The sequence below is a fragment of the Cannabis sativa genome, chromosome 1 (assembly GCF_029168945.1).
Source record: "Cannabis sativa cultivar Pink pepper isolate KNU-18-1 chromosome 1, ASM2916894v1, whole genome shotgun sequence".
In the NCBI taxonomy this organism is placed as follows: Eukaryota; Viridiplantae; Streptophyta; class Magnoliopsida; order Rosales; family Cannabaceae; genus Cannabis; species Cannabis sativa.
Window position 1 is genome coordinate 27247489 of NC_083601.1, and position 72089 is coordinate 27319577.

Here is a 72089-nt window from a genome sequence, read left to right on the forward strand (position 1 = left end):
TGAGTAGGCGAATTCTATAATAATATTCATACAAGAAAATACCTCAGTGTATATATTCCCCAATACTAAAGAAAAGGGAGAATAATATCATTGAAGAAATATATAAACTTATTGGGTCAATTCTATGTGTGAATAATTTTGAGCTTAATAAGAGAAAAGGGAAGAGTTACCATTTTCCTTATAGAAATGATGTTTTTAACAATCAACATATATTAAATTACGTAGTTAGATTAGGAGACTGTTTTTTACACATCTCTAGTGACGAGTCAGTCACATACAAATAGGAATAGCAAAAGGGAGTAAGACTTGGGATGAAGGGTCGTAAGCATAAGCATCCCAATTTCTAATATTGAAAACAAACTTTACTTTTGTCCACTCAAAGAGCTCAGAATCCATCTAAATCAACCCAATTGTCGTATAGAGATTACATAACTTTGTCCTTTTCTTTTTGGCTTTTTCTCCTATGGAAAACGATATTCAAACAAGGATTGAAGAACAAGACAAAAAGATTTGCCCAAGTGATTTCGTGTCGCCAATACAAATATTAAATAGGATTTACATACGCTCAAAACCCAAATGGGTTCATGAGTCTGCAAGCATGCATGGAGTGAGAGCCACCTATTTATCTTTAATCAAAGAAAACAAGTAAAAACTTAAGAAAAAACACATAAAAGAGGAAAGACAAGTACAACACAACTCGATTACACTGAAAGTCAATTTGTTCCTATCGCTTAATAGCAAGTTTTTCCAATATATAAACTCTACTTTTAGCTAATAATTCTTGGTTGGATGTACAGTCTATCCACAATTAGCTTAGGTCTCCCACTAAAGTGGATAAGGGAGATTAGTGGGGTTTATAAAGATTCTCACAAGCATCTGTACCGAGGGAAGAAGTGGACGGTGCATATTGGTTGTGGCCTATAAAGCAAAAAAAAAAAAAAACCCAAATCTTTCTTCCCATATTCTCTCCTAAGACAACTTCATTAGACTGCTTTTTACTTGACTTTTTTCCTCATTCATTTGCTTAATAAATAAATTCTACTCTTTGGAGAAGGAGCCCTCCACATGTTAACTCATCATCTTCCTACCTCATTCATTTTATTCTCTGATTTCCATGCTTTTCCACACATGGAATGACTAAGCATACACTTTCTCTATCTCTTAATTGAGTATACTAATGTCCTAATATATGACAAAGTATAGGAATATTATATTCATAGTGGTAGAGAAGCATTTACCCAATAAGGAGAATAATGCTGGTATGGGGGGACCATTATTGTAATTTTTTTTTAAGAAAAAAATAAAATATGATCCTCTTGGGCTGATCTGTTCTATTTGTCCTTTATTCATTCTTTTTTCTTCATTACAATTTTTAAATCAAATAGAGTGCCACTAGTCACCCCTCTAGGGAGTCCATAAATACTGGGAACAATAGAAAAACTCTCATCACTACTCTTTCCAATCTTAGGTTTAATATTCAAAACTCAAAACCTTTATTTTGTGATAACCTATCATCAACCATCTCACAGACATGATGTGCAGGAAAAAGAAGAAGAAGATAATCTCCACATGTGCTCCTTCAAGCACAGAGAACAACACCTTCTTCATCTTCCTCTAGAGGAAGTGATAGACAAAGGCAAGTCATAAAAGGCAAAGGGAAGGCAAAGCCTTTCTTCCAGTTTGTTGTCTTTTTTTCTTTTTCACCTTTTCTTTTTCTTCTTCAAATCAAACTCTTACTCCTGTTCCAGTATGTAGTACTAGCTTCAAGGCTCTAAGCAATGCCACTGCCTAACCATTTTACACTGCTTAGGCTTTTTGTAAGGGTCAGTGGAGTTTCTCTCCCTACCTCTTTTCAAACTCCAACAGCAGCAGAGGAATCTCACTCTGATTGGATTCTAAATAACACCCACTCCCCAAGTTAAAGCAATTATAAGTATGTCCTTCCTAACTAACTATGCAGACAACTTGTGCTAGTCAGTGCGACACCTAAAGCTCGGTCAATGGCAGATCTCAAAGCGACTAAGGGAAAAGGGAAGTTGGACTATACAAAACTAAATTTACTGTTCTTTTTTTCTTAGAGAAGGCTTGGGAGTGGGATTGTTTTATTGGCTTGCTGATTAAGTGCCAAATACAAAACTACTATTAGAAATCAATAAGCTGTATTGAATCTCTAGATACTCAGTGGATATCTCTGAGCTCTGCCAGAGTAGATTGTAGCCACCGCTGAGTCTATGTGTGCGTGTTTTAAAATTTTATTGATCAAATGCTAGTTTAGTAGATATTAAAATTTTTCTTTCATTTGAAAACAAGATTTATAAAGAAAATCTAGAAACAAACTCAAATCTTCAAAGCGAAATAAACAATTATACTACAGTTAAAACACATCAGACCAAACAAATCTACACTCCTATCACTTATAATATACTTTTCATTCTAATTGAGAAAGGAAAATATATATATATGTTCTATAGATCATGTATCTCATGAAACATGAATTCTATAACGAATTATTCAAATGTTAGTGTGATCAAGATACTAAGTTAAATTTAACTCAAAAAAAAAAAAGAATATCATACATATATAAATTGGAAAGAGAAAACACAACATATTCACATACAATGCAATAAAAAAAGTGCACACCAATACCATCTAAGATGTCTTTGCTCAAAGAAAGAAATCTACTATCATTATAAGCAATGCTGTCCAGTTAGCTAATCAAAATGTTTTACGATACACTAGTCATCTGATACTAAGTACGCAATACAATTTATTTGAGCAAACCATTGCTAATAGGACCGCCACATACAAAAGCTCTTGTCGAGTAAATATCTATTAACAAGGGTCCACAAAATATGTATGTATTCGTTTGAAGCTGGTGAAGTTGTAATAATGGTGAGTGACTAATATACTTCTAGAACTAACAAATGAGCCCATGGACTAAAATCACAAAAGCAAGTACAGAAAGAGGGCTTTAGTCCTCACCATTCGCAATTAAGTCCTAAGAATGAACTCTGGCATACCGAATTTATCACAACATTACGCAAAGAATGAATTTAAGAGAACAAAATTTCATAATGATGGATCATGTGGAGGCAATTTTTTCTTTTGTAGTGCATGTGTATATATTTTTCACACTGCCTGAAAATAGAAGATAGTCTATCTTCCAAACAAATGCTCTGAAAACTGTACACTTATAGGATCCATTGACAGCAGAGCCAACAATGATTGGGTGCATGTAATGTAAAGAGAAGATAGTCTATCTTATTTTTCATTGTGTACAATACAAAAAGAATACAGTCTATCTTCCAAACAATGGCTCTGAAGCTTGTACTCTAGGATCCAATGACAGCAGAGCAACTAGCAAATGTATTTGCAAATTGAGAAAAATCTGAATTATTCAAGACATCGTATCAAATGTATAAGAAAATATATATAACTAAACCTATTGCCTTCCCTTTTTTACTTCTCTCTCCCTCCTTTTTTTTTTCCTTCAAAATATGCCGAAACTGTTGTTTGTCAATATTTATGTCAGATAAGCATATAGAAAAATGCTGACTACAAAATCATGTGCCTTGTACCCCTGGGGGTTATAATTGTCTATCATAAACAGCAATTATCATATGATTACTTATTTTATTCACCTGGTATCGTCATCATCAATAGCATTAGCATTTCAGCAGCAAGATCATCTTTGCCACCATCAAAATTGAATAACCTTCTCTCTAATCAAGATCTAGACTCTTCTTCATGCTTTCATAAACCATATATGTAATGCTTGCAGCTGGCACAACTTTGAGAAGATTGGGAAAGAGTCCTTTATAAAAACCTCTTAAACCTTCATGCTGAAAAGTTCTCCTAAATACATCAGCCATACCCTTATAAGCATCGGTAGTATTAGCTTGTTGTGCTTGCATTCTGGAAAAAAAAAAGAATTAATCATTCTCAATTGAAGTCATAATGTATCAACAACTTATACTGGAATCAAAGATCAAAACCCACCAAAAGGATTTTATTTCCTTAAGGAAAGTTTCAACAACAAATTAATTAATACCTGGTTCTAATAACCTGCAATGGATAAACACAAGTTGCTCCAAGGGCACCAGATATTGTCCCACAACCAAGTTGGATAAGAGGACCAGGTTCTGCAAAACAGTAGTTACAATAAGAAATTATAATGCACTGAGCAAAGATATATATATTTAATGAGTAAATCTAGAAAAAAATAATGGAAAAGCAAATCACTGTACCACTGTCATGATGAAGAATGTACGTCTTTGACATATCTTTCAAAGTCTCATAGGCAGCAAGATCAATGCCAGCATAGGGGATAATCCCAAGAAGGGATGGTAGAAGACCCTTATAAAAGGCCCTTGATCCCTCTTTAAGCCAGATATCTTTTGTAAGAGTTCCCACTTTAGGAACCTTTCCACTTTCACAAGAATATGTTTGTAACCTCGTTTTCACAAGATCCAGCGGGTAGATCACAGTTTGAGCCACTGCACCTGCCATACCACCAGCAAGAAGTCTTCCACTAGTACCAATATCCCCCTTGTCTTCACCCTTAATATCACCAATTACATTCTTCAACATTTCATAAGCATAAAACTTTATGGCACTCTCAGGTGCTACCTTCACAACATTTATCCCATTACCCCTAAAAAAACCAAGGATACCACCTTCCTTCCAAATCTTCTTTAAAGCTGGCCCAATATGGGCATGTGTTGTCTGAACTTGCAAAATCACCTTCAGGCGATCCAATGGAGCTGTTGCAGTTCTGGAGGCAGCTCCAGCAATCCCCCCTGCAATAAAATATTTGCTTCTATGAACATGCTTAGCTATGCCGTGAGGAATAACAGCATGTTCCCCAATGTCTACAAGGCATACCCTTTCCCAGTGATGATAAATGTTTTCAATAGTTGCTTCGTGTGGATAGAGTAGAAGAAAATCTCTCCATTCCTCAAATGTGATAATTCCATTATTATCCTTATCAACATGCTCCACAAAACGTGCAAGCTCCTCATCATCAATTTCAATCCCTTCAAAACAGAAACTGCCAAGACTTATAAGATGAAAAAAACCCAAAAGTGGGCAATATACTAATAAAAATTACAGCTTGATGTTTGGCAAAATAAACATACATCTAGCAAACATTGTTGAAATTCTTTATAAACTTTAGATGTGTAGAATGCCAAGGAAAAATGTAAAACATTAGATATTAATAGTTTGTAAGAGACAGGCAGGAATAGAAGAAAATACTGTTACTCAAAACTAACACACTTAATGGATGATCGACAGCAATGTATGATCTTACTAGCATCACATTCACATGAGAACCAATCGCCGATTTCACACTTCTTAGTCAAAAAAAAAAAAGAAAGAAAGAGTCATAAAACCTCATACTGAGCCCACTAAACTAAGAACATAAAACTTCCTACATTTACTCTATATAAAACAAACTCTACTACAATTCAACAACTGCATCAGTGTCAAGTCAAAAGGTTTACATTTCTACACACTCAGAACCAAGCCTGGGCGCAAAGAAAAATCACCGAGTTATGTTAGAGTAATTATATAATATACAGAATCCCATAAAAGAAGAAAAAGAAACAAAATCCCAAAGTAATCCTAAAACCTTTAGTCAACAACTCAACTGTTACGTATAATTCTTCCGCAGGAATCAAAAGCACTAAAACCAAAAATTGTAACCTTCTAGGTAAATAAATAGAAAACAAGAAGTCATTGCCCACCTTCGTTGACCATTGAAATAATCCTCCAATTCTACGACTACTTACGACACTAAAATTAGTTCATCCTCCGAAATAGTGATGGTTATTATAGAGAAAAATAAAAAGTTAAATACAGTTAAATAAAAGCATAGGGCCACCCAAATTGTCCCTGTCAAAATGCGAAAGAAAAATCGTAGTCATAAATAATGAAATTGTCACTACCCAATTAATCACAAACTCTCACAATCAAAACCCAGTTTTAGAAACTTTATAATAATCAATAACAAAAAGGGCAAACAAAGCAATCTCATAACAACAAAAAAAGGATAAAGAATTGAAATAAAAAGGAGTTGCGTGGTCCAATGTAATGCGAAAGTACCAGCCTTGACAAGCGCGTCCCAGAGCTCTTCAGGCAAAATGCAGCCGTTGTGTTCGACATCAATGGCCTGAAAAATTCGATAAAGCTCGAGCTCCTTGGCATCCATATACCGACGGAACTCGTGGTAATCGACCCGTCCATCCCTATTGGCATCGCAAACCTTCAAAAGATCCTTGGCGTACTTGTACTCCGGTGGAATTTGGAGAGCGGAGAGGCCAGTCTCGATCTGGGCATAGTCCAAAAACCCGGCATTAGCAACGTCGAAGAAATTGAACAGGCTACGAATTCTGAGGTCCCTTTCTTCTTTGGCTTCTCTCAAGGCTAGAAGGACGTGATCCATTGATACGGGACCGGGTTTCTTCACGGGGTTGCAGCAGCCCTCTGTGGCGGGCTTAGGGCCCATCTGAGAAGAAGCCCAATTGCTCGACGGCCGGCGCAGCCCCGTCGGAAACAGTTAAAAGAGAATCAGATCCAAGAATAAGAATATCGCGGGAGCTGGGAATTGAGAGCCAATCTTTGTGACCCCCCAGTTAGCGGGAGCAAAAGGGGTTATGGGTATGGAGGAAGTGTTGTGTGGGTAGGATTGTTGTGAAAGTGGAGAAGAAAGGCCTGGAAGAAGAGCATAATCTCAACCCCAAGAAAGAAGAGGTTGGATATTCGCTATTGGCAAGTGCGTGCGCCCGTTTGTGGGATTCTCTATATATGTATGTATGTATATATGTATTTCTATTTGCTTTATTATAAAAAAAAAAAAAATGTTTCTTTTCTCTCTTTCTTTCTTTTTATCAAAATAAATAAATATTTAAAATTGGCCCCTCATTTTTCTACAAGTGTTACACTTTGACCCTTCCCTAATTTTCTTTATTATTATTATTTTGATAGAACGGCCCTCCCCCTAATTTACATTTCAACATTATACCTCAAATTTAGAATTATTAACCTTAAAAAGGAAACATTGGAATTATTGCAGATTAAACTATCCCACTAAAATAATAATGTTAGTAATTTTATTCTTTTTCAAAGGTAAATATATAACCTAATATTTTTTTTCCCTAGACAATGGAATTGAGTTATGTTCTCTCTCCCACAACCTCCATAGTCTCATGCAAGTATTCTCAACTTCAAGTAATTAAATATAGTATTGTTATAAGAATATTGTGGTATAATTTTCCTAAATGAAAAGATCTCCAAAATAAATCTCGTGAAAAGCTAGAAGTCATTTGAAAAAGAATTTTGGAAGTCTAGCATGTCCACTCTAAAAGTAGTCTTTAAGGAAGCTAGTCATTCTCTAAAAAGGAGTTTCAGAATGCTAGTTGTTCCCTCCAAGAAGGGATTCCAGATAGTCTGCTCCAACTAGCTTTGTATTTATTTGGAACATCCTCCCAGGAACACATTTCATTTATTTGGGACATTCCTCTAGGAAGTGTGCTTCTCATCCAGAGAGCTCTCGCAAGAGCTGACGTAGAGATCTTATTACAAAGAGTTTGTTAAGTCTGTTAAGCCGTAACTGACTTAACAACTTAGTTATTGCAACCACTGACTTTGAGATTCATTTCCTAGATCTATAAATACTGTCATCCTCATCATTAGAAGAATAACACATAAGATGATTTTAAGAGCAGAGGTCGAGGGTGAGATTGAGAGGAAGAGAGAGAGAGAGATACAATGAAAAGAGAGATATTAGGTTTTGAGATTTGTATGAAGAAGTTTCTTGAGTAAAAGTATGAGAGATAAATATTTTGAGAGAATCGATCTCGATTATAATGTATCATTGTTCTTGCTTAATCAATAAAGGCATTACAATAGTGTTCTAAAACTGAATTATAGTCATAAATCACATCAATCTATAGAATTTGAATTAGTATATATCAGGGTGTTAATTTTACTATTTTCTTGCTTTAATTGTTTCTAGTTTTAATTACTCTGTTCTACTTTGATTTATCTCCAATTTTAGTTGTGTTTTTGTTAATTTTGTTATTGTTAATTGTTTATTAATTTATTTTAAGTTTAAATTAATTCTACATATTAATTGTAATTTATTTATGGTGTCCATCACCATTTTATAATATAATGTAATCTAATTTGGCAACTTAATAATTTCAATATTATTTTGGCAGGGAAATACTTTATTTCATAAAGCAAAACGATAGTCTAATAAAATAGATAAAATCTCAATAGGAACATCACTCTTTTTCAACATAATTTAGAAAAGAACAAAAAAAAATTGAGCAAAACTATAAGTCACATTGTTATATCTAGAAGCAATCTTTTACAATCATTAACTACCAAACAAAAAACATAAGTTAAAGAAGATGATTGCAATTTGCGAATGCCAAATAGCTTGAAATGCTACTAAACAATCTGGCTCAAAAACCACATTCAACCAGTTCAAAACCTCCATGATGTCGATCACGTCTATAAGATCAGGATCCAACATCCCATCCTGACAGCAAAACGAGCCATAAGTACATGGCCATGATGATCTCTTGTTGAAACTTTAGTGAAATTTTACAAAATTTTTGTAAGTGAAGTGTGTGAATGTATTGAGTCTCGCATGAAATAGAAATATTTTATTAGAAGTGTATATAATGTGCAAATTTAGCACATAGATTGGAGCCCTAAAGGGTATCTAGTTTTATGTGTGTGGGACGTGAGGACTCACACTGAACCACCATACATGTGTGCGCTGTCGTCGCTCGTTCATGCCAAGTTGAGCTAGTGGGTGTGGTGTCACTTTATTTTTTTTTTAAAAAAAATTATTTATTAAATTATTATTTTTTATTTGATTAATTAAAAACCGTTTTTAAACGTGTTTAATTAATTAGTAAACGGAAACGTTTACTCGTCTTGATTTTTAGCATTGTTTTCACGATCTCATGTTCTAACGTTTTTATGATCGGAAACGTCTTTCTTTTCGTTACTACCTTCTGTGCATTCCTTATATAATGCATCAGAACCAACGGGAGAAATATATTTTTTTTTTCACGGAAAAAATAATATACAATTATATTACAAATGTATTCCGAATAGTAGTACGATTATATTGGGTGTGGTATTTCAGCGGTTCTCTATCGTACAATAAAGCTCTGATACTGTGTTTCGATTGGGATATTTTATCCTGGGACTGACGAGTCTGATAGTCTACTTGCACAGTTCCGAACAACAAAATTTTTTTAAAAAATAACTTAATTTGCAACTCAACTCAAAATTTAATTCAATAAATAAATAATATTCAATTAATTTATGATATTATTTTTAACAATAAATCTAAACTAACTTAAAATTTATTTACGAATATTTTAATTACTCTTTAATATTTTTTAAGATACAGTTGTTTCTTGTAAGGATTTTGTATTTAAATTAAAGGCTAATTAAGATTTTTGCCTCTGAACTTTGACATATATCAAACCATACCCCTTAAATTTTTAAGGTCGTTAAAAATACCCCCTGAACTATTGAGATTGTATTGTTGGATTTAAGGACTTTTTTCCAATTTTAGTAAAAAAAGTCAAACATGGGTGAAAGTTCAGAGGGCATAATTTAGTACATGCCAAAGTTTAAGGGACGTGATTTGGTAGATATCAATGTTTGGGAGCATAATTTAATACATAAACATTCTTTGAAATAGTAAAACTAAACGAAATTTGACAAAAGTCCTCAAATCTAACAATTTTAATCATTCAGGGGGCATTTTTAACGATCTTAAAAGTTTATGAGGCATAATTTGATATATGTCAAAGTTCAGGGGTAAAAATTCTAATTAGCCTAAATTAAATATTGAAATAATTTAATTGGAAAATAAAATTTTAGAGAAAAAAAAAAACACTAAGTAGGTTGAGTTCAGCACTAGTTTTGTGAGTTATGAGTTGACAAATTTTGATATTAAATGGATACAAAATTTATGAACAATATATGATGTTAGGCAAGCCAAATAATAATGATATGGGTTACGGCTCATGTGATAGTTATATGTGATGAATATTGTTCCACATTTTTCTCATTTAAAAAGAAAGTTTATTATAGTTTATTAAATGATAATGACTTCATAAAATTATTATATTTTGAGATCTACCATTTGTACCCGTGAGAGGACTTTGTTTCTAAGGTTATGTTTGGTAGAAAGAAAGGAGAGTATGGATAATTTATAAGAGATGGAGATTGATAGTAACTCTCTCTCTTTGATATTAGAAGTAAGGTCACGTTTGGTTGAGAGAAATGAAAATATTAGAATATGAATGAAAATGAGAATGAAAATATATATATACAATTATTTTTTAATATAAAAAATAGTAATTTAAAATTTAATACATATGATTAGGGTTGGACATCTGATCTAATTTAACTTTTTTCTCTTATTTCGATCCAATCTAATTAGTAATTAGATTTTGAAAATTATCATCTGATCCAATCTAATAAGATCTCAAAATCCAATCTAATCCAATTACTAATTGGATTAGATCGATTTTTTAACTGGATATCCAATTACACACCTAATTTTTAATATTAACTTAAAAACACGAAAAAAAATACCTAGATACTATATATAAACCTTCATTTAAGTTTAATATTACATGAATATATCATCCTTACAAGTTTAAGTTTAGTACAATCAAAAGTTTAAAATAACTAAAACAATAACACTATCAACTAATAAAATAGAATAAAACAATCAAGTATTACAAATTAAAAAAAAAAAAATAAGTAAAAATATAATCAACATATTTTTTTTTAGTATATATAAATAAATTTAAATAATTTTTTTAATATGTATTAAATGTAATTGGATTGGATCAGTTTTTAATTAAATTTTGAGATTAACATTCAATAACCGATCCTATCTAATTAAAATCTAACTTTTAAAATCCAATCCAATCCATTTGTAATTGAATTGGATTAAATTGGTTCGGTTCATTTGATATGGATTGGATCCTCTCCACCCCTACTTATGATACAAATATATTTCAAAAATTAGTAGTTCAAATATATATTTCATTATTATTTATATAAAAAATATAATTTAAAATAAAATTGGATAAATACCATTTTGGATCATGTGTTTTGTAAAAGTTATCAATTTGACCATCTGTTTTGTTAAATGACAAAATGAACCATGTATTTTCTAAAATTGTACAAATAGGACCCTCAGCTCAATTTTCAACAATTTTATTTTTTAATATAACTAATTTTAAGACAATTTCTAACACGAACATATACAGAAAATATAATCAGTTTTGTCATACACATCTCCAGATCATCTTATTAAGTTTTATTTTGACAAAATATCAGTTCAGATCCTATTTATACAATTTTAGAAAATACATGGTTCATTTTGTCATTTAACAAAATAGATGGTCAAATTAGTAACTTTTACAAAACACAGGATCTAAAATAGTATTTACCCAATAAAATTTAATATTTTTTTATACATACAATTTTTTTTTCTTCTTTTCAATACGTTATTTTTTATTTTATTTATTTTAATTTGTTGTTAAAGACAATTATGTGAAAATAAATATATTTTTTTGATAAATATTAAATAATTTAATATTAAAAAATAATTAATTTATTATGCGAAATATTGAATTGAATCTAAAATATGAAATCAACACTCAATACGAATCGGATATGTTATAAGAAATATAATATACATTGAATTGAATGAACAGTCTAATTGTATACTTTTCAACTGCCCAACATTTTGTAAAGTGTGGTGGAAGATTTAGAGATTTTTAAAATTTGAATGTTTAATTTTTGAAATTATACATAGAAAATATAAATTGACATTTTATTCACAAAAATACTTTCATTAGGTAAAGACAACATTTATACCTTTTATGTGATTTTAATTACCAAAATACCACTTACACTATTATCACTTACACAATCAGACGATAGTTGTAGGGTGGTTGCTATGTAATTGCGCTGTGGTTGCATCAGACGAAGATTTCAATTAGACGATGGTTGCTGGGTGGTTGGCCGAATGTTGCATCAGACGAAGGTTTCAATCAGACGATGGTTGCAGTGTGGTTGGCCGAAGGTTGCATTAGACGAAGGTTTCTATCAGACAAAAGTTTATGGGTGATTGGCCGAAGGTTGCATCAGACAAAGGTTTCAATCAGACGAAATAACTGTTAGCAAAATGTTTATGCAACTGTAATGCAACTGTTGTGAAACATTAAAAATCAGAACAATGTTTCCACATAGGTAACTCTATCTACATATCTCTTTATGATTTAATATGAACAAATTCACCATTAGAAATTTGAAAAACAATAAAAAAAAAATACACCAGGATAAACATTTTACTATAGTATTGATGTAATATTTTTTATTATACTTGAGTTGGATTGTTTGGGAACTCCAGCTCAACTTTTTGAGATCTACCTTTTATAGATCATAAAATTGAAGTCAAGACATTAGTTTTATGCAAATTAAACTGAATTTCCAATTAAATTTTAATTTCGTAGTAGTTTTTCTACACCTTTTTATGAATTTGAAACAGCCCCTGTTTTGATTGATTATGGTCATCTTCTCAAGTGAAGTCGTCGGAATTAATGGTGGTTCTCTTTCTGGTTGAATTTTCATTTCGGTAGCGTTGTGTTACTGCGTAGTTGCGTGATGGTTGCGCGATAGTTGCCCAGGAAGCATGGATCCTGGGTTGAAGGTGTGTATACGTGGTATTTGTATAATTTTTTTTATTTAGGCTGTATATTTATTTATTTGGCCATCTAAAAATATTTTATTGTAATATTGTTATTTTTTTTTGTTTCAAACTTAAAAAAATTCATAATTTTTTGTGATATGTGATTCTAGTCATTATCACTCAGAAATAGAATACAGATATTTCGAGTCATCGCGTGCTCTACATGTGTAACTACGTGTATAAAATGGGATCATAATTGAAAGTAATAAATTACCTACCTAATCATTAAAGTAGCTCTTGGTATGTGATCACGTGAAGAATTAAATCACCACAAATTTTTGAAATGTTAGTATAATATTTTTTTTAAGTATATAATAAGTTAATTTTTTTTTTGAAATGTTGTAATGAGTTCCTTAAAATGTTACAAACTTTAAATAATGTATTAATTACTACCTTGGTAAACAAGATTCCATCATCTTCTTCCCTGCCAAAAAAAAAAAAATTGTTAAAAAATATTATTGGTACTTAATATTTTTTTCGGTATCATACCGCTATTAATGTAATTAAGTATCAGATCATCACATATAACTTAAGAAAATAGTTTTTAAAGAATATCTTTAATAAATCGTAAAATGCTACTTATAAAAAGTACTGGACACTACTAGTGCCGAATTACAATGCTCCCCAAAAGATAAAGATAATATGTTCCATGTTGAAAGTTGCAATAAAACTTGAATGAGTTATCGTCTAGACAAAAAGAAGTTTGTTATTTATCATTTTTCTTTTTTATTAAATATGAAGATATTTTGGTGGCGTTTTTAAGCCTTCTGATAATATTTGACAAGTGAAATATGAGGTTTTGAGTTTTTACTTTTTAGAAGATTTGAGAATATTATTAACAAGACACTTTTTGCTAAACTAGTTTGGAGTGGGCTTAACCACTTGAGGTTAGTTTAAGTGACCACAGTGAGTATAGGAGAGTGCAATATAATTATATATAAACGCTTTAAGAATAAAAAAATAGGTTTAGAGAGGATTGTAGGCACAACAGAGCAAACTTGTGCATACTTATGCATAGGATATCCACTTAATAAAACCCTCAATTTTTTTAAAAAAAATACTATTTTTTTTATTTTATTGCATGTTATTTATAGAAATCTATAATTTTGTCGAAAAAATATCATTGTATATACAAAAATTAAAAAATAATAAATTTTGTATTAGATCACACTTATTTCAGACCCAATCTTGTTTAAAGAGCATTGTACTCATGTATAAATGACGATGATTCTTGAAGCAGGAAGCCTCATAAAGGGAGTTGATATGTAGAAGTTAAGGTTATAATTTGATAAAATGTATGGGGTTACTATTGGGGGTATCAATCCAAGTTTTATATTGGAAGAATAAGCAAAAATTGTCTTAGATATAAGTGTTTTACCTTCTCTACTAGTATTGAAACTTTCAGAAAATTGTCTAAAAATAAGATCGTGAGAGCTTAGCGAACAATATTATACTAATGTGTGAGCTAAGGTGAGGTGGCGACCCGATAAGGTGGAAGTACGGGGCCCAACAAGTAGTATCAGAGCCAAAGATTGAGAACATTGAGATAGTAGGTTGCAATTGCGATGTGTGGGAAAAGCCCTCAATGTGATAACTTCGCAATTGAAGATTTACATTGTGCCTTGTATCGAAAGTCTACCTAATATTGAAATAGTCAGGTGATGTGTCTCGTTGATGATTACGGTGGTACAAGATGGAGATCGGTGTTAGGACCTATGTTGAAAGTCTTCCTGACAAAAGTGATGGTCAGGCGGCAAGTTCTGTTGGTGATAGCAGTGACATAAAGTAGTTTCGCTGGACGGGAGGTCACGAGTATGTGGTCCTTAGTTTGAGGGGAGGATTGTTGGAGTATCAACCCAAGTCCCACATTAGAAGAATAAGTAAAAGTTGTCTTGGATATAAATGTTCCACCTTCTCCATTAGTATAAGACCTTTTAGGAAGGTGCCCAAAAACGAAACCATGAGGGCTTAGGCCCAAAACGAACAATATCATACTAATGTGGGAGTCAAGGTGAGGTAGCGGTCCAACAAGGTGGAAGAACGAGACCCAACAGTTACATCTCAAATCAATTAGGAATGAGATGAGTAGCCTATTGGGACTAACTCTAATACACTCTTCTTACATTTGGGTTTGGAAAGTATGGGTATAACGAAAGGATAATTTCAAAAAACACAGAGTTTTTAAATTTTTCACAGTTTTTAGATTTGATTTACATAAAATAGGATCTTTTCGTGTATTTTTATATTGTATTCTTGTCATTTTGTTGTTGATTTTTCGTTACTTTATATATTATTTTTTATGTTGTTTTGATGTTGTTCTCTTGTTACTTTCATGTAGTTTTCTTACATTTTTATAGAATAATATAAAAATATATATAAAAAATTTTGAACTGACTTTTAAAAGATCACAAGGTCATACGTGACATTTGAAAGAATCCCACAAGGTCAAATCAAACAATTTGTGAGTGTACACGTCGGAAATTTTGTGAATTTTAAAACAGGTCAGAGACCCAAACACTGGAAAGTGGCACACATTGGTTGAAAGGTTTCAAATAGACGTTAAATGGGAGATAGCCAAAGCTTTTTGTTTGATTTTGATATATACTATGTTAAAATTGTAAGATGAATGAGATTGTATCTCAAAATCAGTTAGCTACAAAAAGAGTAGCCAATTGAGACTAACTCTAATAATTATGGAAGCCAAGTGGATATCTAGAAGACTAGAAGCAATTCCGGATCCCTTAATTATTCATTACTTATTTGCGAAATTTAAATAGATATTGAGTCCATAAAAATATAAATATAGCAGATCTGCTAGTTATAATAACTGGGATATTGATTGATATATTTTGTGAGACACTAATGAATAAAATTATGGATTACATTCTAAGATTATCCCAAGGAGATAGGCCACAAATATTTGTATGGAAGAACAAAACCAGGTTATTTATTATGTGGAAAAGAATATATATATTGAAACTAACATAGGTTCAATAATGGTACCAAAGGGATTTGGAAATTCATTTGGCACCTCTCTTAGGAGAACCCTGTTTGCAGAGAGGCTTAATTTAACAACAAACTTGGTTCTTATTGCAGGTGGAGTGTGTGTATTATGTGTAGTGGAGATTATACAAATTTTTTACTCAAGGGAATGATATATCATATGAATATTAAGGGATATAATGCCCCCCAATCACATAATCTGATATACATATATATTATAATGTGGTGTTAGAGTTACTAAAAAATGCCAAATAACAATAGTATATAGATATATAGATTTATAAGTATGATATACACTACACATGGTAGGCGTATATGTATATTTCAAAGCTTTGATTCATAATTTGGGTATGGCCTTATATTATATGGGTTTATCTATTTGTCTATCTAGATCGTAATCCAAAAGTATCAATCCCAATGAAGAAGGCATCACACTCGAAATGTCAAGCCACACCTAACATTCACAGTGCGCCTACTTTGTTGATTAAAGGATTGTCTTTTTAGTTGGAGATTCTTTTCAGTTTTCCAGACAGCAATTATTGGTAGGATTGCGTTGGGTTTAAAATGCATGTAGGAATACTAGTTGAAAGAATCTTTTTAAATTCTTTATTTTTGGTCTCAGGCTCTCAGCTTTGGAGAGTTAGAAAGAGTATTTGAACCAAATGGAAATTATCTTTCTCATACTAAAATTTTATTGTCTAATTTTTCTCAAATATCTCTCTCATACACATTTATTTCAATAGGGAAATTTGATTTTCTATACTTAGAAAATCAAAAATTTTTTTCCCTAAACCAAAAATTTAAAACCTAAAAAAACTATTCTTTTTTTTCAAAACCCCAAAAATACCCCCCTCACAATATTCTCTCTCTCTGCATCATCTCTCTCTCCCTCTATCTCACCCCAACCGCCCACCCTCACCCGAACCACCCTCACCCACCCACGTCAACCCCAACGCCGATCACCACCCTCACCCCCGTCGACCACGACCCCAACCCCTCCGACCCCAACCCCAACCCGAAAGAGCAACCCCAGTCCGACCCCAACCCCAGTCTCTGAAACTTTTTTTTTTTTTCCTGCGATTTGAGAGAGGGAAGAAGACAGAGGTCCGATGGTCGGACCTTGGGGGTCCGATGGGTCCGACCATCGGACCCATCGGACCCCAAGGTCCGACCGTCTTTTAAATTTTTTTTTTTTTTTTTCGCGATTTTGGAGAGAGAGGAAGAAAGAGGTCGATGGTCGGACCTTCGGGTCCGATGGGTCCGACCATCGGACCCATCGGACCCGAAGGTCCGACCGGCTTTTAATTTTTTTTTCCTGCGATTCGAGAGAGAGGGGAAGAGAGAGGTCCGATGGTCGGACCTTGGGGTCCGATGGGTCCGATTGGTCGGACCCCATCGGACCCCATGGTCCGACCATCGGACCTGGGGTGTGGGATTCTTGGGACCGGCTAGATAGAGAGAGAAAGAGAGATAGTTTTAGTTTGGGGGTATTTTTGGGGTTTTGAAAAAAAAAGGTATAGTTTTTTTAGGGTTTAAATTATTGGTTTAGAAATCAAATTTTTTGATTTTCTAAGTATAGAAAATCAAATTTCCCTTTCAATAATGGGTAAGTGTTGTTGAAAGAATGTAGTTTATTTTTAATAGATCTATGTAATTGTTATTTGTATTGATGTTATTTTGCTAATTTTTTTCTTTGAAATGACGAGATTTGATTTTCTCGCCAAACTAGATTTTTTAACAAATTATTGATGTTTTTTCGATTATATATTAATATTTTCTCGATAATTTAAGTAAGAAGGCAAGGAATGACAATTTTCGACACTTTTTTATAGTATATCAATACTATTTCGATGATTATTGTACTAAAGTTAAGTATGACGATTTTCGATAATTTTTTGATGGTATATTGATATAATTTTATTTCAAGATAAAATATAGCAAACAATAGCAAAATTAATCACACAAGACGAAATCATTGATAAACTATCGATAATTAATTAAAATACAAAGCAAAAAAATATATATCAGTCCGTCATCGATAAACCATTAATAATCAATTAAAATACCATGCAAAAAAAAGAAATTAACCTGCCATAGTTTATCGATAGTATATCGATGTTTTATCATTTTCGGTTTTGAGATAATTTTTTAGAGTAATTTTTTTATAGTTGTTTACGTAGAAGTTATTTTAGATATTTTTACAAAATTTTAAGAAGTTCAAAAAAATTCAATACGCCGAAAAATAAGGTTCAAACAATCTATTTCACCCGCGTATAAAATAAAAGTCTCTCGCATGCCGCAAACTTTTTGAACCGTGTTAAATATTTTCGAATCTCTTAAAATTTTATAAGATATTTTAAATAACTACGTAAACGACCATAAAAAAAAATTAAACTAAATTCTCAAACCCCTTTAGGTACATTTTAGAAGTATCCACAATATATTCTCACCTAAACATTTTTCACATTAGACTAACAATATCTCATCTATTTCAAAAATACCACTTCTTAATTAATTTGGTTACTTTTACTTTGACTTTACAGACCTATATTGGTACAAACAAGTATCCCATTCCCATGTCTCTATTATTACGGACGTATAACGCAATTTACACGTTGATTAAGAGATATGCCTAATTACTACTAGTTCATATGATCACATATCAAACCTAATTAAATTAATTATTAAATATTAATATTGAATTTGTTTTATCATTACATGTCTTTATGGTATTTTTCACGTGTCATTAAAATATCATATTTCACTCGATAAGATTTCTTTCTGTTTCAACTGCTTCAGCGTTTAATTATTATAATTTATGAATGATGACAAGTCAAATAAAATAAATAAATAAACAAGTACATAAGATGAGGCCAGTGCTTACGTAATGAAGGAAACAAATTTTTTGTTTTGTATTTTTTGCTCAAAATTGGAAACTGCAATGATTTATTGTTTTGTATATATATTATTATATATTATATCACACATCCACAAATCGATATCACAATAATGTGTGCGTTCATCAAGGCATGGACAATTTGGATGGATGGATCATTGACCCAAAAAAGGATATAGGTTCCACATCCACCCAGTCATAACATTTTCACATTCAGAAATGCCTCACTCAAAGCTAACATTGCCCATGGAGAGCTTTGGACTTGGCAATTGGTCTGCAACTAGAATATAAAATAGCCCCATCACACCAGTATGTGATTGGCTGCTACTATAACTGGACTCATGTGTAAGAGTCTCACCATCAACAATCTTCACAGACCCTGGTTTAGGATAACAAGTGGACATGCCCACAATGTAACCCGTCTCATTCCCTACCTCCTTTCCAGTTCCATAAATTGGAATTGAAGAGCATATAACCCTTCCATCCTGAAAATCAAAGATTACAATAAATACCCCATCAAACTATGGAATGAAGTTTTATTTTATGACAAATAGTTATCTTGTTGTTGAGCAAAGCAAAATCTCACCTCTCCATATAATGTTGAACCAACTCCACCAGTATGCTGATGAGCAACACCGTAAACTACATATCCGCTGGTCGGAGCTCTAATCCCTTTTCTTCTGGTGTCAATGCAACTCTGTTTTGTCCCTCTAATGCCCTTGCATGATTTTGCAACATTATGCTCAACCTGCCACACAAGGTCAGAGAGAGAGTTCAATATAGTTTGAGCACTTAATAGTCAATTCCAAGAGAACAAGATAAATAATAAATTATGGGGTCAAGTGGAAAACAAGGGGAAATGAATTTTATCTTTGAGGATTTTTCAAGGAGTTTAGTAAGCTTCTGATACATAGCATCAGTAAGCCATATGTTTTTCCAAATATTCACCAAAATAAGGGTATCAAAGATTCAATATGCCAACTATAATTTATGTAAGACATTAGTATGTTTCAGTATAACATCTCTCAAAGCTTCACTAAATTAAGTAAAATTAACCCCACCAGTCAACAGCTTCCACAACTTTTGTCCAATCCTATCAGATTCCAATCCACTAGTCTATGTTTATTTCAGTAATCCCAAGTGTATAATTCAATAGTGACAATAAAAGACTAGCAGCCAATTAAATTACAATGTTAGAAAGGGAATAAGAGTCACTTACTAGGCAATTATGTTGAGAGTTCAAACCACTCCAAGTATCAGTGATATCAAAAATATAAATCTTAACAGGCAAGATAGAATCAGTCCAATCAACCCACTTCACAGTATATCTAAGGTAGAGGCTTCTCTTAACACCTTGAAAGCCCTTTCTCACTCTGCAATGTGTTTGATCATAGCAACAATGTAGTCCTCCAATGTAATCTGGTTTCAGTGGTTTGCCATATCTGTCCTTGGTAACATTATACAGATCACACCTACACTCAGTGCATCCCAACCCATCTTCCGCGCCTCGAGTATCGATCGCGTGCACATTGAGCAACCATTTCTCCTCAAACCCATCAGGAATTTCAGCAGGGTTACCAACTTCAATTCCATAAGGATCAGGAATAAATGTTGGTGTTTTCCTTGTTTCTGAGCCAAGCCCAAAATACTGCCCAAGTTGATTTTCTTGGCACACTCCCTGGTTCCTTGCGCCCTTAAAGTTGGATTGATTTCGTTGATTTACCCCATCTTGCTCTACAATTTCTACACCTTTGCGCTGATAATATCTGAAAACCACCCAATGGTGCAGATAAGTTTCATGAAGAGGTATTGGGTTGCCTGCCTCATCAACTACTTCAGCATTAAAGCTCTTAATAGCAATATGACCTCTTGGAAAGTCCATATCGAAGTAGACTTTGTCCGCCACTGATCCCGGTTCCAGCTCAAACTTTGGGGATTGATAAACCATAGATTTCATCTTATGTATTCGTAGAGAATTTGAACATGGTGTGCTCAATGTCAATACTAGTATCCCTATGAGAATTGCTGTTAGGCATAGGGAACTGCCTCCATAAAGGTGTCCCATTTCTGTTCTGCCAATAATGAAACCAAAAAAACTTCTCAGTGGGTAACCGAATCAAAAAACAAACGAAGACCCGTCAAGGAAAATTTAAAATTTATGAGAAAAAATAATAGGAATTTTTTAGACCAAAAAAAAAAAATAATAATCTTAATTTGATGATTTAATCCCAACAAACATGATAAAATGAAAACGCTTTTGTTTTCGTCGCAAATTCAAAATCCAAACAAGATCTTACAATATGAATATCAAACTTTAACTTTGTCAGACCAAACAATTTTGCACTATACTTTGTTGTTTTTTGTTTTTTGTGAGTGGTCTCGTTGAACTGAGCTTTAAAAGTGAAAAGTTTGAAGAACTTAGCTACACACTAGATGACACAAATCCCAGATAAAAAAAGGAAGAGCAGAAATGGAAGCTAATCAACAAACAATAATTTAATAGAAAATGAGTTATGGTTTAAAAGAAAATTACTTTTAGAGAAGAAGAGGAGGAACATACCAAAGGTAAAGTGGTAAACTGGGCCAAATGTTTTGAAGCGGTGGAATGGAATGGAAGTAGTTTTATGTTATATATAAGGTGTGAGAGTGTGAGAGTGTGAGAGAGGCGTAACGTAAGAGATCAGGAGACTTGTGCTGTTTTTGTCTGGTTATATATAAAAGCGAGATCAGATCAGTCATCAGTGTGAATAGAAAAAATTATTGTGTGTTCCAAATCAATATTGCTATGAAATATCGGATTCGGATTTGTCACAACACACAATAATTAAATATTTTTATTTATTCTTTATCTTATAAAACCAAATATTTTATTTAGTTTATTCTTTTTTATTTAGTTTATTTAGTTAGTAAGAAGATAGAAAGCCATTGGACAGGACAGTTCTAGTGGAAATATGTGAATACGTGTACATTCTTAAAAAATCAATTGACTAACATTTGTGGTGGATTAGATTTTTACCTAATATAATGAGTTGTAAACAAAACAATAAAAATAGAAGATTTCAAAAGAAAAAAAGATATAAAAATAGAACTAGATGTGTACACCTTTGTTTTTTCTTTTGAATTATTATTAACTAGATATCTAACCATGTGTATTAATTGCTCACGATGGACCATATAGATTATTGTGGTGCGGTTTAAAGTCTATTGGTGTGAATGTACTAGTATTTATTTATTTTAACAAATTCCCTCCAAAAATTAAAAGCTTAAATTAATAGTATGGCAAGTTATTAAATTTAAATTATCATCATATATATTATTTTTAATAATAAGATGAGAATGAGAATGAGATGACATCAGTGCTTACGTAGTGAAGGAGTGAGATTTTTTTTCTTCACCCAGAAATTGGAAAGGGAAATTTGATTTTTTATGCTTACATTTGGTTAAAATTTTTTTTCTAAACAAATAATAACTAATATTTGTAAAATATGACAATTTTTATGATATCCCTAAAATACCCCTATTTACATCACCCCATTTACACCATCGGACTACCCATCGGGCTACCCATCGGACCATCCATCGGGCCACCCCATCGGGCCACCCCATCGGGCCACCATCGGACCACCCATCGGGCCACCTATCGGACCCATCGGACTACCATCGGACCAAATGTGCTACCAATTTTTTTTTTATGTTTTTGTGCATACAAAAGTAGCATCAGGTGACCATCGGACCACCATCGGACTACCATCGGACCCCATCGGACTACCAATTTTTTTTTATTTATTTTTTTTATGTTTTTGCACTAAAAAAAGTATGAAAAATTTGAGAGGGGTATTTTTGGATTTTAGATAAAGTGGTCATATATTTTCAATGATGATATGTATTAGTTTAGAAATAAAATATTAGGTATATGTAAGTATAGAAAATCAAATTTCCCATTGGAAATTGCAATTTTGTATTATATCATACCATGTATATGACATATTTATTAGAATACTAGGTGAGTATGCCACGTGCATTAAGCATTTGTAATTTTTTGTGTTTTATTTTATTTATATTTTTGTTTGCTTAATTTTTATTTTATAAATAATTTTAATAAAAAATTTTAATATAAATTTTATATTTTAATTGTAATACAAATTATAAATACATATTTTTATATTAAAGATACGAGAGTAAGAACAAATTTTTAAAGTGAGCAATAGCATTATACATTTTTGAACATTATTTTTCTTTTTTAAAAATATTTTTTTATTTTTAAAATTTTGTAGTATGTCTTTAATAACTATAATATACACAATTATAGAAAAAATGATAGTTAAAAAATTCTTCTGAATGTTAAAGCAGTAAATGGTGTATTGGTGTACCCATTTTTAAGGGTTTAACAAGAATTATATGTATTCTGTTTGTCCTCTGTTTCTGCATATACAATACGCAGCCTTGTTATTACTGTTGAGTTAGTTGAGGCAGTTATATTAGTTTAGGTTGTTAGTTGTCCCTTAGTTTGGGTAGTTAGATTAGTTGTGGTTGTCCTATTATTTCGGTGGGACTTCTTTGACCGACCTTTAGCTGTGTATATATACACTTTACTTCTCTGTAATGTATTTATTCAATTCAATCAAATAAACTTTTTTCATGTTACATTGTCTCTTCCGCAATATGGTATCAGAGCAAGGAAGAAATGCTTCCTTTCGATTCTGATTTCTCTCTGCTTCCTCTCGCCGTGTTCGATCTCTTCTTCTCCGGCAAAGATCACTGTCTGCATTGATGAATTCCTTTCTTACGTGAATTCTTCATCGACATTCTTCCCTCTTCTTCTTTTCTGTTCTTCTCTTATTCTCCTATCATGTCGAATAATGACCAAGAAACGAGAACCGACGATGGAACCTCAATCCAGTCCAACAATGGCGAAAATCAAAGTCAATTGGCTGATGTAGGAGGCAACACTCAACTGACCAGATCAAGAAGTCAAATTGAAGACCCCTCAGATCCATATTTTCTGCATCATGGTGATAATCCTGGAAATATATTGGTATCTCAGCTGCTGACTGGTCAAGACAACTATGTTGCTTGGAGTCGTGCGATAGAGTTAGCCATTTCAATCAAGAACAAGCTTGGCTTCTTGAACGGTTCTATCTCTAAACCCCCTATTTCTAATCATGTTATTTACAATGCTTGGATTCGAAATAACAACATTGTGATTTCTTGGATCATTAACTCGGTTTCTAAGGAAATTTCGTCTAGTATTTTGTATGATGAATCAGTCTCCGCTATTTGGAACGATCTCAAAGTGAGATTCCAACAAAGAAATGGTGCTCACATCTATAACCTCAGAAAAAACTTGATGAACTTGAAACAAGAAAGTCAAACCGTGAGCATGTACTTCACTAAACTGAAAACTGTTTGGGAACAATTAACCAATTTCAGGCCTAGCTGCACTTGTAATGGATGCTCATGTGGTGGAGTCAAGAAGTTGCAAGACCATTATAACATGGAGTACATCATGTCGTTTCTCATGGGGCTATCTGATTTTTACGCCCTAGTCAGAGGTAATATCCTTGTCATGGACCCTTTACCTGAAATTAATAGAGTTTTTCACTTGGTTTCTCAGGAAGAAAATCTAAGGGGAGGACAAAATGTGTCTTCGGATCAAAATGGAAATATGGCATTTGCTTTTCAAGGAGAAAAGAATGCGGGAAAACCAGATGGTTCGAAGACACAAGCACCAAAACGTGGCAGGCCCTTTTGCACACACTTCAACATGCATGGTCATACAATAGAAAAGTGCTACAAAATACACGGTTATCCACCAAGATACAACAAAACTGGTAAGTCGAAAGATGCAGCAGCAAATCAATTCCACACTACAAATGAGACCGGTTCCAGTACCAATGAAAATAATGTTGTGTTGCCCCAATTAACTCCAAGTCAATATCAGCAATTGCTGAGTCTTCTTGCTGCCCAGAATTGCAGTCAGCAGCCCACTGATCCAGGACCGTCGACAGGTAAGTCAGGTATGATCTTGACAAATTACTCTCTTTTACCTGAAGCTAATTCGTGGATCATTGACTCTGGTGGAAATAGACATATATGCGCTGATATAAAATCTTTCCAAAGTCTTCATCCTATTCAACCAACCAAACTGTTTTTACCTAATAATGAACATCTGATTGTGAATAAGAGTGGTAATGTTTGTCTTGGCAAACATATGACTCTTCGTGATGTGTTGTATGTCCCTTCTTTTAAATTTAACATTATTTCTGTCAGCAGTTTAACCCAAGATGATAACCATTCTATTAAGTTCTATGCTGATAAATTTTACATACATGTTTCACAAACCAAGAAGATGATTGGCAAAGGTGATTCGGATAATGGTCTCTATGTTTTGGATATCAATAACGTTTCCATCAATGCCTTCACCTCTGCTGAAGTTTGGCACAAACGATTAGGACATTTATCAGATAAACACTTAGATTTACTTCAAGATACTTTGCATTGTAATACAAAGAATTTGCATAATAATGAGCCTTGTTACATCTGTCCTTTAGCTAAACAAAGAAGGCTCCCCTTTCCTAATAATGCAAACTTTACTTCTCATTGTTTTGATCTTATACACTGTGATATTTGGGGCCCTTATCATGTTGCTTCTCACACTAACCACAGATATTTTTTGACTTTACTTGATGACCACTCAAGATTCACTTGGGTTTATCTTCTCAAACACAAATCTGATGTGCTTTCGATAATACCAGAGTTTATTTCTTATTTGCAAACTCAATACAATTGCATTTTTAAGCGATTCAGGTCTGATAATGCCCCTGAACTTACTTTCAAAGACTTGTTTGCTAAACATGGGATATTGCATGATTTTACATGCACTGAAACCCCCGAACAAAACGTTGTGGCTAAGCGAAAGCATCAGCACCTCCTTAATGTTGCTAGATCTTTATTTTTCCAGTCCAAAGTCCCTATCAAATATTGGACTGAGTGCTTATTAACAGCAGTCTTCTTGATTAATCGAACGCCTACACCAAACTTACAAAAGCGAACGCCTTATGAGATATTATTTGGTAAGAAATCCGATTATAATGATCTCAAATGTTTTGGATGTTTGGCCTTTGCTTCTACTATCACTTCACACCGAACCAAATTCGAACCAAGAGCAAGAACATGTGTTTTTCTTGGCTATCCTCGAGGTATCAAAGGGTATAAATTGTATGACCTAAACACTCATTAAATATTTATTTCAAGAAATGTGATTTTTCACGAAAATGTATATCCATTTAAAAAACTTAATACTGCTCCTCATACAATTGATCCTTTCTCACCCCTTGTTCTTCCTACTTCACATGTTACTCGCACACACATCACGGATTATCACACACCAGAAACCAGCACTATTTCTCCTAACTCGTTTTTGCAGGATGAAGTTGATCCTGCTCAGGAACAATCTGCTACAGAACAGCCTGCAACTTCAAACCAGCAGGACTATATTGCAGATCCTGCTCCAATTCAACAACAACTGAATTCACCATCTCAACCTCCTACTTTACCAAGAAGATCTACAAGAGTTTCCAAACCACCTAGCTATCTACAAGATTTTGAATGCTATAATTTGTTACAGGATAGATCCAATACTGCTTATCCAATTTCAAAATTTATTTCATACTCTAAACTTTCAAAAACTTATAAGGCATTTATTCTTGCAGTTACAGTCGAATTTGAACCTCAAAGCTACAAGTAAGCAATCCAATTCAAACGATGGTTACAAGCAATGGATGCTGAACTCTTAGCACTAATTACCAACAATACTTGGACAGTAGTACCACTTCCTCCTGGTAAACGAGCAATCGGGTGCCGATGGGTCTATAAAATAAAATACAACAGTGATGGTAGTGTGGAGCGTCTCAAAGCTCGATTAGTCGCTCAAGGTTACACACAACAAGAAGGATTAGACTTCTTCGACACCTTCTCCCCCGTAGCCAAAATGGTTACCTTCAAGATGCTCTTGGCCATTGTCACCATCAAACAATGGCACACATTACAACTCGACATCAACAACGCGTTTCTAAATGGTGATTTAGAAGAGGAAGTTTATATGCAAATTCCACCCGGACTCACACTTCCATCTTCTGTCACAGGGAACAACCTTGTCTGCAAGCTACACAAATTGATTTATGGTCTTCGCCAATCCTCGCGGCAATGGTATAAAAAGCTCACTGATGCCCTCTTACAAGAAGGTTTCACTCAATCCCAAGCTGACTACACGCTCTTCACAAAGGGATCACATAACACCTTTATTGCTCTCTTAGTCTATGTAGACGATATTATCATAGCCGGACCCAACATTGACATTCTTCATGCTTTACAAGATTCTCTACAAGCCAGATTTAGACTAAAAACTTTGGGTCCCCTCAAATATTTTCTTGGCTTTGAGATTGCCTGAGCCAAGGCTGGTCTATTTTTTTCCCAAAGGAAATACACCTTACAACTCCTTCATGACACCGGTTATACTAGTAGCAAGCCTGCCAAGGCTCCTATGGATCCAAGACAAAGATTGGATGATACCGAAGGAGACATCTTAGACAATCCTTCCAATTACAGACAACTCATTGGTTGCTTACTCTACTTAACTCTTGTTGCGATATTTTGCACACGCAAGTGTACGTATCATTATAAGTAGTAAACTCACCAGGAGTGAGGTCGATCCCACAGGGAGTGTAGTTAAGTACGTTAAAATTAAACTTTTACTTCTATTTGGTTGAATGAAAATTAAGAATAGGTTAAAACTAGAAAAATAATAAAAACAGTGATAGGAGAAATAATTTAAGGAAATAAACAGTTAATAAAAATTAGGGCTTCGATTTCAATTGTATCTATTGATTATGTCCTAATATGATTATTTTCCTAATGTTAATTTCTATGCAATAACAGGTTTACTAAGGTAATTTATAGTCTTCTCAGATATATAAATCTCAATTACATGCAAACTTTCTACTCTCGTGATAAATTTAACATGCAACAGGCATTAAACACAGAAACCCTATAAGCTATCTAAACCATATACGTACTCTCGTCCTATATCGAAATTCAGTTCTATTCTACTATAGCATAATTGACACTCACTTTTCAGATCTCGCATCAAAATCATAAACAGTTAATTGGTGATCAGACAATTAAAAGTAATTAAGCACAAATAAAATAGAATACATAGAAATTAGGGGGAAAATTAATCATATTAAAATCATAAACAATGTTAAACAATCTCCATCTAACCCTAATTAAATGTTTAGCTACTCATGTTTATGAGAGCACAATCACACATATTAACTTTTAGAAAAGAGATGAAAATAGAGAAGAGAAGAATGCTGAAAACCCTCTGAAGAATGCCTCCAATATTGCAGTTGATCTCTCCACTTTGCATCTGTATTCTCTCTGTTTTTCTCTCTAAAATTGCTTGATGAAATCAACTCCCTTCTTCCCTTTATATAGGCATTGAAGGCCTAAAAAGATGGAAAAAACGCACATGTTTAAATTCCAATTCGAATTTAAATTTTTGGGAAACCTCACACGAGATATTTTTTCTGCTGCGTCGACTGATAGTATTTTGGCCATAACTCTCTCAATATTAATCGGAATTAGACGATTCAAGATGTTCTGGAAAGATAAAGAGAGATCTAGAACTTTTATGTTTTGACTTTTTCCAAAATCTAATCAGAAGATAGTCGAATTCAGGCTTGAAGTTTCAGCTTTATTTCCTTGCACAATTTTCTCTATTTTAAATATCATGATATTTTTATCTTTTTTCCCATCTTTTTCTCTTATACTTTTTAATCTTCTTCTATTTTAAATCTGAAAAAATAAAAGATAACAAGCGTAAAAATGCTCCAAACACGATTAAAACTCAATTAAAAATATACTAAAATTAATACTAAAAATAACCTAACAAATTCGCCCAAACTAAGCTTTTACTCGTCCTCGAGTAAAACACTAAATAAACATTAAACAAGTCAATCTCCAAAACATGAGTAATTTTCAAGTAGCTTCAATAACATGATTATGAAAAAATTTCACTTATACATACAATCCAGAATTTCAGTTTAATTACATCCTTGACAGATTTCAATTTATTTTCATTTAGCTCATGAAACCATAGAATGCAATTAACTAACAATGAAATCACTTTATGCATGCCAATTACAATCATCAATCCACTAACCCAAAATTCTATACGCTTGCAATACTTACCACTCTCCACTAATATAGATTAATGTACAACTAAGAATCAGAAGGTCTTTCTAGGCTTGTAATGTTAGGCTTAGGTAAGGGTAGATGAGATGGTCATTTAGGCTTGTCTATACCATTAGCTTCTCCAATCATGTCACCCAAAATATATTTCACACAATCCCAATACCTTTTTTTTTTTTAATTGTATGAGAGATATATTTTTTCAACAAGGTTGCAACAACTTTATATTTATCTTTATTTTTTTTTTTTTATTTGACATTGGTTGTCAGATTTTTCTTTCTTTTCTCTTCTTTTTTTTTTTTCAAGATGTTGCCAATCAATTTTTTTTTATATTCTTTCAATTTTCACATCTTTTCCACACACATACAACAAACTTTCCATCCAAATTCCCCCAAACTAAAGATATACTTATGGTATAATTAGGGTTAAATATCTTGGATATTCATGAGTTTATCTTTTTAGGCTCAATATGTGTAGAACAAAGAATAGGTTAAGGCTCAAAAAAATGGTAACTAGGATAAAATTACAGGGATGGCTTGAAAGGCACAATCGATCCAAAAATTGCCTAAATCACTTTCCTAGTCGTGCATAATTTATTATTTTGCCTCAAATAGCAAGCAAGCAAGTTCTAGAATTTTCCAAATAATTTTCCACAAGTCAAATTTAGCATACATAAATCAATTCAATTACTAGAAAATTACCTAATATGATTCTATGTTCTTCTAAGTATAAAATTAAAATTAGTCAAGAATGTGATATCACCAAGCACACGGATTTTTCGAAAAATAAATGAACTTTTCAAATCATGCTATCTACCTACTTTCAAATTGACTCATATTAAGAAAATTGACTCAAAACAATAAAAACTTAAAACTAAAAATTAAAAATTAAAAGACATAAAACTTAAAAAAAAAAAACTCAAAATAAAAATTAAGTCACTCCTCCCCGAAACTAAAGCGACACATTGTCCCCAATGTGACATTAAGAAAAAGGAAAGGAAACTTACCTGGGTGCCACATCAATAAGCGGTTGACGCCCATAATAAGCGTCATGCAAGACAACTTGAAAATTGTTGTTGTACTTGCCTTCAAGCTTGGCAAGCGATGAGTTTGAATCAAAGTCGGTACCAACAACATAAGACTTTGGATGATGAGCTTGGGGAGAATCCTTTTTTATAATATGGTGTTGATGACATATATGGATCCATTGGTTGTTTATTAGTCAATATCATTGATGAAGTTGAATCAATGATGCCATGTTCTTCCTTATCCTCCAATGTCACGATATCTACTCTTTCATCTAACAAACCTTCTTCTTGTTGCTCACTCTCCACGTGGCTATTCATACCCTCACTTGTGATTTCATATTCAATGAGTTCCTCTTCACAAGGATCTTGATCTTCAATTGTAGGCTCATTATCTTCCTTGTATTCAACTAATGACCCTTCTTCATTGTAGCAATAACTCTCATAACTTTCATTATTGGAGTTATTATATTCTGAATCATGAGCCACTAAATTATCACATAAGGATCTCACCATGTCTGTTAAGCGATTAATCTCTCCTGGAAGTGATTGCATGTAAAGACCGCTTAGTTTAATTTGGAAATTAGCAGTTAATCACGTTTAATTATGAAATTATTTATAGCTATTTAAATAATTATTTATACTGTTATTATTGAATTCAGAGGTGCATTTTTATGTCATTTAGTAGTTATCATAATTTTACATTTTCGGTGCCCGGTATCATGGAACTCGGTGTTTGGCTCAGTAAAATCACAACTTAGTATGTTAGTAGTTTGTGACAGTTTATTAGACATTGGGAATGTCAGGAATGGCCGGAAATTTAGAATTTCCCAAAAATACACCTTTAGTGTTATTTATGTTATTTTAGTGTGGAAGGGCAAAATGATCTTTTTGCCCCAATGATATTTTGTCCTTTAGTGGGCTTTATTTAATTGAATTATATGTTTTATTTAATTATTTGTTGGCTGAAAAGAATATTTAGATTCCCTTATTTTTATTTCATTTTACTTTACAAAGCTTCAAAATTTCAAAGTTAGAAAAAATAGAAAAAAATTTGGAAAACTCTCTCTCTCTCTTTTCCTCTCTCTTTTTCGGCCTCTTGGTGCAGCAAAGGACTTGGATTTTTTCTTGTGATTTCATCTCTCTTTGAGGTTCAATTCAAGCTAGGTTAGCTTCTAAGCTTTTCTTCTTTAAGTTTGATGAATTTTGATGAAAATGGAGTATTGCATGCATGATTAATTGAAGTTGTTGCTGCTGTATTTTGTTGTTATTTTCAGAGTTTTAAGCATGTTAAATTGAGGATATTTGAGCTGTTAGTAATGCATGATAGTTAGGTTGATTGAGTTATGGTTTTTCTATGCTAAAGCTTGAGTTTTCAAAGTGGATTTGTGAGTTCTGTTGCTGTGATGTTGTTGATGTTTGTAGTAGTTTTCAGAGGCTATTTTATGCATGTTTAAGTAGGTTTGGACTGGTTTGATTGCATGTTGGTAGTGTTTAACCAAGTTTGAGTTTTGAACTCAAAGCTTGGAGCTTTAATGGCACTTTTTGATTCCGTGAATTCTGGGTAGTTTTATTGCTTTAGAAATGTTATTTAGGTCCTATAGAACAGGTCTGGAAGGTTTGAGGTTGTTTGGGTGTGAATTGGTTGAGTTATGAATTTTTGAATTTCTGCCTGCGAGGAACCGGAATTCCGGTTGTGCATCCGGAATTTCGGATGGGGTTCTGAAAATTCCCAGAACCGGAATTCCGGTTGGGCGACCGGTCTACCGGTTGGGGAAAATTCAGGAACCCTAGTTTTCCTCGATTTTATGTTATTTGGGGTATTGCCATGCTTTTTATCGATAGGGAAACTTTTAGTTCCTAGTTTAAGTCCCCGGGAAGTGATTTAGCGTATCACTTATAGTGTTGTGATTTTTATGGTTTAGGAGCCTGTAATCCGCCGCGCAGATAGTTCCAGTCGGAGTTGGCCAAGGCACACCTGAATTCGGAATCCAGGTAAGATTAGTATAACAGTATGCATATGTAGATTACATGTTTAACGTGCATGTAGGAAGCCTGTTAGATTACATTAGATATGTATGTTGGCTTCGAACCATCCAACTGTGTCACGTCGGTACAGGCTGGAATATGACCAGCAGTTGGAGTATGACCGGTTCGACCGATTAGGCTGACACTGTATCACGTCGGTACAGGCTGGAGTATGACCAGCAGCCGGAGTATGACCGGTTCGACCGATTAGACTGATACTTAGGTTGGTGGTTCCGTACTATTTGATGTATCACGTCGGTACAGGCTAGAGTATGACCAGTAGCCGGAGTATGACCGGTTCGACCGATTAGGCTGATACTGTAACACGTCGGTACAGGCTGGAGTATGACCAGCAGCCGGAGTATGACCGGTTCGACCGATTAGGCTGTTACTTGTCAATAGTACCGTCCCTATGAACGTTTAGAACTCAGTACCGTGTTGGACACGGCAGTTAGGGGGACTCAGTATCGTGTTGGACACGGCAGTTAGGGTTATGGTCAGGGGTATGGGCGTCTGATCATGACCGGGATTTATGTATGAGTATTATTATGCTTTTCTTACTGAGTCTGTCAACTCACAGTGCTATGTTTATGTGTAGCTAAAGGCAAGGCTAGGGCTGATGGACCGTGAACGAGCCTATGAAGATTGTACATGTCGGGGCAGTTAGGCCTGAAGCGTACGATCATCGGGACAGCGAGGCTATTTTTGTAACTAGTCGCTAGGCGACAAATATTTTGTATAAACAGTAAACTTTTGTAAATGGTATTGTAATCGGGATCCCGAGTCTTTTGTATAAATATTTTACAAGTTTAATTAAAAAGCAAAAATTTTAATTAATCACGTTTTCCATAAACCTCGTTGATTAGCAACGAGCTGCACAGCATGTTTAAAAATCACGTAATACGCCTATGCTAGTTAGGGTGTTACAATTTGGTATCAGAGCCGCCAGGTTGTCTTCCGAAGATCGTCACGACATGTACAATCATCATCAGCAGTTAGCTCGTTCTACGGTTCAGTAAGCTTTTATTGCTTTAGTAGTTTATTTATTTATTTTATGAGTAAGAAAAGCCTGATGGGAAGCATGTTAGTAGCCTGATAGTAGAATAGGCGCATGTTTCGTTTTTAATTTCCAAATTAAGCGGCATTAGTAAGCTCTTCTTGAATACGACCTGATATGCCAACTCTTGGTTTCGCAGGCAGTTCCAACTAGATGGACGCCAGGCGGACTACCAGGAGCCAGGGCAATTCGGTAGGGTCGAATCAAGGTCAGCGAGCTCAGTTTCCCCCGCCAGCTAGGGGCCGAGGTAGAGGTCCCCGAGGCAGGGCTCGTGGTCGGGGTGATGAGAACCCGCCACAGGCTGCCCAGGCTCCCCAAGCCGATCAGGGAGCCCAAAATTGGGAGGTTAGGTTTGCAGAAATGCAAGCCAGAATTGAAGAGCAAGACCTCGAGATGCATAGATTGAGGCAGCAGGGGGCTCCTGCAGTGCCTGTGCCAGTAGTTCCAGTGGCACCTGCCCCTGCTGCTCAGGCCGAAATAGTGGTGGCGGCCAACAGGTTGGAACCTTTGTATGAACGGTTCCGGAAGGAAGCACCTCCGGTCTTTCTGGGAGGTCCAGATGTGATGAAGGCCGAACAGTGGCTAATGGTGATCACAAAAATTCTGAACTTTATGGGTGTCACCGGTAATGACAGAGTGGTGTGTGCCACATTCCAGTTCCAGGAAGACGTTCTTGTATGGTGGGACATGGTGTCTCAGATCCATGACGTCACTACCATGACCTGGGAAATATTCCAGGAACTCTTCAACGCCAAGTATTATAACGAGGCGGTCAGAAGCACCAAGAGAAAAGAGTTCGCCCACCTGACCCAGGGGGAGAATATGAGCGTGACCGAGTATACTACTCAGTTTGACCGGTTGGCGAGGTTAGCCTCGGGAATAGTGCCAACCGACTTCAGCAAGAAAGAGAAGTACCTGGACGGGTTAAATGCGAAGATTAAACATGACTTGATGATCACCACCGACGACAAGACCACCTATGCTGAGATGGTGGAGAAGGCACTGCGAGCTGAGGGCGCAGTTGGGTGTATGTCGGAGTCGGTTAGTACTCCGGCGAGTGGCGGGGCTCCTACCCCTCCTGCATCAGGTTTTAGTAGGGGGAGTAGTGGTTCAGCCATGGACCAGAAGAGGAGAGCACCCACTGCATCCGGAGGCTCGAGTCAGAACAAGAGGTTCTGGGGGAACCAGAATAGAGGTAGTCGTTCTAGTGGTGCAGAGACCCGGTTCTCCTATCCCGAGTGCCCCAGCTGCAAAAGGCACCATCGGGGTGAATGCAAGGGTCAGGGATGCTTTCACTGTGGCATGCCCGGACACTTCAAGAGGGATTGTCCCCAGCTCCGCTCAGAGGCACCGAGGGCTCCGGCGATACCCACTCCAGCTAGGGTGTTCGCCATCACTCAGGCTGATGTAGATGCCAGCCCATCAGTTGTAACAGGTCAGCTTTCTGTTAATAACTCGCTTTACTCAGTACTGTTTGATTCTGGGGCTACACATTCTTATGTGGCAGACAGAGTCTTTAGTAAATTGGATAGATCGTATGATAGATATGAATCAGGGTTTGGAACCCTATTACCTGGCGGAGAGTTAGTTATCTCCAAAAGGTGGATTAGGTGTATGCCGATCAGAATAGATGGTAGAGAGTTAAGTGCTGACTTGATAGAGATGAGCTTAGTAGAGTTCGATATTATTTTAGGAATGGATTTCCTATCTAAATATTCGGCGAGTATCGATTGCAAAAGGAAGATGGTAATCTTCCAACCGGAAAGTGAAGAACCTTTTGTGTTTGTTGGTTCAGTTTGGGGATCTCGGATCCCGGTGATTTCGGCCATGTCAGCTAGAGAATTATGGCATGGCGGTTGTTTAAGGTTTCTGGCCGTGGTGGTGGACACCACTCGGCCAGATACCATTCGGCCAGAGGACATCAAGGTGGTTCGGGAATTTTTAGATGTTTTTCCCGAGGAACTTCCAGGGTTACCACCTCAGCGGGAGATAGACTTCGTGATAGATTTGGCACCAGGGGTGGAACCGGTTTCCAAAGCTCCGTATAGAATGGCTCCAGCTGAACTTAAGGAATTAAAGATTTAGCTTCAGGGGTTGCTTGACATCGGGTTTATTCGGCCTAGTTTGTCACCCTGGGAAGCCCCGGTTTTATTCATCAAGAAGAAAGATGGAACTATGAGGATGTGCATCGATTACAGAGAATTGAACAAGCTGACAGTAAAGAATAAATATCCATTACCTAGGATCGATGATCTGTTCGATCAGCTTCAGGGGAAGACGGTCTTTTCTAAGATTGATCTCCGTTCGGGTTATCATCAGTTGAAAATCCGAGAGGAGGACATTCCGAAGACGGCTTTCCGCACTAGGTATGGACATTATGAATTCCTGGTTATGTCGTTCGGACTAACCAATGCTCTTGCAGCATTCATGGACTTGATGAATAGAGTATTCAAGGATTTTCTCGATATCTGTGTGATTGTGTTTATCGACGACATCCTCGTGTACTCTCAATCAGAAGAGGAGCATGAATTACATCTTTAGATGGTACTGCAACGGCTTCGGGAACACAAGCTTTATGCCAAGTTCAAGAAATGCGAATTTTGGCTATCTCAGGTGTCCTTCTTAGGGCACATTGTGAGCAAAGATGGGATCAAGGTGGATCCTGGGAAGATCGAATCCGTCAGGGATTGGCCGAGACTGAAGACAGTGACAGAGATTAGAAGCTTCTTAGGATTAGCTGGGTACTGCCGTAGGTTCGTGGAAGGGTTTTCAAAAATTTCAATGCCCCTAACCGAACTTACAAAGAAGAATCAGCGGTTTGAATGGTCTGACAGGGACTTACAAAGTGCGAAGCTAGTTTTCAGGAACTGAAGCACAGGTTGATTACCGCTCCAGTGCTAGCTTTGCCTTCAGACAAAGAGAAATTTGTTATTTATTGCGATGCATCCAGACAGGGTCTGGGGTGTGTGTTGATGCAAGCCGATCGGGTTATCGCTTATGCCTCAAGTCAGTTAAAGGATTATTAACAGCGATACCCGACTCATGATCTAGAGTTGGCCGCAGTGGTTTTTGCATTGAAGAATTGGCGGCATTACCTTTACGGAGAAAGGTGTGAAATCTATACCGAACATAAAAGTCTCAAGTATTTCTTTACTCAGAAAGATTTGAACATGAGACAGAGACGTTGGTTGGAATTAGTGAAAGATTACGACTGTGAGATTCTCTATCACCCTGGGAAAGCGAATGTAGTGGCCGATGCCCTGAGCAGAAAGGGTCCCGGGCAGGTAGCTAGCATGGTTCAGATCTCGCCTCAGCTAGCAGAGGATATGGTTAGATCCAGCATTGAGTTTGTGGTAGGTCAGCTTCACAACTTAACGCTGCAATCTGATCTGTTGGAAAATATTAAAGTCGCTCAGATGACGGATCCAGAGTTAGTGAAGATCAGAGATGAGGTTTTGGCTGGTCAAGCCAGGGACTGTTCAGTGTCAGACAACGGGATGCTTCTGTATAAAGCTAGGGTTTGTGTTCCGAATATTGTGGAACTCGGGAATGAGATCTTTTAGGAGGCTCATTCTACCCCGTATTCTCTTCATCCCGGCACCACTAAGATGTACCAAGATCTTAAACCGTACTTCTGGTGGAGCGGTATGAAGAAGAATACGGTAGAATTCGTATCGAGGTGCCTCACTTGTCAGCAGATTAAGGCTGAACATCAGAGACCACCAGGGTTGTTGCAGCCTTTAACCCTACCTGAATGGAAGTGGGAAGATATAACGATGGATTTTGTGGTCGGGTTACCTAGGACCACGGGTTTGTTTGATTCCATCTGGGTAGTGGTGGATCGCTTCACGAAATCTGCTCATTTTCTGCCTGTTAGAACAACATTTACAGTGGATCAGTTGGCAGAATTGTATGTCAGAGAGATTGTAAGACTTCACGGGGTACCGAAGTCTATAGTTTCGGATAGAGATCCGAAGTTCACCTCCAAATTTCGGCAGAGTTTGCAACGAGCAATCGGTACAAAGCTGAAATTCAGTACAACATTCCATCCTCAGACAGATGGTCAGTCCGAAAGGACAATTCAGATATTAGAGGACATGTTACGAGCCTGTGTTATGGATTTTGAAGGCTCTTGGAATAAATATCTACCGTTGATAGAATTTTCTTACAACAACAGTTATCAGAGTACGATAGGGATGGCTCCCTATGAACTGTTATAAGGTAGGAAGTGTAGATCTCCCATCCACTGGGATGAGACAGGGGAGAGAAAATACTTAGGTCCAGAATCAGTGCAGCGGACCAATGAGGCAATAGAGAAGATAAAACCTAGAATGCTTGCCTCACAAAGTAGACAGAAAAGTTATGCAGATCCGAAATGCAAAGATGTTGAGTTCCAAGTAGGGGACCATGTGTTTTTACGGGTATCTCCGATGAAGGGGATCAAACGTTTCGGGAAAAGAGGCAAGTTATGCCCTAGATTTACAGGACCTTTTGAGATTCTCGAGAAGATAGGTCAAGTGGCATACTGGTTAGCGTTGCCTCCAGCTTTATCAGCAGTTCCCAACGTATTCCATGTCTCGATGTTGAGAAAATACGTTTCAGATCCTTCTCATATACTCAGTTATGAGAGCCTAGAACTGCAGCCAGATATGACTTACGAAGAACAGCCAGTGCTGATCCTGGATAGAAAGGATAAAGTCCTTCGGAATAAGACCATAGCATTGGTCAAAGTTCTCTGGAGAAACGGCAAGGTGGAGGAAGCCACCTGGGAACTAGAGTCAGATATGAGAGCTCAATATCCAGAGTTATTCAGGTTAGATTTCGGGGACGAAATCCTTTTAAGGGGGGAATAGTTGTAAAGACCGCTTAGTTTAATTTGGAAATTAGCTGTTAATCACGTTTAATTATGAAATTATTTATAGCTATTTAAATAATTATTTATACTGTTATTATTGAATTCAGAGGTGCATTTTTATGTCATTTAGGAGTTATCATAATTTTGCATTTTCGGTGCCCGGTATCATGGAACTCGGTGTTTGGCTCAGTAAAATCACAACTTAGTATGTTAGTAGTTTGGGACGGTTTATTAGACATTGGGAATGGCCGGGAATTTAGAATTTCCCAAAAATACCCCTTTAGTGTTATTTATGTTATTTTAGTGTGGAGGGGCAAAATGGTCTTTTTGCCCCAATGATATTTTGTCCTTTAGTGGGCTTTATTTAATTGAATTATATGTTTTATTTAATTATTTGTTGGCTGAAAAGAATAATTAGAATCCCTTATTTTTATTTCATTTTACTTTACAAAGCTTCAAAATTTCAAAGTTAGAAAAAATAGAAAAAAATTTGGAAAACCCTCTCTCTTTTCCTCTCTCTTTTTTCGGCCTCTTGGTGCAACAAAGGTGTAACACCCTAACTAGCATAGGCGTATTACGTGATTTTTAAACATGATGTGCAGCTCGTTGCTAATCAACGAGGTTTATGGAAAACGTGATTAATTAAAATTTTTGCTTTTTAATTAAACTTGTAAAATATTTATATAAAAGACTCGGGATCCCGATTACAAAATCATTTACAAAAGTTTACTGTTTACACAAAATATTTGTCGCCTAGCGACTAGTTACAAAAATAGCCTCGCTGTCCCGATGATCGTACGCTCCAGGCCTAACCGCCCCGACATGTACAATCTTCATAGGCTCGTTCACGGTCCATCAGCTCTAGCCTTGCCTTTACCTACACATAAACATAGCACTGTGAGTCGACAGAATTAGTAAGAAAAGCATAATAATACTCATACATAAATCCCAGTCATGATCAGACGCCCATACCCCTAATCATAACCCTAACTGCCGTGTCCAACACGATACTGAGTCCCCCTAACTGCCGTGTCCAACACGGTACTGATTTCTGAACGTTCATAGGGACGGTACTATTGACAAGTAACAGCCTGATCGGTCGAACCGGTCATACTCCGGCTTCTGGTCATACTCCAGCCTGTACCGACGTGTTACAGTATCAGCCTGATCGGTCGAACCGGTCATACTCCAGCTTGTACCGACGTGATACGTCAAATAGTACGGAACCACCAACCTAAGTGTCAGCCTAATCGGTCGAACCGGTCATACTCCGGCTGCTGGTCATACTCCAGCCTGTACCGACGTGACACAGTTGGATGGTTCGAAGCCAACATACATAACTAATGTAATCTAACAGGCTTCCTACATGCACGCTAAACATGTAATCTACATATGCATACTGTTATACTAATCTTACCTGGATTGCGAATTCAGGTGTGCCGGTCAACCTGACTGGAACTATCTGCGCGGCGGACATGTGCTCCTAAACCATAAAAATCACAACACTATAAGTGATACGCTAAATCACTTCCCGGGGACTTAAACTAGGAACTAAAAGTTTCCCTATCGATAAAAAGCATGGCAATACCCCAAATAACATAAAATCGAGGAAAACTAAGGTTTCTGAAATTTCCCCAACCGGTAGACCGGTTGCCCAACCGGAATTCCAGTTCTGGGAATTTTCGAAGCCCATCCGGAATTCCGGATGCACAACCGGAATTCCGGTTCCTCGCAGGCAGAAATTCAAAAATTCATATCTCAACCAAAACGAATCCAATTAACCTCAAACCTTCCAGACCTGTTCTAAATATCCCCTAGAACATTTCTAAAGCATCAAATCTACCCAGAAAGTACAGAAATGAAAATCACCATTAAAGCGCAAGCTTTGAGTTCCAAACTCAAACTTGGTTACTAACAACTAACATGCATCCAAACCATGATTCAAACTCATATTCAAGCATAATAACACTGCAGAAAACTAACCCTAAGTCATGCAAACACTACAGCCACAAATTCACACAATTTCTCTTTGAAAACCAAACTTTTTAACAAGAAACCCATCCAACTAGAGCAAGAATAACTAGCATGAAATTCAACCTAATTAAACCTACTTAAATCAACATTTTAATCATGGAAACAACAACAACAATTAACAGCAGCAACATCATCAAAATCATCATGCATTACTCATCTTTTTCATCAAAAATTTCAAGAAAACAAAGGAAGAAAACTAGACAAGAAATACCTCAACTAGAATCACTTTAACTTGCTGAAAATCACTTGAAATTGAAGAGGAAACTCCACTTTTCTTGCTACCTCAAGTGGCCGAAAAAGAGAGAGGAAAAGAGAGAGAGAGAGCTTTTTGAGAAATTTTGTAATTTTCTAAGTTTTGAAATGAAAATGAATTTTAAGACACTTAACACCTTTTACTTCAGCCAAAAAGCATAATTAAATGACATATATTTCCAATTTATTAAGTCACAACAAGACAAACTAACAATGGGGCAAAATGACCATTTTGTCCCTTCACACTAAAATCACATAAATAACACTAAAGGGGTATTTTTGGGAAATTCTAAATTCCCGGCCATTCCCGACATTCCCAATGTCTAATAAACCGTCCCAAACTACTAACATACTAAGTTGTGATTTTACTGAGCCAAACACCGAGTTCCAAAATACCGGGCACCGGAAATGCAAAATTATGAAAACTACTACATGACATAAAAATACATTCTCTGAATTCAATAATAACAGTATAATAATTATTTAAATAGCTATAAATAATTTTCACAATTAATCATGATTAACTGCTAATTTCCAAATTAAACTAAGCGGTCTTTACAACTATTCTCCCCTTAAAAGGATTTCGTCCCCAAAATCTAACCTGAATAACTCTGGATATTGAGCTCTCATATCTGACTCTAGCTCCCAGGTGGCTTCCTCCACCTGGCTGTTTCTCCAGAGAACTTTGACCAATGCTATGGTCTTATTCCGAAGGACTTTATCCTTTTTATCCACGATCTGCACTGGCTGTTCTTCCTATGACATATCTGGCTGCAGTTCAAGGCTCTCATAACTAAGTATATGAGAGGGATCTGAAACGTATTTTCTCAACATCGAGACATGGAATACGTTGTGAACTGCTGATAAAGCTGGAGGCAACGCCAACTGGTATGCCACTTGACCTATCTTCTCGAGAATCTCGAAAGGTCCTGTAAATCTAGGGCATAACTTACCTTTTTTCCCGAAACGTTTGATCCCCTTCATAGGAGATACCCGTAAAAACACATGGTCCCCTACTTGGAACTCAACATCTCTGCGTTTCGGATCTGCATAACTCTTCTGTCTATTCTGTGAGGCAAGCATTCTAGGTTTTATCTTCTCTATTGCCTCATTGGTCCGCTGCACTGACTGTGGACCTAGGTATTTCCTCTCCCCTGTCTCATCCCAGTGGATGGGAGATCTACCCTTCCTACCGTATAACAGTTCATAGGGAGCCATCCCTATCGTACTCTGATAACTGTTGTTGTAAGAAAATTCTATCAACGGTAGATATTTATTCCAAGAGCCTTCAAAATCCATAATACAGGTTCGTAACATGTCCTCTAATATCTGAATTGTCCTTTCGGACTGACCATCTGTCTGAGGATGGAATGCTGTACTGAACTTCAGCTTTGTACCCATTGCTCGTTGTAAACTCTGCCAAAATTTGGAGGTGAACTTTGGATCCCTATCCGAAACTATAGACTTCGGTACCCCTTGAAGTCTTACAATCTCTCTGACATACAATTCTGCCAACTGATCCACTGTAAATGTTGTTCTATCAGCCAGAAAATGAGCAGATTTCGTGAATCGATCCACCACTACCCAGATGGAATCAAACAAACCCGTGGTTCTAGGTAAACTAACCACGAAATCCATCGTGATATCTTCCCACTTCCATTCAGGTAGGGTTAGAGGCTGCAACAACCCTGCTGGTTTCTGATGTTCAGCCTTAATCTGCTGACAAGTGAGGCACCTCGATACGAATTTTACCAAATTCTTCTTCATACCACTCCACCAGAAGCACGGTTTAAGATCTTGGTACATCTTAGTGGTGCCGGGATGCAGAGAATATGGGGTAGAATGAGCCTCCTCAAAGATCTCATTCCTGAGTTCCACACTATTCGGAACACAAACCCTAACTTTATACAAAAGCATCCCGCTGTCTGACACTGAAAAGTCCCTGGCTTGACCAGCCAAAACCTCATCTCTGATCTTCACTAACTCTGGATCCGTCATCTGAGCGACTTTTATTCTTTCCAACAGATCAGATTGCAGCGTTAAGTTGTGAAGCTGACCTACCACAAACTCAATGCTGGATCTAACCATATCCTCTGCTAGCTGAGGCGAGATCTGAACCATACTAGCTACTTGCCCGGGACCCTTTCTGCTCAGGGCATCGGCCACTACATTGGTCTTCCCAGGGTGATTTGAGAATCTCACAGTCGTAATCTTTCACTAATTCCAACCAACGTCTCTGTCTCATGTTCAAATCTTTCTGAGTAAAGAAATACTTGAGACTTTTATGGTCGGTATAGATTTCACACCTTTCTCCGTAAAGGTAACGCCGCCAAATCTTCAAAGCAAAAACTACCGCGGCCAACTCTAGATCATGAGTCGGGTATCGCTGTTCATAAAACTTTAACTGACGGGAAGCATAAGCGATAACCCGATCGACTTGCATCAACACACACCCCAAACCCTGTCTGGATGCATCACAATAAACTACAAACTTCTCGTTGTCTGAAGGCAAAGCTAGCACTGGAGCGGTAATCAACCTCTGCTTCAGCTCCTGAAAACTAGCTTCGCACTTGTCTGACCAGATAAATCGCTGATTCTTCTTTGTAAGTTCGGTTAGGGGCATTGAAATTTTTGAAAACCCTTCCACGAACCTACGGTAGTACCCAGCTAAACCCAAGAAGCTTCTGATCTCTGTCACTGTCTTCGGTCTCGGCCAATCCCTGACGGATTCGATCTTCCCGGATCCACCTTGATCCCATCTTTGCTTACAATGTGCCCTAGGAAGGACACCTGAGATAGCCAAAATTCGCATTTCTTGAACTTGGCATAAAGCTTGTGTTCCCGAAGCCGTTGCAGTACCATCTAAAGATGTAACTCATGCTCCTCTTCTGACTGAGAGTACACAAGGATGTCGTCGATAAACACAATCACACAGATATCGAGGAAATCCTTGAATACTCTATTCATCAAGTCCATGAATGCTGCAGGAGCATTGGTTAGTCCGAACGACATAACCAAAAATTCATAATGTCCATACCTAGTGCGGAAAGCCGTCTTCGGAATGTCCTCCTCTCGGATTCTCAACTGATGATAACCCGAACGGAGATCAATCTTAGAAAAGACCGTCTTCCCCTGAAGCTGATCGAACAAATCATCGATCCTAGGTAATGGATATTTATTGTTCACTGTCAGCTTGTTCAACTCTCTGTAATCAATGCACATCCTCATAGTTCCATCTTTCTTCTTGACGAATAAAACCGGGGCTCCCCAGGGTGACACACTAGGCCGAATAAACCCTATGTCAAGCAACCCCTGGAGCTGGATCTTTAATTCCTTAAGTTCAGCTGGAGCCATTCTATATGGGGCTTTGGAAATCGGTTCCACCCCTGGTGCCAAATCTATCACGAAGTCAATCTCCCGCTAAGGTGGTAATCCTGGAAGTTCTTCGGGAAAAACATCTAAAAATTCCCGAACCACCTTGATGTCCTCTGGCCGAATGGTATCTGGCCGAGTGGTGTCCACTACCACGGCCAGAAACCCTAAGCATCCACCATGCAATAATTCTCTAGCTGACATGGCCGAAATCACCGGGTCCGAGATCCCCGAACCGAACCAACAAACACAAAAGGTTCTTCACTTTCCGGTTGGAAGATCACCATCTTCCTTTTGCAATCAATACTCGCCGAATATTTAGATAGAAAATCCATTCCTAAAATAATATCGAACTCTACTAAGCTCATTTCTATCAAGTCGGCACTTAACTCTCTACCATCTATTCTGATCGGCATAGACCTAATCCACCTTTTGGAGATAACTAACTCTCCGCCAAGTAATAGGGTTCCAAACCCTAATTCATAACTATCATACGGTCTATCCAATTTACTAAAGATTCTGGCAGCCACACAAAAACAACCTTGACCCAAGCACTCACCCGGAGGATGCCTCTTACTAATGAGACACTCCAGTAGGAATAATGGGTCTCAACACTACCCTGACGACCACCTTGATTCTGGTTCCCTCGGAACCTCTTGTTCTGCCCTGAGCCACCAGATGCAGTGGATGATTTCCTCCTCTAGTCCATGGCCGAACCACTACCTCCCCTGCTGAAACCTGACGTAGGAGGGGTAGGAGCCCCGCCACATACTGGAGTCCTAACTGATTCCACATACATCTAACTGCGCCCTCAGCTCACAGTGCTTTCTCCACCATCTCAGCATAGATGATCTTATCGTCGGTAGTGATCATAAGGTCATACTTGATCTTCACATTAAGTCCATCAAGATATTTTTCTTTCTTACTGAAATCGGTTGGCACAAAGCCCGAGGCTAACCTCGCCAACCGGTTGAACTGAGTAGTATACTCGGTCACGCTCATATTCTCTCGCTAGGTCAGGTGAGCCAACTCTTTCCTCTTGGCGCTTCTGACCGCCTCGTTATAATACTTGGCGTTGAAGAGTTCCTGGAACCTTTCCCAGGTCATGGTGGTGACGTCGTGAATCTAAGACACCATGTCCCACCAGACAAGAGCGTCTTCTTGAAAATGGAAAGTGGCACACACCACTCTGTCGTTCCTGGTGACACCCATAAAGTTCAGGATTTTGGTGATCACCGTTAGCCACTGCTCGGTCTTCATCACATTTGGACCTCCCAGAAAGACCGGAGGTGCTTGCTTCCGAAACCGTTCATACAAGGGTTCCATTCACTTTGCCGCTACCACTACCTCGGCCTGAGCAGCAGGGGCGGGTGCCACTGGAACTTCTGGCACTGGCACTGCAGGAGCACCCTACTGCCTCAATCTCTGAATCTCATTATCTTGCTCCTCTATTCTGGCTTGCATTTCAGCAAACCCAACTTCCCAATTCTGGGCTTCCTGATTGACCTGGGTAGCCTGTGGCGAGTTGACATCACCCCGACCACGAGCCCTGCCCCTGGGACCTCTACCTCGGCCCATAACACTTGGGGGAAACTGAGCTCCTTGACCTTGATCTGACCCGACTGAGATGCCCTGACTCCTAATATTTCGTCTAGCGTCCATCTAGTCTGAACAGCCTCGAAACCCCGAGTTGGCACTTCAGGTCACGATCATCGAGAGCTTACTAATGCGGCTTAATTTGGAAATAAAAAACGAAACATGCGCCTATTCTACTATCAGGCTACTAACATGCTTCCTATCAGGCTTTTCTTATTCATAAAATAAATAAATAAACTACTAAAGCAATAAAGGCTTACTGAACCGCAGAACAAGCTAACTGCTGATGATGATTGTACATGTCGTGACGATCTTCGGAAGACAACCTGGCGGCTCTGATACCAAATTGTAACACCCTAACTAGCATAGGCGTATTACGTGATTTTTAAACATGTTGTGCAGCTCGTTGCTAATCAACGAGGTTTATGGAAAACGTGATTAATTAAAATTTTTGCTTTTTAATTAAACTTGTAAAATATTTATACAAAAGACTCGGGATCCCGATTACAAAATCATTTACAAAAGTTTACTGTTTACACAAAATATTTGTCGCCTAGCGACTAGTTACAAAAATAGCCTCGCTGTCCCGATGATCGTATGCTCCAGGCCTAACCGCCCCGACATGTACAATCTTCATAGGCTCGTTCACGGTCCATCAGCTCTAGCCTTGCCTTTACCTACACATAAACATAGCACTGTGAGTCGACAGACTCAGTAAGAAAAGCATAATAATACTCATACATAAATCCCGGTCATGATCAGACGCCCATACCCCTAATCATAACCCTAACTGTCGTGTCCAACACGATACTGAGTCCCCCTAACTGCCGTGTCCAACATGGTACTGAGTTCTGAACGTTCATAGGGACGGTACTATTGACAAGTAACAGCCTGATCGGTCGAACCGGTCATACTCCGGCTGCTGGTCATACTCCAGCCTGTACCGACGTGTTACAGTATCAGTCTGATCGGTCGAACCGGTCATACTCCGACTGCTGGTCATACTCCAGCCTGTACCGACGTGATATGTGAAATAGTACGGAACCACCAACCTAAGTGTCAGCCTAATCGGTCGAACCGGTCATACTCCGGCTGCTGGTCATACTCCAGCCTGTACCGACGTGACACAGTTGGATGGTTCGAAGCCAACATACATAACTAATGTAATCTAACAGGCTTCCTACATGCACGCTAAACATGTAATCTACATATGCATACTATTATACTAATCTTACCAGGATTCCGAATTCAGGTGTGCCGGTCAACCTGACTGGAACTATCTGCGCGGCGGATTACAGGCTCCTAAACCATAAAAATCACAACACTATAAGTGATACGCTAAATCACTTCCCGGGGACTTAAACTAGGAACTAAAAGTTTCTCTATCGATAAAAAGCATGGCAATACCCCAAATAACATAAAATTGAGGAAAACTAAGGTTTCTGAAATTTCCCCAACCGGTAGACCGGTTGCCCAACCGGAATTCCGGTTCTGGGAATTTTCGAAGCCCATCCGAAATTCCGGATGCACAACCGGAATTCCGGTTCCTCGCAGGCAGAAATTCAAAAATTCATATCTCAACCAAAACGAATCCAATTAACCTCAAACCTTCCAGACCTGTTCTAAATATCCCCTAGAACATTTCTAAAGCATCAAATCTACCCAGAAAGTACAGAAATGAAAATCACCATTAAAGCGCAAGCTTTGAGTTCCAAACTCAAACTTGGTTACTAACAACTAACATGCATCCAAACCATGATTCAAACTCATATTCAAGCATAATAACACTGCAGAAAACTAACCCTAAGTCATGCAAACACTACAGCCACAAATCACACAATTTCTCTTTGAAAACCAAACTTTTTAACAAGAAATCCATCCAACTAGAGCAAGAATAACTAGCATGAAATTCAACCTAATTAAACCTACTTAAATCAACATTTTAATCATGGAAACAACAACAACAATTAACAGCAGCAACATCATCAAAATCATCATGCATTACTCATCTTTTTCATCAAAAATTTCAAGAAAACAAAGGAAGAAAACTAGACAAGAAATACCTCAACTAGAATCACTTTAACTTGCTGAAAATCACTTGAAATTGAAGAGGAAACTCCATTTTTCTTGCTGCCTCAAGTGGCCGAAAAAGAGAGAGGAAAAGAGAGATAGAGCTTTTTGAGAAATTTTGTAATTTTCTAAGTTTTGAAATGAAAATGAATTTTAAGACACTTAACACCTTTTACTTCAGCCAAAAAGCATAATTAAATGACATATATTTCCAATTTATTAAGTCACAACAAGACAAACTAACAATGGGGCAAAATGACCATTTTTCCCCTTCACACTAAAATCACATAAATAACACTAAAGGGGTATTTTTGGGAAATTCTAAATTCCCGGCCATTCCCGACATTCCCAATGTCTAATAAACCGTCCCAAACTACTAACATACTAAGTTGTGATTTTACTGAGCCAAACACCGAGTTCCAAAATATCGGGCACCGGAAATGCAAAATTATGAAAACTACTACATGACATAAAAATGCATTCTCTGAATTCAATAATAACAGTATAATAATTATTTAAATAGCTATAAATAATTTTCACAATTAATCATGATTAACTGCTAATTTCCAAATTAAACTAAGCGGTCTTTACAAAAGGACTTGGATTTTTTCTTGTGATTTCATCTCTCTTTGAGGTTCAATTCAAGCTAGGTTAGCTTCTAAGCTTTTCTTCTTTAAGTTTGATGAATTTTGATGAAAATGGAGTATTGCATGCATGATTAATTGAAGTTGTTGCTGTTGTATTTTGTTGTTATTTTCAGAGTTTTAAGCATGTTAAATTGAGGATATTTGACCTGTTAGTAATGCATGATAGTTAGGTTGATTGAGTTATGGTTTTCCTATGCTAAAGCTTGAGTTTTCAAAGTGGATTTGTGAGTTCTGTTGCTGTGATGTTGTTGATGTTTGTAGTAGTTTTCAGAGGCTATTTTATGCATGTTTAAGTAGGTGTGGACTGGTTTGATTGCATGTTGGTAGTGTTTAACCAACTTTGAGTTTTGAACTCAAAGCTTGGAGCTTTAATGGCACTTTTTGATTCTGTGAATTCTGGGTAGTTTTATTGCTTTAGAAATGTTATTTGGGTCCTATAGAACAGGTCTGGAAGGTTTAAGGTTGTTTGGGTGTGAATTGGTTGAGTTATGAATTTTTGAATATCTGCCTGCGAGGAACCGGAATTCCGGGTGGGGTTCTGAAAATTCCCAGAACCGGAATTCCGGTTGGGCAACCGGTCTACCGGTTGGGGAAAATTCAGGAACCCTAGTTTTCCTCAATTTTATGTTATTTGGGGTATTGCCATGCTTTTTATCGATAGGGAAACTTTTAGTTCCTAGTTTAAGTCCCTGGGAAGTGATTTAGCGTATCACTTATAGTGTTGTGATTTTTATGGTTTAGGAGCACATGTCCGCCGCGCGAATAGTTCCGAATCGAGTTGGCCAAGCACACTGAATTCGGAATCCAGGTAAGATTAGTATAACAGTATGCATATGTAGATTACATGTTTAACGTGCATGTAGGAAGCTTTGTTAGATTACATTAGATATGTATGTTGGCTTCGAACCATCCAACCGTGTCACGTCGGTACGGTGGAGTATGACCGACGGCGGAGTATGATCTGTTCGACCGATTAGGCCGACACTGTATCACGTCGGTACAGGCTGGAGTATGACCAGCAGCCGGAGTATGACCGGTTCGACCGATTAGGCTGATACTTAGGTTGGTGGTTCCGTACTATTTGACGTATCACGTCGGTACAGGCTGGAGTATGACCAGCAGCTGGAGTATGACCGGTTCGACCGATTAGGCTGATACTGTAACACGTCGGTACATGCTGGAGTATGACCAGCAGCCGAAGTATGACCGGTTCGACCGATTAGGCTGTTACTTGTCAATAGTACCGTCCCTATGAACGTTCAGAACTCAGTACCGTGTTGGACACAGCAGTTAGGGGGACTCGATATCGTGTTGGACACGGCAGTTAGGGTTATGGTCAGGGGTATGGGCGTCTGATCATGACCGGGATTTATGTATGAGTATTATTATGCTTTTCTTACTGATTCTGTCGACTCACAGTGCTATGTTTATGTGTAGGTAAAGGCAAGGCTAGGGCTGATGGACCGTGAACGAGCCTATGAAGATTGTACATGTCGGGGCGGTTAGGCCTGGAGCGTACGATCATCGGGACAGCGAGGCTATTTTTGTAACTAGTCGCTAGGCGACAAATATTTTGTATAAACAGTAAACTTTTGTAAATGGTATTGTAATCGGGATCCCGAGTCTTTTGTATAAATATTTTACAAGTTTAATTAAAAAGCAAAAATTTTAATTAATCACGTTTTCCATACACCTCGTTGATTAGCAACGAGCTGCACAGCATGTTTAAAAATCACGTAATACGCCTATGCTAGTTAGGGTGTTACATTGCATAAGTGCTAGTAGTTGCTCCTCTTTTTCAGTTTGTTGGGATGAATTTGGGCAATAAGGTGGGTATTGGTGACTCCAACCCTGAAGTGATGGATCCCAATGCCAGTCATAATCAAAATCTGCCATATTATTCAATAGATCTATTACGTCATAGCCTCTCATTAATAGAGGCGCTCCAGTTGCGTCTGCTCCATAATCAACCCAGCTTCTTGTTTCATCATTAAGTCCATTATAAAAGAGCCACGTAAAATATCCACTTGAGAAAGTGGGATAACATCTCTCTCCATACTCTTTAAATCTCCTCCAACCATAATAGAATGGTTCATTGTGTTGTTGGACAAAATCCTCAAGATATAGCATCTGGATTTATCTTTCAGGTCAAACTCATCAGTAAAACATTAGTAAAATAAAAAAAAATTAAAACTAAATTAATACTAAAAAGATAAAAATTTGAAAAAAAAATTAATACTAAAACTAAAAAGAAAAACCAAATTAGAACAAAATTTAATTATTAATAATATTAACTAACAATCCCCGGCAACGGCGCCAAAAACTTGTTGCGATATTTTGCACACGCAAGTGTACGTATCATTATAAGTAGTAAACTCACCAGGAGTGAGGTCGATCCCACAGGGAATGTAGTTAAGTACGCTAAAATTAAACTTTTACTTCTATTTGGTTGAATGAAAATTAAGAATAGGTTAAAACTAGAAAAATAATAAAAACAGTGATAGGAGAAACAATTTAAGGAAATAAACAGTTAATAAAAATTAGGGCTTCGATTTCAATTGTATCTATTGATTATGTCCTAATATGATTATTTTCCTAATGTTAATTTCTATGCAATAGCAAGTTTACTAAGGTAATTTATAGTCTTCTCAGATATATAATTCTCAATTACATGCAAACTTTCTACTCTCGTGATAAATTTAACATGCAACAGGCATTAAACAGAGAAACCCTATAAGCTATCTAAACCATATACGTACTCTCGTCCTATATCGAAATTCAGTTCTATTCTACTATAGCATAATTGACACTCACTTTTCAGATCTCACATCAAAATCATAAATAGTTAATTGGTGATCAGACAATTAAAAGTAATTAAGCACAAATAAAATAGAATACATAGAAATTAGGGGGAAAATTAATCATATTAAAACCATAAACAATGTTAAATAATCTCCATATAACCCTAATTAAATGTTTAGCTACTCATGTTTATGAGAGCACAATCACACATATTAACTTTTAAAAAAGAGATGAAAATAGAGAAGAGAAGAATGCTGAAAACTCTTTGAAGAATGCCTCCAATATTGCAGTTGATCTCTCCACTTTGCATCTGTATTCTCTCTATTTTTCTCTCTAAAATTGCTTGATGAAATCAACTCCCTTCTTCCCTTTATATAGGCATCGAAGGCCTAAAAAGATGGAAAAAAGGCACATGTTTAAATTCCAATTCGAATTTAAATTTTTGGGAAACCTCACACGAGATATTTTTTCTGGTGCGTCGACTGATAGTATTTTGGCCATAACTCTCTCAATATTAATCGGAATTAGACGATTGAAGATGTTCTGGAAAGATAAAAGAGAGATCTAGAACTTTCATGTTTTGACTGTTTCCAAAATCTAATCAGAAGATAGTCGAATTCAGGTTTGAAGTTTCAGCTTTATTTCCTTGCACAATTTTCTCTATTTTAAATATCATGATATTTTTATCTTTTTTCCCATCTTTTTTGCTTATATTTTTTAATCTTCTTCTATTTTAAATCTGCAAAAATAAAATATAACAAGCGTAAAAATGCTCCAAACACGATTAAAACTCAATTAAAAATATACTAAAATTAATCTAAAATTAATACTAAAAATAACCTAACAACTCTATCTCGGCCAGATATTACGTTTGCTGTCAACACACTCAGTCAATTCATGTCATGCCCCCGCACGCCACACTTGACAGCCCTTCACCATCTCCTTCGATACTTAAAAGGTTCACCGGGCCAAGGAATTTTCTACTCCACCGATTCTTCTCTTCATCTCCGCGGCTTCTCCGATTCTGATTGGGCCACTTGTCCCACCACTCGGCGATCTACCACCGGTTTTTGTATTTTTATAGGGGATTGCCTCGTTTCCTAGAAAACTAAGAAGCAAGCTACTGTATCTAAAAGCTCCGCTGAGGCCGAGTATCGTGCTCTCGCCGCCACCACTAGCGAGATGACTTGGATTCAATACCTTCTCACCGATCTTCACATCGCACAACCAACACCAGCTTTTATTTACTGTGACAATCAATCAGCCATTCACATAGCCAACAACCCCACTTTTCACGAACGAACCAAACACATCGAGCTAGACTGTCACTTCATTCGTGAGAAAATTGCCAACTCCACCATCCGACTCATACCTGTTAGCAGCAACCTTCAACTTGCAGATGCCTTTACAAAACCTCTCCCTTCTACCACTCTCAATTGCCATTTATCCAAGATGGCCATCCATGACATTTATGATCCATCTTAAGGGGGGGTAATAAGAATTATATGTATTCTGTTTGTCCTCTGTTTCTGCATATACAATACTTAGCCTTGTTATTACTGTTGAGTTAGTTGAGGCAGTTATATTAGTTTAGGTTGTTAGTTGTCCCTTAGTTTGGGTAGTTAGATTAGTTGTGGTTGTCCTATTATTTCGGTGGGACTTCTTTGACCGACCTTTAGCTGTGTATATATACACTTTACTTCTCTGTAATGTATTTATTCAATTCAATCAAATAAACTCTTTTCATGTTACATTGTCTCTTCTGCAATAGGGTTACATCGTAGATACTTTCTACGATATATACTACTACTAAATTCTTAACATGTAATCATTTAAAATAAATAATATAAAATAAGAAAACTTAGAGAAAATTTGTAGTACACCCCTAAATGAGTGTTTTGGTAAACTTATTTTTTGTTTCGGTATTTTGGAGAGTTTTTTTAATTAGTCTAATTTTTTTCATAATTATTTATGTTGTAGTCATTTAAGACCACCTGTAAATTTTAAAAAAATTCTAAATAAATTTACAATGTCAAAAAATAAAGTTCAAATATTTGCTTAATACAATTATAAAAAAAATACTTTCATGTGAGGTGCAACAAAATATATATATTTTTTAGAATCGTAAACTATTCGAAATTTTGTGAAAATTTATAAGTGTTCTTAAATACATTATTAAGTTTTATAAAAATTGTGTCTAAATTACATCCAAAAAATGGTGTGTCTAAATTTGTATAATAACAATTATAACATTTTTAATTGCAATTTTATCATAAATTATTAATGCTAAAATTGTGATACATATTTCTATTTATGACAATGTAATTTTTAATAATTTTTAAATGTTTAATTTGTTAATGCTTTTTTTCTTTTCTTTTTCATGCTAATTTTCATCTAAAATTTTATTAAAAATATTGTGCCAATTATATTTAAGGGTTTTTTTTTTATTATTATCTTCAAACTTTAAAATATTTTTTTTATATATATATTTTTACGAGATTCCACACAGAAATTCTTATAGCAACTAATGGAGCAACCTAAATCGCAACCAAAATCCGTATAAAACCTCACATAGAAACTACCAAAAAAAACTACCGAAATAACCCAACTATAATTTTTTTGAGGAAATTACGTAGAATATGGCATTTTTTCTTTAAATTTCATAAATATGGAAAAATTAGAGATTTACTTAACTTATGGCTTTTTTACAATTTAAGTTAGTTGTATGGAAAAAGATTTCCATATTTTTAAGTTTTTATTAAATAAAGCCACATTTTCATTTTATTAACCTATGTTTAGAGATTTCTAATATTTTTTAAAGCAAATCATTAATATATATACATTTATATTATTTTTATATTATAATTATTTTATTTATTTTAACTCTACATAATCATTCTTTCTTAGCTTAAATTTCTATTTTATTTTTCCTTTAAAGAAATCTATTTATTAATATATGTAGAAGGTTTATTTTATTTTTGACTTAATTATTACAAAGTATTTTTTTTTATTTATTTGAATATAAATTAACATTTTGATATTATATTTTATAAAGGAATGCAATGATATTTTATTTAAATTCTTAGGTACCAAGTTACTTTAGAAAGCAGGATAAAAGACAAAAAGACAAAAACAAAAAAACATGTTACTTTTGCATTAAAACCAGTCAAAATATAACACACTAAACCTAATTTAATATTTAAGGTTTCAGGTTACTTTAGCAAACATCAGGTTACTTTTGATTTGTCAATAGGTTACATGTGTAAGAAATATAACACATCAGCCAAATTTAATATTTCAGGTATCAAATTATTTTAAAAAATATTGGGTTACTTTTTGATGTTGCGAATAGGTTACATATGTGTAAAAAATGTAGCACATCAACAAAATTTCATATTTTAGGTACCAAATTACTCTAGAAAGCAAAATAAAAGACAAAAGATGGAAAATATGTTACTAACAAAATTCAATATTCCAGGTACCAAGTTACTTTAGAAAATATCAGGTTACTTTTTGATGTTATTAATAGGTTACATGTGTAAAAAAAATATAGAATAACAAGAAAATTTAATATTTCAAGTACCAAGTTACTTTCAAAAATATAATAAATGACAAAAAAGAAAAAAAAAATGTTATGTTTGCATTAAAATCAGTCAAAATGTAGCACACAACTAAATTCAATATTCTAGGTACCAGGTTACTTTAGAATCATCGAGTTACTTTTTGATGTTGCCAATAAGTTGCATGTGTAATAATAGTGGCGTTTAAAAAATATTATGTTACTTTTTGATATTGCCAATAGACTACATGTGTAATGGTAGTGGTATTAAAAATATATCGGGTTACTTTGTGATGTTGTCTCTAGCATATGTTAATTTTTATGGCATTTAAAAGTACTAGGTTACTATTTGTTATGCATGTAATTATTTAGGTTACTTTAATAATGTTAAAATAAGTAGGTTCCTTTTATCATTATCTTTATTAATTGTTCCAGGTTACTTTTATAGTTACTTCTATAGTGTCCAAAAAGTATCAGGATATTTTTTTTTTTTACTTTTTTTTACTATGTTTTTTTTTGTTGTTGCTTTTTTTAAGGTTCCAAATTAATTATATGGTGTTAAAAAGTATCACTTTTATGATTACTAGGTTACTTTTTTTTTTATTTTATTTTTTATATATTGAAAATTAACATTCTATTTTTTTCTTCATATTAATTAGGGTAAATAGCTAAATATATATGTTATTTCATTATGTGTGGCACTAGCAAACTTAAAATTCAAATTTAAAAGAAAAAAAAAAGTTAAGATCAATGACAAAACTTCATAAATATTTGTGTAGAATATTAAAAGTTATAAAAAAACTTTAGAAATTTGTTATTGGGTGTCAAACAAAAAATTAGACTATTACTAATTTTTTTCAATAAAAAAGACTTTGATTGTTGCTAAAAAAAAAAAAAACAAAGGAGAAAATCTTGGCTTAAGCAAAACACTAGAAAAAATGAGGGTTCTAAAAAATGGGGTTCTCTACTTGCCAAATCATTAGTTAGTTGAGAGAGATATTAATTAGTTATTTCCATATTTTAAATTTTTTATTCATTTTTCCAGGTTTTATAAAATTTCTTTATTTCTCCATATATTTCTAAACCACTTACAAAAAAGCCATATTTATAAAAAAAACCCAATTTTTTTTTTTTAAAAAAAAGTTCAAAAATAATATATATATATAGAGTAATTCCTCTAATATTTATTTATTTATTATATCTAAGTCTAGTAATACAAATTTTATTATCCACTATATTATTTTAGGTTGTATAATTTTAATAATTACCTTTAAGCAACTTCTCTCCAAAAAAAAAAAAAAAAAGAAAAAGGTTTGAACTTTTTAAATAAGCAAATTTAATATTTTTTTGATAATTTTTATTGATCTAAAATGTAATATTTGGCTTTTATTATCATTTTTTTAGGGAAAAAAAAAAGACAAAGGAATAATCCTATTGATATACTTGGTAATAAAGTTATTGTAAGTAGTGCACAAGATTTTTTCAATATTAACAAAAATGATATTTATGTAATTAGAAAAGTAAGGGCTGAAAAAAAAATTAGTATTACAGTTTTGAAAGAGGTTTGACTTGTAATTATAAGGGTAAAGACAAAAAAGAAAATAGAATTGTAATAAAATTAAACTTGTAAGGGTAAAATAGTCTATAAATATCACACAAATAAGCCACTTTTATAATAGTAAGAAATAGTATTTTTATCTTTTAAAAAATAGTAATTTTATTTCTTGATATTATTTATTTTTTTTAATTTAATTTTTTTTTATTTGATTAATGTAATCTTATAAATTAGAAAATAAATCACGTTTTATATACATGTAACGAAGTTCTATTTATTTATGAAAATTTTAAATATATTTGCAAAAATTATATATATTTTTTGTTAAATGATAATAGAGTAATAAAATTATATGAAATTTTAATCTAACATTTTTTATTTATAATTTTACCATAATAATATGAGTAATTATTTTTCCAATTTTTTTTTTATTTCTTACAAATAGAATTGGAAAAAAATATCACTCTAGAGTTTCATTTATTCAATATTGTAGAATTTTGAAGTACTGACAATTTTAAATTATATTTAAAAAAATTATACTTTCTCTTAAATTAGGCAATATAACCGCTATTCGCGCGACTGTTTTAACCCGTTTTTTGAATTATAATAAAAAAATTAGTAATTTAAACAAAATAATTTTAATATATAATATTAATGAAAGGTTAGTATTAATGATATTATTTATTAAATATTAAAACTCCATAAAATAAAATAAGATTTTTTTTAAAGTCTATTCACCATATTTTAAAATAATAATAATACTAATTATTATTATTATTATTATTATTATTATTATTATTATATTATTATTATTATTAGGATGATAAAAAAAAAAATTTGGTGTGTCGTATATATAGAATTTTAATTTGCTTTATTAAAAAAATTATTATAAAATAAAATAAATAGGGTGGTGTTGAGAAAAATTGAAGTGTTATTATTATTATTATTATTATTATTTAAGTAAACACTCATCTCCATAACATATTATTTTAATATATTAAACATTTGAAGTCCATGTCAATGATGTCATCACTGTATTTACCTGTTATCATTATTGTATCTCACATGTTGTTTTACCGAATCTCACGCATTGTTATACTATATCTTATTCATTGTTTTACTGTATCGTATAATTATCCATTATTTTGACTGATCCGTTGTTATAATAATAATAATAATAATAATAATAATAATAATAATAATAATAATAATAATAATAATAATAATAATAATAAATAAAGGGAAATTTGATTTTCTATACTTAGAAAATCAAATTTTTTTTTCCCTAAACCAAAAATTTAAAACCTAAAAAAACTATTCCTTTTTTTTCAAAACCCCAAAAATACCCCCCTCACAATATTCTCTCTCTGCATCATCTCTCTCTCCCTCTATCTCACCCCAACCGCCCACCCTCACCCGAACCACCCTCACCCACCCACGTCAACCCCAACGCCGATCACCACCCTCACCCCCGTCGACCACGACCCCAACCCCTCCGACCCCAACCCCAACCCGAAAGAGCAACCCCGTCCCCGAAACTTTTTTTCCCGCGATTTGAGAGAGGGAAGAAGACAGAGGTCCGATGGTCGGACCTTGGGGGTCCGATGGGTCCGACCATCGGACCCATCGGACCCCAAGGTCCGACCGTCTTTTAATTTTTTTTTTTCTACGATTTTGGAGAGAGAGGAAGAAAGAGGTCCGATGGTCGGACCTTCGGGTCCGATGGGTCCGACCATCGGACCCATCGGACCCGAAGGTCCGACCGGCTTTTATTTTTTTTTATTTTATTTTTTTTTCCTGCGATTTGAGAGAGAGGGAAGAGAGAGGTCCGATGGTCGGACCTTGGGGTCCGAAGGGTCCGATTGGTCGGACCCCATCGGACCCCATGGTCCGACCATCGGACCTGGGGTGTGGGATTCTTGGGACCGGCTAGATAGAGAGAGAAAGAGAGATAGTTTTAGTTTGGGGGTATTTTTGGGGTTTTGAAAAAAAAAAGGTATAGTTTTTTTAGGGTTTAAATTAGGGGTGTTCACAAAGTATCCGATCCAATCCAATCCGCACGATCCAATCCAATCCAATCCGCAAAATGCGGATATCCGCACTTGTGCGGATTGGATTGGATTGAAAAATCCAAAATCCGCACTTGTGCGGATTGGATGTTATTTGACCTCAAAAAGTAACCGATCCAATCCAATCCGCACTTAATTATACATATTTTTAAAAAATTATAATATATAATATATATTAATAAAAAAAAAAAACACAAACTTCTTTTAGTAACATATTGAGTTGGTACATTTTATTTATTTTATAATAAAAAATACAAGAAAAATAATTCTTATTCACATAGACACATACACATAAATTTAAATATATGTATACTAGCTTAGTTATTTTAGTAAGAGATACATATATATTTTAGTGTAAATCTAAAGATAAGTACATATATATTGATATATTTATATATATGTGTATATTGGTTTAATTTGTATATAAATAGAGATGGAAATAGATTATTATTGGAGATTAAGAAACAATAGTCTTTTTTTTAATTTTTTTTTTATGAAATATTAAATAATTTATTATTAAAAAAATAACCGACCTAAAATAACCGATCCAATCCGCGCTATTGCGGATTGGATTGGATTGGATTTAAACTCTTATGCGGATCGGATTGGATCCAAAATATGAAATCCGCACTTAGTGCGGATTGGATGTTGTTTGACCAAAAAAGTGCGGATTGGATCGGATGAACACCCCTAGTTTAAATTATTGGTTTAGAAATCAAATTTTTTGATTTTCTAAGTATAGAAAATCAAATTTCCCTAAATAAAAACCTTAGGAAAAAGAAGATAAAATAATTTTCTATCTTAATAATTATTAACTAAAAATTATTAGTAAATAAGATTTGTTTCCATTTAACTAAAATTAAAAATGAAAAAATTATTTAAATAAATATTTATTAGTAATAATAATAATTTTTACAATATAATAAATATCATAATCAAATAAATATATAATTAAATTAATTTCAATTATATATTATTTAAATATATAAAATAATAAATTAATTGAATTCAAATTTTTTTATATATATGTCTAATAACCATTAATTAAAATAATATAAAAAATAAATATACAACAAAAATTAAGTGTGGATTTAGATTTAAAATATTTAAATAAGAATAATAAAAATTATAATTAAAATGTATTATTATTATTATAATTATTATTATTATTATTTTTAAGCAACTATAATAACTGAAATTTAATTATATTAATTTTTTTTTTTAGGGAAACATATATATTATGTTTTTGAATAAAAATAGTCTTAAAATATTTCAAATTCAAGATTTATTTGACAAAAATTTATGATGATTTTTCACTAATTAATAAAAAAAATTTGGTATTTTTTTTTTCACCAAACATCATAATAAAGTTTCCTAACGTGAGCAAAAAAAAATTTAGTGCTATATATATAATATATATTTATTCTATATAAAGTGTGCCTATATTACTGAATTCTTAGTTTATGAGAAATTCATGAGTGACTTTTTATTTATATTTAATAAAATAATAAAATATTATTTATATATTATAAAATAATAAAATAAAAATAAAACAAACAGGTAAGTTTTGATTTTATCATGCATTCAGTTTTTTTTGGCTGAGGTTAACGGGTTAACAGCTCTATTAATTTATTTATTTAATATTTTTTATATTACTTATCTAAAGTAATTTGTTGAATTGTACTTAGTATTTAAAAATAAATAGTATTAAAAATAGTTAATAATAGAAGATACGAACTTTGCGAAGTAAAAAACAAACGATACGAATATATCTCTCAATTTTTAACTTTATTTTTGGGTTGTAGGCAACATAAGACTCTGACGGAGGTTAACTTGCTTGAGAATCTTCGTTTTAAGTAGTCTTGAATATTTTGCAGTCAATTTTTTTATTATTTATGAAGATTTCAAAACTAACTGCCGATCTTTGAGTTCTCCATCTGGGAGGATAGAAACACAGGCTTTATCTTGAAATGTAGACTCCCTATGTTCAGTAAAAAGTTGAAATAAATTTTCATCCTTTCCTTTTGTTCCAGAAACTTTTGTAAAGGATTTCTTATTTTTGTATTGTCTTTCGCGATTTACCATTTCAGGTGTGTTCTTTAGGTCTCTCTATGCCATATTTTTCTTCAATGATTTTGTCTTTCTTTAGTTCAAAATATCTATCATTATGCAAAACATATGTTTGATAAAATGACGAAGTTTTTGTCACTCCTGTCAAATTGTTTGAATTGATTTATTATAATTGAGTGTAATTTGTAAAGGTAATATAATACTATTTCAAATTTCTATTTTGCTAATGTTTTTCATTAATTTGGTAATTGCAATTATCATAGTTAATTACAATTTTTTTTTTTCTTGTAATGTGTTGTTAATGATTTATTTTTTGTTCCAACTTTTCTTCTTGATATAGTTGAAATGGAGGAAGCATCCAAATTTTTTATCCAATTCAACCACAAGTCAAAGGAGTTTTGACGATGTTTTCCTCAATAAATTGACACAAGATAAAATTTATATGTTCTGCAAATGTTTAACCCAACAAAACATCTTTTTGTAACTTTGGAAGAGTAGAGATTTTGATTTCAAGAAAAAGTGTCATATCGAGTTACCTTTTTTTGTTGAGAATCTCATGAATTGAATCTCACTTGAGAGAAGATACAATAAAAGTGGCATATCAGTAGAAAGAAAGATAAGTGCCAATACTGAAAACTCTTAAAGGTTTTCAATCTCTTTTTGATTTTACAACTATGGGAATCAAGTCATTTAATTTCAATGTTTGATTTTACAGTTTTCATGGGGTCCTTTTCTTAAAGATGTGTCAAGACTTGATGATAATGGATTTAAGCAATCACAAAGGTTCTTTTTTTAATTTTGGTTCTTATGTTCTTGAGATTGGAAAAGCTTTTCTGGTATCTAATCAAAAACCCCATTTCACAAAACAGTTTATCTGAGAAGATTAGGCAACTAATTCAGGAGGGTCAGTATAAGGAAGCAATAAATTCACGGGGTGAACTTGAAGGTATTATAAGCTCTAACAGCAATGAAGTGGTACTTATGAACATAAAATGTGGAATCATTTGTATGAACATTCTATGACGTCATGACCTTACTTCTTTTCTTCTTTTTTTGTTGTTGTTGTGATCAATTTTAGGACTTCTATAATTTTTTATTGGATTCAGGAATGGACTCAGTTTCATCATCTTCAATAACAGTACTTGAATTGTCAAAAGAGAGTGCATACAAGAGATACTCAAGATATCTTAGTGTATTGAGATCATCATATATTTTTTAATTGTCAAAATTATATATTATATTATTTAAATATACATGATAATAATCTTACCTAATAACTAATATTATTTTTCTTAAATTTTTAATTGTATCACTTTTAAATAAAGTAAAAAATACTTAGCATAAAATTTAATATACGTGCCTCGCACTCGCACGTAGCTTTTTACTAGTATATATATATATAAAATATTAGATTAATTTTTTTTTTTGTGTTGGGTTGGAGTAGTAATACTTTTTGATACTAAATTTAATTATAGTGTGAAATTAAATTTAGTGTGCTCTTGGAGATGCTCTAAAAAAGAAAATGTTTATTTCAATATGCCAACTATAGGTTATGTAATTGGGTCTCTAATTCAAAATAGTGAATTAATCTTTTTAAGTAGAAATCTCAAATCTTTACTAAGGGCTCGTTTGGTACGCCGTATAGTATTGTATTGTATTGTATTGTGTTGGATTGTGTTGTATTGTATTGTATTATATTGTATTAATATTATTTAATACAATACAATATTTGGTATTGAGTTGTATTAATTGATTGTGTAAAGTTATAATATATTTTCAATACACTCAATCCCAACACCAACTCTGGGTCTGGGTCCAGGTCCGGGTCCGAGTCAGGGTCCGGGTTCGGGTACGGGTCCAGGTCCGGGTCCGGGTCTAGGTTCAGGTTCGGGTTTCGGGTTCCAGGTCCGAGGTCCAAGTTCGGGTCCGGGTCCGGGTTCGGGTCTGAGTCCGGGTCCCTGGTGCAGGTTTGGGTCCCGGTTCCGGGTTCCGAGTTTGGGTTCAGGTCCCGGTTCGGGTCCAAGTCCAGGTCCCAGGTGCAGGTTCGGGTCCGAGTAGCCAGGTCCAGGTTTGGGTTCGGGTCTGGGTCCCGAGTCCAGGTCCGGGTCTAGGTCCCAAGTCCAGGTCCAGGTCCGGGTCTGGGTTTGGGTTCGGGTCCAGAGTCGGGTCCAGGTCCGGGTTCGGCTCTAGGTCCCGGGTCTAGGTTTGGGTCCCGAGTCCAGGTTCGGGTCCAGGTCCGACTTCAGGTTCGGGTTCGGGGTCCGGGTCCTGGGTTCGGGTCTCGGGTCCCGAGTCTAGGTCCGGGTTCGGGTTCGGGTCTGAGTCTAGGGTTGGGTCCGGGGTTCGGGTCCGAGTCTGGGTCTGGGTCTGGGTCCGGGTTTGATTCTGGGCCCCGGGTCCGGGTTTGATTCCGGGTCCCGAGTTCAGGTTCGTGTTCGGGTCCCGGGTCCAGGTCCAGGTCGGAGATTGATGTTGACCCGAAATCTTTTATAAATATTATAATACAAGCTAATACGGACCATTTATTATGTATTATATAATACAAAATACATTGTATTAAAAAATTTGATCGTAATAATTAATACAATGCATTGTTTTATCCACACATAATGTTATTTATTATTTAATATACAATATGACTATTATACAGCATACAAAACGAGCCCAAAATAAAGTACAAACCCCACCATATTAACGTTAAATAGACTAATTAAATTACATTTATTAACGTTAGGAGGGAAATAATAAGAGTCACTTGGCAACTACCATATTGAATATCAGAGAGTTCAAACTATTCCTAGTATCAATATATCAAAAACAGAGATCTTAACAGGCAAGAAAGAATGAGTAGTTGGAATAGTTTGAACTCATATGATTATAACAACAACGTAGTCCTCCTATGTAATCTGGTTTATAGAGGTAGGTCGTACCTGTCCTTAATGACGTTAAGCAGATCACACCTACACTCAGTGCATCCCAACCTATTTTTCGTGCCACGAGTATCGATCGTGTGCACATTGAGGGAAATAGATAGAAATTGAGGAACATATATATAACCGTTCCATATTGAAAATCACATAGAGATGAAAATACCCCCTTCAAAAATTTATTAGTTTTCTTTTCCTAAAGAAAATGAGAAAAAGTTAGGTTGTTGTGCAAGGCGAGATCTCACCTCTCCGCATAATGTTGAACCAAATCCCTTAGTATGTTGATGAGCAATACCATAGACAACATATCCACTGGTTGGACGCTTGGAGCCCGTGGCGGGGGTGTAATTTTTTTTGGAGGGGATTATTTTTTATATATATATATATGTCGAACACTTTGTAATGAGTATTACCCATGAATTAAAAAAAATTAATAAGGTAATAATCCAATAATTTTTTTATGGCAAGTTTCTAAAAATTATTTTTTTTAAAAAAAAATTATATTTATTTTTTATAAAATTGGAAATAATAATTACAACTAATAATTTGAAAAAAAAATTATAAATTATTTTATAAAATTAATTAAAATTACTATTTTATTATTTTATGAAATTATGAGTTTATTAATATTTTATTATTGTAAAACTAATAATCATTTACATGTATATTAATGTGTTTTTTTTATTAAAAGAATAAGAGTTTGATTGTGGAATCCAATTGTCTTAATATTATTCATATTCTTAAAAATAAAACTCTACAATACTTCTTAGTTCTTACTTAGGCTATCGTTGTTAGAAAAATATTATTACCATCCAATAATTTTTTTGATATTACCATGAATCATTCTCCTAGAATAACTAATGAGGTGTTGTTCATTATTTATATTTTTAGAATTGGAAGATGATAATCTTGTCTAGGGGTCAAATATAATTTTTTGTGCTGAAATTCTTGTGTTGGCAATTGTCATTATTCAATAATGTTTATGACACTTTTTTCTTCCTTCATTTTTTTTTGTTAAAATTTTCTTCATTGGTTTTGTTCTTATAGATTTGGTAAGCTCAAGTATTTAAAAAAAAAAAATATATATAAATAATTGTTAATTATTATAAAATTAAAGATTTTGGATTTAAAAAAAAATCTTATACATTTTATGTGCTTAAAATTATTATTTTTTTTATTTTCAGTAATGCAATTTAGAATTTTAGTATGAAGAAATTTTATAAAAAGATAAATATACACTTTTAGTTTGTTAATTTTTTTAGTGTGTTTTATTTTTTAAATAACAATTCCATTTATAAATTTTTTATTTTTATTAATAGTTTTATCTATTTTAAGAATATAGAGAATAACAAAATAAGAAATATTATTTTTTTAATATTTAATTAATAATTATAAATATCAACTATTAGATATTTAATTTAATGGTCAAGAATAAAATACGCATACATAAGTAATACCCATTAAAAGCAATGACATCCACCATTCAAATTATAGCATGTGTAATGTGAGGTCTTTAATTCGAAACTCAGATGAATTAATTAATCTTTTTCAATGTAAGAATCTCAAAACTTGACAGGTATGTAAACTAAGTACAGCCCCACCACTCCCCAACAACTTTCATAACATTAATATATATCCAATCAATTCTGCTGGCACGAGAAAAGAATCCACTGGTTTCTATGTTTATTGTCACATGTCCTGCTCAGATAGCTAGTTTCAGATAAGGCATTATTATTAATCATGGAAATGAACAAATAATAATAATAATAATACAGAACACTAGAAGATAATTAAAAGTATAAATCTTTAAGAGGCAAGATAGAATCAGTCCAATAATCAACACCCACTTTACTATTTCTAATAACAATGGAAGCCATTCCTCAATATTTTGGCACCCAAAGTATGATTGAAGTAAGAGAAATGTTAAAAAACGGTGCCCAACACCCTATATCGTTATAGATGTATATTTCATTACACAACAAACTTATTCTCTTACACTGATTATAATATATATTGTAAGCATAATAACACATAAGAAGTACAACTCAAATTATTCTAAAAGTAATTATGAATTCCAGCATATGTATTACAACTATCATATTTTGCGAATTTATTGGAATATATGATTATTCTAGATGGACAACATTACAAAAGTAATAAGGAGATTCACTCAGAGAGGAGAGTGATCAAAGATCTTTAGTGACTTTGGCAATTGGTCTGCAACAAAAATGTGAAATAGCCCCATAACTCCAGTGTGTTCTTGGCTACTACTGTATTTAGACTCAAGAACCAATGTCTCACCAGCAAGTATCTTGACTGAGCCTGGTTCAGGATAACAAGTGGACATTCCCACAAGGTAACCGGCCTCGTTCCCTGCTTCCTTACCTTCTCCATAGATTGGATTCGACGAACATATCACTCTTCCATCCTAAAAACAACGGTTTTGGATTGTTAAAGAGTTTTCACATTATTATATTTATAAGAACATGAATTACTCCACTCGTTAATATTTTACCTCTCCATATAATGTTGAACCAGCTCCACCAGTATGCTGGTGAGCCACACCATACACAACATATCCATCTTTTGGTATGCTGACCCTTGTGCTTTTCTTGTCAATGCATTTGTCCTTACCCGTATCAGTGCTCTTGCATGACTCCACAACCTGGTATTCGTTCTAACACAAAACAAACTTTTGTTGAGTTTCTGCACAATTATGTATTCTGTTCTGTATTTCAATTTTTTGATGATACACTAAGGTGTTCTATAAGAAAAGAGTCCAACATAGAACAAAATCTTAACAGAATTTATTCCATATAATATCTATAAAATTCAGATAAGAAGGTAATGTCCACTTACTTGGCAATCATGTTTAGCAGAGATCAAACCATTCCAGGTATCAGTAACATCGAAAATATAGATCTTAAGAGGCAGAATAGATTCATTCCAATCAATCCATTCCACAGTATATTTGAGGTAAAGACTTCTTTTGACCCCTTGAAAGCCTTTTCTGACTTTACAACGTGTTTGATCATAACAACACAACAGGCCTCCTCTGTAATCTGACCTCAAAGGCCGCCCATACTCATCCGTGGAGACATTATACAGATCACACCTGCACTCAGTGCACCCCAATTTGTCGACAGCGCCTCGAGTATCGATCGCGTGCACATTGAGAAACCATCTCTCCTCATGGCCATCAGGAGTTTCAGCAGGATTACCAACTTCATGGCCATAAGGGTCAGGAGCAAACGTAGACGTTTTACGTGTCTCGGCGCCAAAACCATAGTACTGCCCAAGAACATCATCCTGGCATATTCCACTGTTTCTAGCAATGGTAATATTTGTATTTGAAGTATTATTATTTTTCTGATATTCATCTTTTGGTTGATAATATCTGACAATGGCCCAATGGTGAATATAGGTTTCGTGTAGAGGGACAGAGTCTCCTGCCTCATCAACTACTTCAGCATGAAAACTCTTGAGACCAATATGACCTCTTGGAAAGTCAACGTTGTAGAAGTATTTGTTGACCACTGATCCTGGTTCCAGCTCAAACTTTGGGGATCTATAAACCATAGATTTCATCTTAGAAATTCGAAGAGAATTTGAACATGGTATCAGGGTTGAAGTGAATACTAGTAGTAGTGGTAGTAATGTTACCCATAATGATCTTCCTCCTCCAAAAGGGTAGTGCACCATTTTTTGTTCTGGCAGTAATGAAATCAAAATAATTTTCAGTGGATAATAACCGAAATTAACTAACATTATAACATTATCAAACGAAGACTAATGGCTTGGTGGTTAAAGGTTGAACTTTGTTAGTGCTATATAACTTTTGAGAAAGAAAGAACCAAAAAAAAAAATGAAGTCAGAAGTTTGAAGTACTAGCTTACAATAAATAAATAAATATAAAAACAATAACGGGTGCTAATTATTTTAAGAACTACCTAGAAATTTTTTTAAACGATTAATGAATCATATTATTGGTGCAAAGGAAAAAAAGATTGTATAAAATATAAGCAAAAATAGTGAATGAGCTGTATCATCTCTTATCTCAATCATCTTTTGTAAGCAAAAAGATCACCCTCAAATGTTGTTACATCAGTAGTGATGTTCAAGAACACACACTTCAGACTAAACCTAATCAAAAGTATCAAAACTAAACTTAGATGAAACTAGGCAAGAATAAACTAAGCTCGAGAATGAAATCATGAATCTTGATTGATTAAGAATAGTCAATAGTACACAATCAAATATGTCCAAAATTATAACTTAACACACTGAATAATTACAAAAAGAATGTCTCATACTAATATAATTAAACAGTAATGCACTAACATATTTAATTTAAAACACTAACGTATTTGAAAATACAAAATAACAATAAAAAAAAAATACTAATAAAATAAAATAAAATAAAATAAAAAGTAGCACTAAGTTATAAAACTAAAAAAAAAACATTAACTAAAATAATAATTTAATAATCAAATTGATCACTTATGGATCTTAGCTTTGAAGATTATTAAAATATTGGTTATATATATGGACTTTAAATATTACTAAAATCTTGATATTTTTTAGATGATTGATATTATTGGTAAGTTCTTTTTTACATAATTCTTTTTTTTTTTTTCTCATTTTAAAAATGATTGCGTATGCTATGATCAACTATAGAACTTCAATAATAATTAAGATTTTTTTAAAAAAAAAAGTGTATTATTTAATTGATTTAGTAAATATTTTATTTTATTGAATTATTTTAAGATTTTAAATTTTAAATTCTTACTAGTAGTCATGATATAATTCATACTAATTATTTCATAAATTAGCTATTTTGGATTATTAATGTAAGAATAATTAGTAATTTTACCCTGAACTTTCGACAATACTAATCATGCTCCCTAAACTATACGGCTTATTAAGAATCTCCCATGAACTTTTATATTTACAAAAATTTAGTCTTTTTGTTAGGTATTATTCTATTATTCTGTTTAAATGCTGACGTGTCTTTGTAAATTAGTAATTGTTCCACCTAAACTTTGACAGCTATTAAATCGTATCCCCTCAAAATTAAAATAAAAAAAATATCACATGTTTTAGTAAATTTTAAATAGTTAATTTAGATCTTAAAAATTATTTTGAATGATTAAGAAAATTAAAAATAAATTAAAATTTTAAAACTAAGTAAGCGATTTAAAATATTATTTATTTTTATTAGAAAATTCATTTAGATATTAAAAATACATATATTAAAAAATTTAATTTTGGTAAAAACTAAATTTTACGGCAACAAGTTTGAGTCTATTTTTTCTCTAAAAATCTAAATTTGTTTAAGTAAACATAATACTTTTTTAATTTAATTTTTAATTCTTTTTCAAAATAGTTTATATTTTTGTTATTGAATTTTTAATTATTTTCCTTTATTTTTTTGAATAATATTTTCTTTTATTTTTTAGGATACGAGTTTATAAATATAAATAAAATTAATTTTTTCTTCAAAAAAATCTTAATTTGTGTAAATTATTTGTTAGATTTTTAATAATTTTGACGCTATTTTTTATGATACGTGTTTATAAATAAAATAAAATTTTAATTTTTTTAAGAATAATTTAGATTTTTAAGTAAATTTAATATTTTTTTTAATTAATTTTTATTAATTTTTTAACAAAAGAGGGCAAAATTTTGTATTAGTCAAAGTTAAAGGGTAAAATATTAATTTTTAATGGTATAAGAAATAGAATCTGAGTCATAATTATGTCACTATTATATTTTGGGAAAAAAAATTAACAAGCCGAATATTTTAGGAGGTAAGATCATGTAGTGTCGAAAATTCAAAGAGCAAAAATTCTAATTTTTTTTAATGTAAATAATATAAAATGAGAAATCGTTTAAGTAAAATAAATTTATTTAGTAAAATATTTAGTATGAATTATTAGAGTTGTTGTACAAAAAAAATAAAAAATTTTATACTAAATTAGTTTAGATTTCACACCAAATTAATATAGTTATTGGAGATAGTCTTACAAAGCAAATCCAAAAGCTCTTGTTTTGCCGAACGTAGACACAAAATTTGTGTCGACTCTAAAGCCATACTAAGTTTGAAGGAGTTGTTAATCAGCTAACAGAGTAGTTAGTTGAGTGATTAGTTTAAGATGTGAGAGCGTTAGTTTCAGATAAAGCTAGTAACTAACAGTATAAACATGTAAATAGCTCTTGTGATCTTTTTTTCAACCAATAAGACAATCACTCATCTTCCTCTGAAAATAAACTCTTACAAAAAACTTGTTCCTTTAGCAAAAATCTAATCAGAGTAAGACTGAATAGGTTTAAAAGATGAACAGAAATATTTAAATTGTAACTAAAAATATTTTAAATGAGCACACCACTATGTTACATACATACCTTGAGAAATAAGAATGGAGAAGAAAGAAAATTGTGTGATGAGGAGGTAGTTGGGCTGAGCTGAGGCCTCTGAAGATAATCTCATCGCAGGACAGAGAAGCTGAGGTCAATATATAATTTAGGAGTGAACAACACTTTGTTGTCTGCCAAGTTGGTCCCTTCATTAATTATTATTTTGACATGTGACCAAAAAAAAATATATGTATAGTAATAGAAAAAAGATATTAACAATTAATAGAAAAAAGACGTAAATTAGGAGAACTCTCATTATTTCTCCAATTTTCTCTCTCTTTTTGTAAAATACCTAAAGCTCATTAGATTAGATTATGCTTACTATAATTTTGTATTTGGTTTTAGTAATAGTGTTAAATTAGACCTCACCTAGACTACTTATTAAAAGGGAAAAAAACAGAAAAATACAAAAAAGAAAAAAAAAAATTACAAAAATACTTTGGGCCGGCCCATTAAACATTTATACAGTCCACATACAAATATTTACAAAAATACCACATGCACTAAGCCTTCAGCTGTACAGAGCGAATCATGAAGGTGAAAATACCGCGATCGTTTCAAAACCGCAAAACAACCAAAATGAAACCAAAACGATAAAAATACAACTATTAATTCTGGCGAAATCAACTGGAAAAGAAGACCTGCAATGATCTAAACAGAAAATGACAAAAAAAATCAGAAAAACTGTGAAGAAATTGAAATTACACATTTGTTTTCTATTTTACTCGATCAAAATAACTCCCCCTAATATCGAAATCTATATTCATGAAATGTAGATCTGTAACAAACAGATCTGGAGCTCCCACCAAATCCAAAACAATGTATGATGTGAAAAATTTAAAAAAAAAAACCTCATGAATAATACATCTACGTTATATACAGTTGCATTTTGATTGATTACTGGTTTCCAATATATATATTTTTTTAAAAACACAATAAGAAGAGTAAATTCGAATTAAGGTACAACCAGTTACGTACAAGTCTGTTTATTTTTTGTTTTGGTTGCCTTATAGTTGCATTATCGTTTTATGTTAGTTTATATATTATGCAGGAATTTAATTTGACGGGGACTAAGAAATAGTAGTTATACAAAGTAAGTTTTGTGCAAAATAGTTGCATATTAGTTTTATAATGAAATAACATATGCAAGTAGCAAAACTATAATAAAACTACAAAACAACTGTATACAAACTAAAAAACAGGAAAAACTCTTTGAACATCAACATCCATGGTAAATCTAATTGTTACCCATTGATGATATAAAAATGGACAAGAAATAACTAGACAAAAAACATACTAAAAAAATACATACAGAAGGTGTTTACACTATTAAAAAACTATGAAAAAACTATTACAAAATGAGAAATAATCAAATGAAGAAATTGAAATGAAAAACAATAAAACATCTGGAAAAATAAAAATAGAAAAAAAAAATAACAAAATGAAACAGAAATTAAGACTAAACAAACGAAAATGAAAAACTCATAAAAGAACATATAAATTAAACTAAAAAATAGAAGCCCTAAAAAACCAAACAAAACAAAAAGAAATAATAAAAGGAAAATCCTAAAATAGTAAAATCGATAAACACAAAACACACTAATGTCAAATACGAAAAAATTTCAAAAAAGGGGGAAACCAAAAAGAAACCGAAAACAAACCTGAGATCGAAGACCACCACCAACTTGATTATTTTTTTGAGAAACATCTTCAGGAATTTTTTCCTGGGCAGCCGCCTTCGATTTCTTCTTTGGAGGTGGTCGCTTACGTTTAGACAATGGAGGAGCAAAATCAGAGTCATCCTCCTCAACAACAGGTCGTTTACCATTGTTCTATAAACTAAAGATTTCAATCCCATTTTAAAGCTTTTCTTTTGAATAGGGGAAGGAGTTGATGAAGAACGAGTTGTAACTATATTTATATATGGATTAAGAGAAAAATAAAAGGATAGAAAATGTTTATGGGATTCGGTTAATGGGAGTTGAAAAAAAATTTGAAGAACAAAAAAAAGAGGAAAAATGGAGTTGGGATCATAGAGAAGAAAGAGTTCAGCTATGGAGGTTGATATTTTTTTAAAAAAAAAAACTAAAAAGAAATAGAAAATAAAAAGAAAAAGAAGAGAAAAAGAGAAGAAAATGATGGATGATTGATTGATAGAGGTCATAGTCTATTGACATGTAGTGATGCATGCATGAAATGTGTGTGTAAGAGGTAAAATTGTAATAAAATAAAGTTGAAGAGTAAAAATGTAGGCTTAACCGTGTGGTAGTATTTTAGTAATAAAATATGTATTTTGTATTTTTAGTGTAAAAATTTCTTATGAAAATAGCTTTACAAAGAAGAGAAGAAATACAAATAAAACGGACTCAATCCTATGTGGCTTCGCCTCTAGTGGATCAAGATTTAGTAGTTAGTTACAACCGAAATTGTAACTAACTCCTAAACCTTTGATCAACCCTAAACTACATCTATAAAAGCAAACCAGAGACTTACCAATCTCTCAGTTGAGAGATACCAGAAGGCAAGAGCCAGATCTGAGAGTTTTACTCTCAAAGTTGTAGATCCAAGTGTTCATGCAAAGAGAAGAAAAGAGAGTTAGTGAGATAGTGAGAAAACCAAAAGAAAAACACAGAAAAGAAATATTGAGTGAATATCAGAAATACCAGTCGAGATTGTGACTTGGATTTCTCACCTGTTTGTAATACTCTTCTCCAAAATAGTGCAGATCCTGAGAAAAGTCTTCAAGGCGAGCTCGAAAGAGGATGTACCCCTGATTTAGGGCGAACCTCTATAAACT

General features: G+C 34.1%; 3 protein-coding genes across 7 annotated transcripts; all 3 read right to left on the reverse strand.

The window, feature by feature from the left end:
• Positions 1–1445: 1445 nt before the first annotated feature.
• LOC115705700 (calcium-dependent mitochondrial ATP-magnesium/phosphate carrier protein 2) lies at positions 1446–6819 on the reverse strand. Of its 2 annotated transcripts, XM_030633104.2 has the most exons (5): positions 6106–6246; positions 5748–5895; positions 4248–5036; positions 4052–4142; positions 1446–3915 (listed from the first exon to the last, which is right to left on the reverse strand). In XM_030633104.2, exons 2-5 carry the CDS (start codon positions 5758–5760, stop codon positions 3723–3725), a joined length of 1086 nt encoding a protein of 361 aa, XP_030488964.2. In that variant the 5' UTR covers positions 5761–5895; positions 6106–6246; the 3' UTR covers positions 1446–3722. The 2 variants fall into 2 exon arrangements, with proteins under 2 accessions (XP_030488964.2, XP_030488963.2); XM_030633103.2 differs by lacking the exon at positions 5748–5895 and having other exon boundaries at positions 6106–6819.
• Positions 6820–18699: 11880 nt separating this feature from the next.
• On the reverse strand, positions 18700–21542 carry LOC115705701 (uncharacterized). Of its 4 annotated transcripts, none has more exons than XM_030633106.2 (4): positions 21268–21542; positions 19927–20779; positions 19294–19455; positions 18700–19192 (listed from the first exon to the last, which is right to left on the reverse strand). In XM_030633106.2, the coding sequence occupies exons 2-4, from the start codon at positions 20770–20772 to the stop codon at positions 18932–18934; spliced, it is 1269 nt and encodes a 422-aa protein (XP_030488966.2). In that variant the 5' UTR covers positions 20773–20779; positions 21268–21542; the 3' UTR covers positions 18700–18931. The 4 variants fall into 4 exon arrangements, with proteins under 4 accessions (XP_030488966.2, XP_030488968.2, XP_030488965.2 ...); XM_030633108.2 differs by having other exon boundaries at positions 19927–20774; positions 21268–21404; XM_030633105.2 differs by having other exon boundaries at positions 19927–20774; positions 21241–21384.
• Positions 21543–64798: 43256 nt separating this feature from the next.
• Positions 64799–69565, reverse strand: LOC115705703 (uncharacterized). The gene is made up of 4 exons (XM_030633109.2): positions 69281–69565; positions 65735–66585; positions 65391–65552; positions 64799–65303 (listed from the first exon to the last, which is right to left on the reverse strand). The coding sequence occupies exons 1-4, from the start codon at positions 69363–69365 to the stop codon at positions 65046–65048; spliced, it is 1356 nt and encodes a 451-aa protein (XP_030488969.2). The 5' UTR covers positions 69366–69565; the 3' UTR covers positions 64799–65045.
• Positions 69566–72089: the final 2524 nt, after the last annotated feature.

Excerpts from the sequence above, each read along its gene's own strand:
- LOC115705700 (XM_030633103.2), bottom strand. The coding sequence starts at position 6,508 with ATGGGCCCTAAGCCCGCCACAGAGGGCTGCTGCAACCCCGTGAAGAAA. Across the intron at positions 5,037-6,105 it reads GGACGCGCTTGTCAAGGCTG|GGATTGAAATTGATGATGAG; the intron begins GTACTTTCGCAT and ends TCTGTTTTGAAG. Across the intron at positions 4,143-4,247 it reads CATTCTTCATCATGACAGTG|AACCTGGTCCTCTTATCCAA; the intron begins GTACAGTGATTT and ends ACTGTTTTGCAG.
- LOC115705701 (XM_030633105.2), bottom strand. The coding sequence starts at position 21,265 with ATGTTCCTCCTCTTCTTCTCTAAAA. Across the intron at positions 20,775-21,240 it reads CCTCCTCTTCTTCTCTAAAA|AAATGGGACACCTTTATGGA; the intron begins GTAATTTTCTTT and ends TTGGCAGAACAG. Across the intron at positions 19,456-19,926 it reads ACTCTCAACATAATTGCCTA|GTTGAGCATAATGTTGCAAA; the intron begins GTAAGTGACTCT and ends CTTGTGTGGCAG.
- LOC115705703 (XM_030633109.2), bottom strand. The coding sequence starts at position 69,365 with ATGAGATTATCTTCAGAGGCCTCAGCTCAGCCCAACTACCTCCTCATC. Across the intron at positions 66,586-69,280 it reads CTCCATTCTTATTTCTCAAG|AACAAAAAATGGTGCACTAC; the intron begins GTATGTATGTAA and ends CATTACTGCCAG. Across the intron at positions 65,304-65,390 it reads GTTCAACATTATATGGAGAG|GATGGAAGAGTGATATGTTC; the intron begins GTAAAATATTAA and ends CGTTGTTTTTAG.